The sequence below is a fragment of the Seriola dumerili genome, unplaced genomic scaffold (assembly GCF_002260705.1).
Source record: "Seriola dumerili isolate Sdu_G_001 unplaced genomic scaffold, Sdu_1.0 BDQW01000068.1, whole genome shotgun sequence".
Lineage (NCBI taxonomy): Eukaryota > Metazoa > Chordata > Actinopteri > Carangiformes > Carangidae > Seriola > Seriola dumerili.
The window spans coordinates 12,139,553-12,211,641 of NW_019174323.1; the positions used below are offsets into that span (position 1 = coordinate 12,139,553).

At 43.4% G+C, this 72,089-nt stretch overlaps 3 protein-coding genes across 3 annotated transcripts in view; all 3 read left to right on the forward strand.

The window, feature by feature from the left end:
- Positions 1-6,712: 6,712 nt before the first annotated feature.
- Positions 6,713-28,832, forward strand: LOC111220435 (ankyrin repeat and fibronectin type-III domain-containing protein 1-like). Its single transcript, XM_022743523.1, has 14 exons — positions 6,713-6,916; positions 7,202-7,409; positions 10,753-10,950; positions 17,235-17,348; positions 17,564-17,661; positions 18,891-18,981; positions 22,302-22,409; positions 24,845-24,944; positions 25,212-25,344; positions 25,584-25,703; positions 25,893-26,108; positions 27,236-27,402; positions 27,603-27,753; positions 28,656-28,832. The coding sequence occupies exons 1-14, from the start codon at positions 6,713-6,715 to the stop codon at positions 28,830-28,832; spliced, it is 2,085 nt and encodes a 694-aa protein (XP_022599244.1).
- Positions 28,833-51,142: 22,310 nt separating this feature from the next.
- On the forward strand, positions 51,143-52,405 carry LOC111220248 (noggin-2-like). The gene has a single exon (XM_022743271.1). The coding sequence runs from the start codon at positions 51,428-51,430 to the stop codon at positions 52,061-52,063; it is 636 nt and encodes a 211-aa protein (XP_022598992.1). The 5' UTR covers positions 51,143-51,427; the 3' UTR covers positions 52,064-52,405.
- Positions 52,406-69,960: 17,555 nt separating this feature from the next.
- Positions 69,961-72,089, forward strand: part of LOC111220276 (netrin-3-like) — a 40,723-nt gene continuing 38,594 nt past the window's right edge. The window contains exon 1 of the mRNA XM_022743305.1: positions 69,961-70,192. The gene's annotated coding sequence lies outside the window, so the exon portion shown is untranslated. The remainder of the gene's footprint in view (positions 70,193-72,089) is intronic.

Genomic DNA, 72,089 nt, shown 5'->3' on the forward strand with positions numbered 1-72,089 from the left:
CATGTGGGAGCATGCAGTACGCTATGGTGTGGCATATACCTGGTGTCCACAGTTTGTTCTGACTCCCCAATTATACACACAGCCCAGGCTTCAAAGTGAGTCGTGTGTGAGTTAAAAGCATAAGTAAAAGCAGAATGCCTACAGGGCTTTTCCAGTTCGGTTACTTCTTGACTAGCTGTGACTTCTGACACGTGTGTACAAACCAACTCGGGTACCAGCGGTCTTAGCAAGGACTTAAGCATATCGCAGTCAAACAAAGTTCCTGGCATGTTGCTTCATGCGTCACACACACACACGAGAGACATCACAAGAGAATCATATCACGCGTATCTGCATGTCACTGTTGCATCACCTCGGAACAACAGTGGCGTGCAGAGAACCGTCTCAGCACACCCAGTTTATCAGAAACAGGAAGTTGACGCTACAGTGCGCAGTGGATTAGCAAAACTGGACGACTCCACTGTGGGAAAATGTCTGAGATTGTGCTTGTTATCAAAAGAACGTACAGGAATTTGAATAGCAGAGGCCATGTTGAAAATCTTCCTGATCAGGTCCCTTGGTTGTAGGCCAGTTTACCACTTTTCAAATGCACATCTGGTAGGATAATCCATCCGCATCCCACGATGTAGACTCCTTGGGAATGAAGTGAAAGGGGATGTTTTTAGCAAATGTGTACCACTGAAACAATAACACGCTTGTGCACACACCTGACGCATCCCTCACTGAAATCTCCATAAAATACGACCCTGAAGAGTCACTCCGACCGTCCTGTTGGCTATAAAGCCATGTGAAATCTCAACACAGTGCTGCGTGTGCATGCGTTTGTATGTGTTTTAGTGAGTGAGTATAAGTTTGTATGTCTGCATTTGTTGTGTTGCCATGCCAACTAGTGTGAGCGAGCGGCTGCAGGTCACAGTGCTGGCGTGGCCTCATGTTGCCTATAAGCTGATAAGAGCTAAACAGAGGGTACAGCAGCTATATAAATTCTAGTAATACCACCACCCCCTCGTCCCTCCATCCTCTCTCTCTCTCTCTCTCTCTCTCTCTCTCCCTCTCTCCCTCTGTGCGTCCAGCAGCCTGCCTGCTTCCAGCCTGTCTGGTGCCAAGACTCAGATTTCAGAATTTCCTTCTACAAGCCACATTTAGAGCAGCCAGCGTATTCTGTGTATGTATGTGTGTGTGTGTGTGTGTGTGTGTGTGTGAGTGTGAGTGACTGTGAGTGAGTGAGTGAGTGAGTGCAACTTTCTCCTCTCACTGTCTGCCTCTCTGACCCCCACCCCTGTGTTTTCAGTGAGCACTGTCCTTCTGGTGCCGCTCTTTGCCTTTTCTGCGCCTCTCTCCCTCTCTCCCTCTCTCTCTCTCTCTCTCTCTCTCTCTCTCTCTCTCTCTCTCTCTCTCTCTCTATCCATCTACCTCCCTCCAGTTCTTTGTTTAGTTTGTGGGACTTGACCTGTGCAGGCGACCGATGCAATACATGTCAACTAATATGAATGGTCATTTGTGCCCGTGTGTAATAAACACGATTAGACACACACTAACATGCAGCAGAGATTTATGTGTTCTCGTGGCGGTAGACTAGCCCTGGTGAGGAGTTTGGAAATTGTGTGTGTGGGAGGGGGGGGTCCTGTCAGCACACAGCTGACAGTGTGACACTCTGAGATGGGATGGTATAGGATGGAGTTCATTGGGGGGGGGGGGGGGCAAGGGGAAGCTGGCGTGAGAGGAAGATGAGAAGAAAAAATGGGGGGAAAAAAACAGCAGCCAGAAAGAGGCAGTTGGTGTTTAGACAGAAAAGAAAACAGAAAGAATGTAACAGATTTTGGCTGCAGGAGCGCTTTGTTGTAAAATGTTTCTTTTAAGGAATAATCTGCCTCCAAATCCTTTCGGACAAATGTGGCCATGTAGCTGTCTCTCTATAGTTGTGTGTGTGTGTGTGTGTGTGTGCGTGCGTGTGCGTGTGCGTGTGCGTGTGTGCTTTTCTCATATCAACATAATTGTATTGTTGCTTCTCACCAATAAAATATCTTTCTTCATGCTCCTGTAGCTAATTTGGCGCCTACATGCTCATGCACATATGCACACCATACACGCTGTTTAAGAAATGTTCCATTGTTTATAGTTTAGATTAACGTTATCTATATTTATAGAAGCAGAAAGCGCCGGCCAAGAAAATTTTTTCTGCTTACATTCAAGTTCCCATTTGTCTTATCCATTCCTGCGTCACCCTGTTGGAAGGGACAGATAATTGTTGTAAAATAGAGATTTCAGCTATGCAATCTCATTCCTACCTGACAACATGTCTGCTGTATTTGCATCAGCAGGGAGGTCCATTGCTCCCAATTTCCCCATGAGTTGCATCAAGAAATGTTAAGAATGTGTTGCACCAATGACAGGCAGAACGGGTAGACACAAAAACAAACTGTGTGTGAGAGAGAGAAAAAGAAAAGAGAATAAGAAAAAGGGTGAAGAGAAACAAAAATGTCAAGAAAATGAGTCAGAATCAAAGAAACCAGACCAGACCAAATTGAACAGCACAGGTGCCAGATACCTGTAGATGATTTTACTGCTCACCCATCAAAATGCTCAAATTGCTCAAAGATGTGTGTGTGTGTGTGTGTGTGTGTGTGTGTGTGTGTGTGTGTGTGTGTGTGTGTGTGTGTGTGTGTGTGTGTGTGTATATGTGTGCGTGGTTACTCCTGGTTACAACAGGTTGGATGGATTCATTCTCTCATACGCTTCTGACCTTGTCATTGACTGTATATGTTAACATACATAAACTAGGATTCATCAGACCGAGCAACATTTTCCACTCTGCTGCCAGTTTGCCATTTGCTTTCAAGTGTCTCTGAGATGTCCTTCTGCCCTCCATCGTTATGAGCTGTTATGTGCATACTTGTGGCCACCTTTTCACTTGCACAAAAAAATCCCAGAAACGTAGCATTTTCTGAAATGCTGGAACCAACAATTATTTATCATTTTCTTAAATCGCCGGACTTTCCCGTCTTGACTTTTAGTCAGGATGTCTAGACTCTCTCTCTCTCTCTCTCTCTCTCTGCGTAACATGTAGTCTTTGTTTACATGTGACTCACTGTCTGGAAGACTAAGCTGTTTGCGTAAACAGGCTGCAATAACTAATAAAGCGGATGCTGTGTGAATGCATGTTTGCAACTTGGGGGTGCTTATTGTTTAAGGGGCTGATCCAGTCTCACTCCAGCATGCTGACTGTATTTGATGTGGGATTGATCAGGGGCCAAACATGGAGCCTGGCTTTTGGTAGAGACTTTGGTTTCCCAGAACAACTGCTTCCTGCTTCCCAAAGCTGGTAAAACTGTAGGAAATTGTGTGACATAGACTCTGTCTGTGTCTGTGTGAGTTCAAGTGAGTTCAGGTGTGGTTATTTGTGTGTGTTATGAGCTTTTACATCTCTGTTTTTTTGTTGTTTGTTTGTTTGTTTGTTTGGAGCAGCAGCAATCTTGGTCTAAAAGCAGCGCCCTCGAGGTGGTGAGGATGTCACTGAGATAAAAGGCCTGTGCCTGAGTGTGGATATATGGATTTCAACTGACTGCAGCTGTCAGCTTTCTTTCAGTTTTAATGTTTGAGCCAGTGTGTGTTGGTGAAATAAAGTTTGGGTAAGTTTGTCTTTTTAGCAGAGCAGTGCTCAGCCAGCCCACGCTCCTGTTCAATCACCACTGAGGCCATTGACTGGATGAGGTAACAAAAGCATGCAGTCCTCATAATGGTCATCCATTAACAGTATGAATAAACTGGTGGCTGAAAAAGCTGTGTTGAAATCCTTGCATTCATTTCTTATCATCATACATTCTCTTTCTCAGCCACTTGCTTGTTAGGGTGGCATTTTGTATAGCTTTTTTTAAACGTCTCTGTTTGTTATGTACCATCCATTTATCTTTCTGTAGGGTAGGGGGCATGTCATTGGGGAATGACATCCCAATCTCACGTGTAGGATGCAGCCAGTCTCTTTGAAAGCACACACACACACACACACACACACCACGTTACACACTCCCTAATGTCGTCAGAGAGTGATGGGGCACCGTCCTGCCGACAGAAAAAAGTCGTCTGTTCCATCTCAGGCAAATAACAATAAGCCTAGGGCTGGATTCCAATGGGCTTTCTCTTTGAAATGGGATACCGGCACATGCATTACAAATATATCTCTTGTTTTATCTTCCGGGCCAGGCCCATGGAAAAATTATTCCAAATACCTGCCGCGCTTTATCTGGAACCCTGGAATAGGTTAGGCCCAGCCGGGAACACGAGGATGTCTAAAATAAGGCCTCTATTACGGGATGGAGTGGAGATGGATGGGACGGAGCGGGAAGGCACAGGGATCGGGGGTATTTTAGGTGTATCGGCCCTGTGAAAAAGGGCTTGTTGCGGGGGCTTGGAGCTGCTTTAAAGTCTACAATGTGGGCCGCTGTCAGCTGTTGTACGAACTGCATGTGTTGGGGGGAGGGCTTGTGTGTGTGTGTGTGTGTGTGTGTGTATGCTCGTGTGGGTTCACACGTCCATAGCGGAGCGGGAGTATAAATAACATTTTTCCTACAGATGTTCTCACCTTGACAAATCTGTTCTTGGCCTGTGTGATACTTCTTGGCATATGGCGTGATGGCCCAAACTAACTCAAGCTTTATTTACTTTCCTCAACCTGTCCCTGCTCCTGTTCAAACCATTGCTTTTTGAGAACAACATTTACATTTGTGGTATTTAACTGATGCTGTTTTCCAGAGTGACCGATAATAAGCAAGCATTTCTCAAGGACTTGAACGGGACACATGGCTGGAGACGAAAACGTTGATGGCTGCAGGGATTCAAATTATGATCCATGGGCTACAGCAAAGTCGTTTAATGAGGAGGTCACCAAATGCCGAAAGACATGCATGCTTTCATTCTGACCAAATATGTAAATCACCTTTATTTTGTTCTTTTAGAACATAAATATCTAAAAAAAAAAATAGATATAACCTACTTATTAAGGTGACCGATTAAACCTTTTTACTTTTCCAGAAATGGTATGAAACTGAATTGTATCTATTTCAGAGAGATTCTTTATTGTTTATATTTGTTTATATCTTTATCTTTACTGCAATAAAAGGGGGATCCAGAATTGAATCAGGGCCAGAAGAGAGGTGTTTGGGAGATAGAAGAAGAGAAATAAGAAGGCAATAAGGGGATAAAGGGAAAGAGTGAAAGGCCATGAGCAAGGGACAGGAATGGAGAAAAACAGAGAGGTGAGAAGATGATAAAAAGGGAGTTCATGAGATGTTAAGAGGGGAGGGAGGAACAGAGGGAGGGAAAGGTGTTGAAAGTGCGCCCTTTAGGAATTCATTTATCTCTCTGCCTCTGTTTGGCGGGACCCGTCACGGAGTCTATCACCATCGCACGAAGAGTCCTGCTGACATTTCCTTCAGCAGTCGAGTGTGTGTGAGCGCCATGTACCAGACTCACCCTAGAAACTCACCATCATCTACATAGTTCCCATGGCAGAATGGAGAGAAGCAGCATAGTCATCATACCAGTGATGCCAAGACGCCAGTGGCAAGAGATGCTTGTTTCAGAACAGCGCTTGCAAACTGGCTACCAGGCTGACATTGCCAGTGCAGGATGACTCATATGCCAACATGGTGTCCATCTGGCAGATCATTGTCATTTATCACCATGCCATAGATCAGCGGCTCTCAGCCAGGTGTTTGGATCTGCCTCCCAGGGGGAAGGAAGATCATTTTGGGGGGTTCCGGTATTAACGGGATTAAAAAAAAAAACAATTATGTAAATGTGTTGTTCCTTTGATAACCACGTTTTGGATCCCGCTTTTTTTTTCCAGATAATGTTAGAAAAACTAAAACGGCAAAATAAACCTTAGATTAGCTGTTCACCATCCTTCATACGCAGTGTGTGATAGGAGGTCATGAGTGGACATTGCTTTGCTTCAAGGGGTTACAATCCAAAAATCTTGACAGCACTGCCATACATACTGTTACATCAACACTAGGCATTAAATGTGTTTCAACAATGATATGTGGAGCTGTTATATAGTACAATGTGAGTCATGTAAGACCCTGATGCCTTGGCACTTAAAACAGTATTGCCACATTCAGCCCTATGAATTTCTGGTGCTGTTTTCCAGAGCCACAATCTAAACTTGGTTGCTGAATAGCCTGTCACCAAGACACTACTTGGCATGGGGCGCCACGGTGGCTCACCTGGTAGAGTGCGTACCACATAGGCTTAGTCCTAACCGCAGCGGGCCGGGTTTGAGTTCGGCCCGTGTCCCTTTGCTGCATGTCATCCCCTCTCTCTCTCCCTGACCTTTCTGTCTTTCTCTCCGTGTGCTATCAGAATGAAGGCAAAAAATGCCCAAAAAATAACTTTATAGAAAAAAAAGAAACTACTTGGCATGCCAAATTTCCAGTGACTATACCGTCACTGGGGCATCAGGTCACAATGAAGCTCTGGAGGCTGAAAGTTTGGTTTTTAAATAATACTTTTCAGAACCTAAGTGTGCCCTGTTCTCACTTTTGGAACTCTTGCACTTTAGCATTTGGCCGTGAGCCCTGGGATCTTTTCTAAAGATGTAAAGTCTTATAATGTGCGAAAAGAGATCACATGGTCCATGTGTTGTATGAAATGTCATATTTCACTTCTTTTTTCTCTTCCCACCTGTTTCTCCTCCAGGGCTGACTCGGCCAAGATGACGCAGCCCATGAGGGGGGACCAGGCCCACCAGCCGGCCCCAGCCCGCAAGTCAGCCAGCCTGTCCTCGCCAAGCGCGGCTCGCCGCCTATACCGCAACTTGTCTGGAAAGTTCCGTGTGGGCACCAACCCCCCTGCCCTGGAGGACAGTGTGGTGTCAGGACGGGGAGGAGACAAGGAGAGGCTGCGCAAAACCACCATAGTAAGTCAGAGAGAGAGAAAAGGAAAAAATAACAAGCCCAGGAACATTGTAGTCTAAAAATAGGCAGGGAAAACATATACTTGAGATAGTTAGAGAAGCTCAGGTAGTAAGATCACACACCCACCTATCTAACTATTGTAGCAAGTGTTTAGAGAGAGGCATTGTGGGTGTCTGTAGGGGGAGCAGGTTGCACATGATTACAATGCTGAACATTCACTGATAAAAACTAAAATGTCTCAAAGAGCTTTCCCATTCAACTCCATGTGAACTGTGTTTGTGTCGCAGTTCCAGAGTAATGAAGCGTTGTTTGAGGCAGTGGAGCACCAGGAGTTGGACTTGGTACAGCTGCTTCTCTCCCAGTACAGTCTGGAAGAGCTGGACCTCAACACTCCAAACAGCGAGGGCCTCCTGCCGCTCGACATCGCCATCATGACCAACAACGTGCCCATGGCCAAGCTGCTCCTGCGAGCCGGTGCCAAGGAGAGTCCCCACTGTGAGTAGAGGATCCCTATGTGAAAGTTATATCTAATATGGTGATGAAGCAGAGAGTGGACACATGCAACACGCACACACACACACACACACACACACACACACACACACACGCACACACACAATGGAGGTAACAAATTTGTCATTATATCATAGCACAAACACCTACTTCCTGGAGTGTATTCATTTTCTATAATTGATTAACACACTGGAATAAAACCTGAAACATATTTTAAAGGGAGATCATGCAAAGTTCCCAAAGCTCCGATTAAGCCTCTTATTACAGTCCATACGGTTATACAGAGATAATCATTACATACAATTGAGTGTAGTCACTCTATTCATCTTTTGTTCTGTAGAAAATGTCCAAAATCCCTTCTGGGGTCACCACCACATAATCGCTGTACTAATAAGAGTAATGTTTCTCTCATGTATTCATGTTTTTTCCTTGTAAATTTTGACAAGCTTTTTTCTTTTGCTAATATAACTTTGGCTTGCCCACAGGTGAGTCACACCATAGCAAATGCTACCTTGGCTTTCAGCAGGAAGCTTGTTGATTTGCCTGATCCTTAAGCCAATCGAATCGTGTGTGATGTGTGGAAAAAACCAAAGTTAGTTGTCTTCTGCCAATCACCGCTTGTACCCTTTACAAGCTAATGATACGAGTAAAACCACATCTGTCACCCACTGACAGATCTCTAATCATTTTTTTTTTGTAGATTTCAGTCTTCAGCAGAGCTCAGAGCTGATATCAGAAACTTTGTTTGGGCTTCAGCAGCCGCTCAGTGGGAACCTGCAACTGTTGTTATGGAAGCCAAAGCTGCTGTCACAACATCAGCTAAAACCAAAGCTACTGCAGGTGTTGCCCAAAGCAACGATGCACACACAACCAACAACACAATCTTCCACCATGTGCACTAGTACTGCGTTCGTCCACGCACTATTGACAAACTCACTCATTTCTTTCTGTTGTCTTTTGGCAGTGAAAACATATTAAAGGCGATGAAGGGGTGGTAATCATGATGCAATATTAGTCATCTTCGTGAGCACTTTTCACTGTCTGTGATCTGCTGAGCCTCCGCTCCCTTCTTCTGTTAATGATTAGAACTCGCCAGTAAGGCTCCGAGGCTGTTTGTGTTTGTACTTGTGCGCACTCACACACACACACACACACACACACACACACACACACACACACACACACACACACACACACACTTCTTCAGAGCTGAGCCAGACATCTTATAAAGGTATCATTAAATTGAAAACACTTGAATGGAAAGTGGTGTTTACTGAAGTTCGCTCTTTGATTGTGCTCTCTCTCCAGAACCCAAATAACTCATGAGAGAGTGTGAGTGGTGTGTGTGTGTGTGTGTGTGTGTGTGTGTGTGTGTGTGTGTGTGTGTGTGTGTGTGTGTGAGAGAGAGAGGGAGAGAGAGAGAGAGCAACAGCACATAAGGAAAGGAAAGGCTTGCCTTCTGTTTTTGTAAGCATGTACTAATCAAACTCCATCTGAGGAGAATTGACATCAGAGACGCTGCAGACTTTTCCTTAAGCTCTGAAAGCAATTGATTTTGATGCTTATTGATATTTGCCGTGCTTGACTTTACAGTGTGTGGTTACCAGAGAGACAAGGGCAGACAAAGACAATCAAACAAATCTCTAAAGCAACTTCATATTCACGTTATAAATCCCTTGACGGCTCTCAATACGACAGAGCCACTTTAATGTCCTGTTGAGGCTCCCAGCCTTGATGTGAAATAAGGACAAATCAAGACACACGTACACACTGGTGACAGCATCTGGACCCGTTTCTAGGCCTAGAAGGGTTGGAAATGTAAATCAACATGGACCTTCAGCAGTTATCCGTCCAAGGATCCTCAGCAACAATCCTAACTGAAACCCTGACCTTAAAACTCAGGTTCACTTTACCTCTTTCTAAAAGTGACAAACGGCCCTCAGGTCTTCACACAAGTGGCTGAAGAGAACAACAAAACTGACACCCAGAAAAGACGCTCGGATTCAAAGAGAAGCTCACAGCCACTGAGGAGACACAGAGAGAGCCGCAGAATTAAACACCCAGATGGACATTTTGACACGGAGCTTTAAACTTACTGTCAACAGTGGAATCTAACGCTCAACAGTGGAATCTACAATGAACAAACACAGACCACACAGACTAAACACAGACACACACCAGTCCCAAACACTCCAAGAATGACCAGCCACCAAAGAAGAAGTACAGTATGCTACTGTCCTTTGTGACCTTAACAGCTTTACATTACCTGTTGTATAGTTTTATTTAGAGTGATCTGTGTGCATTTGCAATTGCCGTGATTGAGGCCTTTGATCTTCGTGTTACGCCTCCACCAGCCACCATCGCTAACCGCTCAGCCATGATTAGAATATTTTCATTGGGTGTTACATCTCATTTACTATAGTGATGTGTTTTTTGTTTAAGTAAACATCATTGTTCACATTGTTTTAGTAACACCCTACCCCCTTTGAGAAAAACATTCCTCCGATGGAGGCAGCGCGAGGCTGTGGTATACGATATAAATAGATGAGTTATACACATTTTTCCACAAGTTTTGCGGAAAAATAGTTTTACAATGGCCGTTTAAAATGATGTCTATGCATGTTCCCACCATTTTGTGTTCCCTTATAACCGCATATGAAGAATACTCCTCCCTCTCTCACTCCTCTTACTTTCATTGCCCCATTTTCTGTGTCATTTTCTAGGTGATGTCATCTCTAAAGAGGGACTGCTTAGTTACATTAAATGAAGTTTATTGAGGAATCTGCCACAGCATTTTGGCAAACAAAGACATTAAAAAGCGTGGCCTGCAAAAGCAATTTGCAACATTGCAGGCAATTCCTTGCAATATCAGTATTGCCACGTGCATTGTTGAAGCACTTGATCAAAGTAAAGCCGACACAATATTGACTTCCATGATTGAGCTCGTAAATTATATTCTAATGAACACAGTTTTTGTTCTAGTAGATTTAATAGTTCAAATCAAGAAAGTAAAGTTTGTACAGGAAAATTTTCTTTTAATTAAGAACTTTCACTATCGTCTTTTCACATTCACAGTATTTCGCATTTACTCTTTGAATCTTGGTTGGAAAAACAGCCCACTCAGATTTATAGACCAGCATTGCTCAGCTTTGACGTCTATTTACCAATTGTTTTTATGTGTGAATATAAAAGTATTTTCTGGATGTCAGAGTCATTTTAAAATAATGGAGTCACTTTAACATGTGTCTAAGGGTAATTTTCTTTTAATACAGTGGGCATGAATTGACTTCTTTCTCTCTTGTTGTCTCTCCCATGTGTTTCTTAGTTGTGAGTCTGGAGGGCCGAGCAGTGCATTTGGCCACCCTGGTGCAGGAGGCCGAGCAGCGGGTGTCAGAACTTCAGGCCCAGGTGCGGAGCGAGGGGCCCTGTGAACGGGAGGGATCCGACCGGGAGAGGCAGCTAAAAGCCTGGGAGTGGAGGCTCCGACTCTTCAGACGCATGCAGACGGGCTTCGAGCACGCCAGTAAGCCTTCAGGGCAACTTTGATGTTACAGAGATTTTTTCACATGTTGAACAGTTGGGAGAAGTTTGCCGCTCAGATCATCGCAGCAGTCCACCGGTTGTCTTTGGCTTTCATTTTTTTTAGCCCTTTTTCTCTGTTGGCATTCTGTCTGGGCTGAGTTAAATGCTTCCACACTGGGATGCCTAGCAGACAACTGTGTGTGTGTGCAAACATAACGCGCCTGTATTCCTGCTTTAATTTTTTATAGGCATTTCATGACACGTTTAGTGGCAAAGTAGACAGCCACCCCGTGAAAGCAGACACACACACACACTCACACACTCACACACTCACACACACTCCTCCTCTTCCACCCAACCAATCTGCTCTTTGATGCAAAAACGATCTTTCCCTACTTAATAATTCCACATACTTATGTAATTTGATAGGTACGTTGTGTGAACATGGATGGAAATTATACACCACATGTCAAAATGATGTTTATGGAGTTATATTCACAATCACAGTCAATGAGATCCTGGCCTCCTCTCAGTATTGATTAAGTTGACATTAATTTGTGAAGATGGCAGACTACAGATGTGAGGTCCAAGGCATAAGTGAACTAAGCAGCTGCTTAGAACCCACCCAGGGGGCCCCGTAGAGCGCTTCAAATGCCCCACGAGTTCTTTATATATGTTTTTATGACTTACTGTACTATGATGTTTCTTGAGGTTTTTTAATACTATGACATTTTTTTGACTTTATATGCCTTACCATACTATGATGATATGACTATTTTAAACCTTCTTATACAATGATGTTTTTATGCCTTAATCTACCATGAATTGGTTATGGGTCAACATGATGCTACAGTGGTTAGTCTTGTTACCTCACACTCTGTAGGCTGAGGGATCAAACCCCGGGCTGGTGCTTAGGTTAATTAGCGACTTCAATACCTTAGTATACTGTGACTTTTATGCCTTACTTTACTATGATGTTTTTATGCCATACTATACTATGACATATTTCACGTTTTATGCCTTACTATACTATGTTGTCTTTATGAATTTTTATCCCTTCCTATACTATGCCTTACAATACTATGGTAATACTATCCGTTTTTTATGAAATTTTATGCCTTACTATGATGTTTTTTGATGTTTTTATGCCTTGCCATATTATGATGACATTATACTGCTTATTCTTATACAGTTAATTTTTTATGGGTTACTATACTGTCACTTAATGACGTGTCAAGATGATGGTGCAGTGGTTTGAGCTGATACCTCACGCTCATTAGGTTTAGGGTTCGAGTCGCGGGCCAGGAGTATCTCTTTGTGTGGAGTTTTCATGTTCTCCCAATACCTGCATGGATTTTCTCCGGGTGTTTTGCCTTCCTTCCATAAACCAAAGACACGACTTTAGGTTAATTAGTGACACCTGTGCCTTACTATACTATGATGTTTTTTTACATTTTTATGCCTCACTATACTAAAACATTTTCTTGAAATTCTATGCCTTACCATGTTATGATGATAGTATACCTTCTTATACAATGATTTTTTTATCGGTCACTATACTATTAATTGGTGAAGGCTTAAGATGATGGTACAGTGGTTTGAGCTGATACCTCACACTCAGTAAGTTGAGGGTTCGAATCCTGGGCCGGGTGAGATTTTTTGCATGTTCTCCCAATGCCTGCATGAGTTTTCTCTGGGTATTCTGCCTTCTTTCCATAAACCAAAGACCATCTTGTGGTTAATTAGTGACTCCAGTGCCTTACTATACTATGACGTTTTTATGCCTTAGTATACTATGACAGTTTGAGACGTTTTTGTGACATTTTATGCCTTCCTATACTATGACGTTTTTTTACCTTTTATGCCTTCCTATACTATGGCGTTTTTATGGCTTACAATATTATCATGTTTTTATGACATTTTATGACTTACAGTGACGTTTTTTGACGTTTTTATGCCTTACGATATTATACCTTCTTATGCAATTAGTTTTTTATTGGTTACTATACTATCAAAGGGTGACGGGTCAAAATGATGGTAGAGTGGTTTGAGCTGATACCTCACACTCAGTAGGTTAAGGGTTCGAGTCTTGGGCCGGGAGTAAATTTTTGTGTGGAGTTTGCATGTTCTCCCAATGCCTGCATGAGTTTTCTCTGGGTGTTTTGCTTTCCTTCCATAAACCAGAGACACGACTTTAGGTTAATTAGTGACACCTGTGCCTTAGTATACTATGACATTTTTTGACGTTTTTATACCTTACTATACTATGATGTATTTATGATATTTTATTCCTTATTATACTGTGAGGTTTTTTCAAATTTTTTTTCCTTCCTATACTATGAAGTTTTTGTGACATTTTATGCCTCACTATACTATGACGTTTTTTGACATTTTATGCCTTACTATACTATGACGTTTATATGCCTTACTATACTATGACGTTTATATGCCTTACTATACTATGACGTTTATATGCCTTACTATACTATGACGTTTATATGCCTTACTATACTATGACGTTTATATGCCTTACTATACTATGACGTTTATATGCCTTACTATACTATGACGTTTATATGCCTTACTATACTATGACGTTTATATGCCTTACTATACTATGACGTTTATATGCCTTACTATACTATGACGTTTATATGCCTTACTATACTATGACGTTTATATGCCTTACTATACTATGACGTTTATATGCCTTACTATACTATGACGTTTATATGCCTTACTATACTATGACGTTTATATGCCTTACTATACTATGACGTTTATATGCCTTACTATACTATGACGTTTATATGCCTTACTATACTATGACGTTTATATGCCTTACTATACTATGACGTTTATATGCCTTACTATACTATGACGTTTATATGCCTTACTATACTATGACGTTTATATGCCTTACTATACTATGACGTTTATATGCCTTACTATACTATGACGTTTATATGCCTTACTATACTATGACGTTTATATGCCTTACTATACTATGACGTTTATATGCCTTACTATACTATGACGTTTATATGCCTTACTATACTATGACGTTTATATGCCTTACTATACTATGACGTTTATATGCCTTACTATACTATGACGTTTATATGCCTTACTATACTATGACGTTTATATGCCTTACTATACTATGACGTTTATATGCCTTACTATACTATGACGTTTATATGCCTTACTATACTATGACGTTTATATGCCTTACTATACTATGACGTTTATATGCCTTACTATACTATGACGTTTATATGCCTTACTATACTATGACGTTTATATGCCTTACTATACTATGACGTTTATATGCCTTACTATACTATGACGTTTATATGCCTTACTATACTATGACGTTTATATGCCTTACTATACTATGACGTTTATATGCCTTACTATACTATGACGTTTATATGCCTTACTATACTATGACGTTTATATGCCTTACTATACTATGACGTTTATATGCCTTACTATACTATGACGTTTATATGCCTTACTATACTATGACGTTTATATGCCTTACTATACTATGACGTTTATATGCCTTACTATACTATGACGTTTATATGCCTTACTATACTATGACGTTTATATGCCTTACTATACTATGACGTTTATATGCCTTACTATACTATGACGTTTATATGCCTTACTATACTATGACGTTTATATGCCTTACTATACTATGACGTTTATATGCCTTACTATACTATGACGTTTATATGCCTTACTATACTATGACGTTTATATGCCTTACTATACTATGACGTTTATATGCCTTACTATACTATGACGTTTATATGCCTTACTATACTATGACGTTTATATGCCTTACTATACTATGACGTTTATATGCCTTACTATACTATGACGTTTATATGCCTTACTATACTATGACGTTTATATGCCTTACTATACTATGACGTTTATATGCCTTACTATACTATGACGTTTATATGCCTTACTATACTATGACGTTTATATGCCTTACTATACTATGACGTTTATATGCCTTACTATACTATGACGTTTATATGCCTTACTATACTATGACGTTTATATGCCTTACTATACTATGACGTTTATATGCCTTACTATACTATGACGTTTATATGCCTTACTATACTATGACGTTTATATGCCTTACTATACTATGACGTTTATATGCCTTACTATACTATGACGTTTATATGCCTTACTATACTATGACGTTTATATGCCTTACTATACTATGACGTTTATATGCCTTACTATACTATGACGTTTATATGCCTTACTATACTATGACGTTTATATGCCTTACTATACTATGACGTTTATATGCCTTACTATACTATGACGTTTATATGCCTTACTATACTATGACGTTTATATGCCTTACTATACTATGACGTTTATATGCCTTACTATACTATGACGTTTATATGCCTTACTATACTATGACGTTTATATGCCTTACTATACTATGACGTTTATATGCCTTACTATACTATGACGTTTATATGCCTTACTATACTATGACGTTTATATGCCTTACTATACTATGACGTTTATATGCCTTACTATACTATGACGTTTATATGCCTTACTATACTATGACGTTTATATGCCTTACTATACTATGACGTTTATATGCCTTACTATACTATGACGTTTATATGCCTTACTATACTATGACGTTTATATGCCTTACTATACTATGACGTTTATATGCCTTACTATACTATGACGTTTATATGCCTTACTATACTATGACGTTTATATGCCTTACTATACTATGACGTTTATATGCCTTACTATACTATGACGTTTATATGCCTTACTATACTATGACGTTTATATGCCTTACTATACTATGACGTTTATATGCCTTACTATACTATGACGTTTATATGCCTTACTATACTATGACGTTTATATGCCTTACTATACTATGACGTTTATATGCCTTACTATACTATGACGTTTATATGCCTTACTATACTATGACGTTTATATGCCTTACTATACTATGACGTTTATATGCCTTACTATACTATGACGTTTATATGCCTTACTATACTATGACGTTTATATGCCTTACTATACTATGACGTTTATATGCCTTACTATACTATGACGTTTATATGCCTTACTATACTATGACGTTTATATGCCTTACTATACTATGACGTTTATATGCCTTACTATACTATGACGTTTATATGCCTTACTATACTATGACGTTTATATGCCTTACTATACTATGACGTTTATATGCCTTACTATACTATGACGTTTTTATGCCTTACTATACTATGACATTTTTTTATGTTTTTATGCCTTCCTATACTATGACATTTTTTCACGTCTTTATACCTCATTATACTATGACGTTTTCCTGACATTTTATGCCTTTCCATACTATGATATTCTTTGACTTTTTCATACCTTACCATATAGTATGATGTTTTTTTACATTTTCATGCCTTCTATACTACTACATTTGTATGCCTTACTATACTATGATGTTTTTTTATGTTTTTCATTCCTTACTATATTATGGCTTTTTTATGCTTTACTATACTACACTACACTATGAGTTCTGACATATGTACTATATATTACATATTCGTCCCTATATCAAGAGTGATGTTATCATATTTGTCATCTATAAGAGGGTATATTATTATAACATATATACATCCTCTGTATATATGAAGATATCAGTTTATAACATATATGAAATACTCATAGTAAAATCCAACTTTATTAAAACAACATGTTTATATGTTAAATTTAAACATACATGTACATCTTTTATATTCACATATATAATGAACATATACTTATAGGCTTTGGGATTGATACATATATATTTATGTAACATATGTCTACAATATAATCATTTAATATAAACACACATACTAAAATACATGTTTCTATTAGGAAGACATATATGTCAATATATGATATTGTTTCAATTTCTAACAGGTTTCACATGTAATTTTTACATATATAGGCTATACTGCACATACATAAACAGTGTTTATACGATAACTCTGTGACTTTATTGTAATTTCCATCCATTACTGACTGTAAATTGCTTCAATTTCACAAGCATCCGCTACGTGACACTTTTCAAACCTTTTACACTTCAGAAATTGAAACTGCTTCTTTGTAACGGTTATAATGTGTCACATAGCACCTTAGTCAGCTTGTGTTTACCCGTCTGTCTCTCTACTTATTTACTTGACCAACTCTCTCTCTCTGCCTCCTCAGACCCTCCAGACGCTCCCAGTGTAGTCCGCCTGTCTGTCAGCAGCAGCACCAGTCTAAGGGTGGACTTCCAGGAACCTCTCTGTGTCAACTCTGCTGTGGTTACCAAGTACAAAGGTCAGTCACTGTGCCCGTCCCATTGCTTCATTTACGTTTAGTATCACTGTGTGTAAATCTCTGGTGCTAAATGAAATGTCAAAACTTAAGTAAAAAATAATGCCTTCTGGGCATTGACCAATACTAATTTATGTTTTTTATTATCAAGGTTATCAGGGTTATAATATAAGACATGTTAAAAAAGTGTTTGTGTGTGTGTTTGTGTGCATTTGCAGTGAGCTGGAGCAATGCTCCATCCTTCAGTCCTTTGCTGGGTGAGATGGTGGTGGCTGACAGCACTCTGCTGCAGTGCAACATCAGTGGACTCACTTCTGTACGTTCTGCCAGAATTTCTCTCTCCACTATGTTACTGATGGTCTGAAATGCTGTTCAGCTTTTAGTATGATCAATCAGTCAGGATGAATCAGGAAGAGTCTTTTGTTTCAGATTCTGGATTTTTTTTGTTTCACATTTATATAAATCTCTTCAATGTGATGCTGTCAAGAGGAAACACCAGGAGCTGCTAAACTGAAAATAAATTTGACTTATTTTGAAGGTTTCCTGGATAGAAAATCTATCCATGTGTATTTATCCTCCCTTACACCCCTGCACATAAAACCATCTTCATATGAAGCTCGTCAAGTAGACTTATTTCCTCTGTTCCTACCTCAGTTTCTAACAACTAACAGATAAAAAGGCTACAATCATGATTTATATGGTAGTTTATTTGTGACAAAGCAACACAAAGAACCACTAAACTCTAGCTTCTCCAGCTGTTGGTGCTGACCGATAAAAAAATTTAGAAGCTATTCTCCCACATTAAGGCTCCTGATATTATTTACATGTTAGCTTGAGGTGTTTGCCTAGGTGACATTTGAATGCATTTCCCTAGTGTCTCTTCTTTATTACATACATCAACCCAGACACACAAGTCGTACTCACCATCAGTCCCAAATGATGGGGGTGAAAGACTTATGGCCCTGCTCAAAACACAATTGGACAACGTGGCTTATTTGTTTTTTGAAAGTCTTGGCTCCTGACCATTCATAAGCAACAGTTGCAAAACAGCCTCCAAAATGATAAAAAGAGCAGCTTGGTTGCCTGCCACCTGATTTATGTTTGGCATTTTTAAGCGGGCACGTAGACAAATGGACACTCCACTGGTTGTTTGTTATTGTGTGGGAGAAACCCCTTCCCCCTGCTTTAAGACCCCTGCTGCCAGCCAAAGCTCACTCCTGTCACATGACAGGGGTCAAGGCGAGGTCAGGAAGTGTCGGCGGCTGGTTTGATTGATCTGGCTGAGAAAGGAGAGACATAGGCCTGCTGTCTGCACACTGGGCACAGAGACAGACAGAGCTTCTTGATAGGCCCTTCACCCTCCCTTGCACATAGACACACACATACACAATATGAGGAGTAACAGAGACAAAGAGATGCACTTAACCACGCACAAACATGTATGGTTTTACACCTATACGCACATTTACAGATGCACTTTCCTTTTCGGTCATAGCTGTGTGCAACCAAATTGTGCCTTGACTGTCATGTGTCCTGTCCTTCCAGGGGACCCATTACTATGTCCAGGTGTCAGCCTACAACATGAAGGGCTGGGGGCCTCCACTAGTTTCCACCCCTGCCTGCGCTGCACCTTCCAGTAAGTCTCCACTTTGTGTTCGCATATGTGTATGTTCACGCATGTGCCCTAAATTTTACATAAAACAAAACATAAAACTTCCAGTTAACAACAGCTCCAAACAATTGCCCCTGAAGGGTTTTGGCTTGCCTCACTAAATGAACACCAGTGTAAAATAGTTTTCACACAGGACATAGCTGAAAAGCTGTGTGTGTGTGTGTGTGTGTGTGTGTGTGTGTGTGTGTGTGTGTGTGTGTGTGTGTGTGTGTGTGTCCTGCATGAATGATACAATCTCTCATAGCTTTCCCACACATAAAGGGACTTGGACATTGCATCATTTCACATCCGCTCAATTGATTTGGTTATTCTAACGTCATTCCAATGTTGCTTTGACAATATTAAGGGGGGGGGGGGGGGACAGCTGGGCCCTCCTCTGCCAGCAGGCTGGGTGGGTTTTGGGACCCCCACTGTGGACGTCAGTGAGTGTAACCATAGCCTCAGGATGGTGTTTGGGGCTGGCTGGCAGAAGAAGCTGCCCGGGTTCAGCCAAGAAGTTAACCGTGAAGTCATGTGCAACAACAGCTGAGGTGTTGACTCACCACAGCAGCTCTGACCCTCGCTCTCCCATCTATCTATCTATCTATCTATCTATCTATCTTTGAGGTTCTCAAATAAGTTACAAGCGGCAGACGAGGTTTTTGAATTTCTTTTGTAGATCTGTAGACGATAAGATTACATTTGTTGGTTTGTAAGGACATTAATTAATTTAGTGCGAAATAATGAATGTATTTCTGATTTATGAAATGATTCTCTTCAGTTGGTACACACCTACTATAAGAGAGTGAACATAGGTACTGTGATTGTGGGTGTGTTGGCACACTCATTGCACATCTGGGGAACACATGGACATGTTTGTCCTCATCAGCACACCATGTTTTTCAGCAAGTGTGCATGTGTGTGTGTCTGTGTGTGTGTGTGTGTCTTCATTTTAAGAAACTGGGCTTTCCCTCTCTTTTTTTCTACTGTCCACCTCCCTCTCTCCCACCTCCCTCCCTCTCTCGGAGCTAATTTCGATGTTGCGTGTTTGTGTTTTCCATTTGGGCCTACCACTGGAAATATTTGCATGTCTGTGCTGTAGCGCGCGGCGCGGCCCCAACAGTGGGGGCCTTATACCGGCCCATGGACGCCCATTAAAGGGCCCGCTTGTCCTGTCGGGACAGGCACCTTTCCGGGAATAGAGCTCACCGTGTTTCAGCCCCACGCGCCCTCCGGGGGGCTCCAGGAGAGGGAGTTGGGGTGGGGGTGATGGGGGGGTGGGTGGTGGGTGATGGTGGTAGGGGGGAGGGGGGTTATCGCTGACACATCCTCCAGTGAGCAAGCAGGGATGCTGGCTAGCTAACACAGGAGGCAGAATGTTTTGAGGAATCGTTTTCTGCGGAGCTGGTCATCTGTGAGAAGGGAAGGGAAAGTGTGGTGTGTCTGTTTCAGTGTTTTTGTGATGGAGTGTTAGTAAGTTTGTCTATTTGACTAGGAAAGAGGAACACAAAACACAGGAAGAAAAACACAAAGAGGAATAAAAGGAGTCTGAGGTCGCATGACAGTGATGGTATATTCAGAGTCTTTAGCTTTTGAAAGCAGTAGCATGATGTGCGTTGTGTTACTTACTCTCTGTCACTGGGCCAGCCACACTGTGTTTGTGTGTCTGAGTACGTGTGTGTGTGTGTGTGTGTGTGTGTGTGTGTGTGTGTGTGTGTGTGTGTGTGTGTGTGTGTGTGTGTGTGTGTGTGTGCACTGACATCTCAACCCAAATATGTGCGGGGCAGCCAGTTGCACTGGTGCTCAGTGGGTCTGTCTGTCAGCCAACCACAGCTTTCTCACACTGGGGTGGGTGCTGTTTCCTATAGTACACACACTGGACCTGTTTGAGAAGTGGTCCGTCTCACACACCTCACTCTCCTATGATTGGAAGCCTCAGGAACAGAGCCAGCCCAAGGATTTTTAGGGGTCCCAGGCAGAATTTGATTAACCCCCTCCCAATCCTCTGACTGACCTCAGCTGGAGTCCCACTGATGTATGCGTCAACACGGTATAGCCATACAATAGTGAAAGTGTCAAATCAGCCAAGTATAATCTAGACGACTGCTATTTTTACTACAATGAAAACCACCAAAAGAAAGAAAACACATTAACATGTATTTTGAGTATTTCATAACTTAAATGGTCTCTAGGAGCTTGTTGCTGAGTAGTGTGATTCTGACGCATGCTTCAAATGAACAAGTTTTCCATTTAAGTTCAAACAAGAAGTCAAGTTTATTTTCATCTCAGCAAAGTTATTGCTCCATGGTCCATAGATCCAGGTTCAGCAATTTCAAATAAACCAAATGATGGTGATGTATTCAAACATTCCACTGTGAGCGCGATACTGGCCAAAAACTGCACGCTTCCACCAGTAGCAACCTGTCTGTAATACAAATCTTAAAAACCTTGCACACTAAAAAACAAGGAAAGGACTCTCAGTAGTCAACGTTGGCTGATGTGTCTTTATTCGTATAAAAAGAATTCGCCTCTGGACTGATCTACAGTCAAAAGAAGGACCTGTCTTTCTTCCAGTTCAGTTCAAACTGCCATTTGGACTTTATGATAAATACTGAGAAGGCTATGTCTAATACCTGTTATAAACACTTAGTCTGCATGATCGGCCGTACAACCGGCAATCCTATATGTCAGCTCAGAGGCATGTACAGTGTTACATTGAGTGAACTGTAAACTGTTTGAAACTTTAACCTTAAATCAGCAGTCAGCTAAATAACAACAACAGCATGCTAACATGCTCACAATGACAATGCTACTGTGTGGGTTTAATGAGAGGTAAAGGTATAATGTTCACCATCTTAGCCTGGCATGTTATTACTCTAGCATTTGCTAATTAGCACTGCACAGTCTTGCAAATATCTTAAGTTTAAATTTTGTCTTGAGGATAGTGAAACAATGTTATTACAAGTCAACATAAGGGGAACATGGACGTCTGTATGAAATATAATGGCAATCCATCCGATAGTTGTCGAGACGTTTCGCCAAAATATTTCACAAACATGTCAGCCTCATGATGGTGCAAGTAGAAAAGTCAGGAAATCATCAAAGTCAGTAGGAGTGATGCTCTGGGGACCACGGATGTCTGTACAAGTTTTAGTTATTGTTATTGTTGTTAGTTATTTAGTTATCTTACAACTAGGGCATAACAGGATACACACAGTGTGTCTATATCTGCACTATGAATCTTGAAAACAGAACAGAACTTTGCGTGGTCACTCTTCTGATATTTTCTCTCCTAATGTCTGCAGGCTGGAGGGACATCGACGGCAGAGCTCCACGGCAAAGAGGCCAGAAGGAGGCATTAGACCAGCTACTCGGCCAGATAAAAGAAGCTCACCGCCACTGTGTCTGCCATGGTATCAACAGCTTTTTGATCGATTTGATGAGCATGTTTACCTACAAGACTGAAGAGTCATATGAGAGCTTTAGCAGTTTGCGTGACGGTGTGTGTTGACCCCGGGTGAAACCCAAACCCTGAAACCTGATGGTGATAGTGACTTGATGTACTCATTGAACTAAATATGAGCACATGTTATATCTACCATACTATATGTCTAAAACTACCATTGGCTTTAACTATGGAATTACATGCAGTAAATTCTTAGGTAGAATAACAACTTGAGACTACATGACTACAAATACACTTGACCCTAACCTTAAGATCAGTACTGGTATCAGTTGAGTTAAAGTTGAAGCTGAAGTGAAATGTACCCTGAACTGTGGTATGAGCTTCTGACATTAACCCGAGCTTCTGTCGTTTTCACTACGCCTGTCACATCTTAAACAAACACATCTGAATTTTTAGCCACCGTCTAGTTCATGTTTCAGAAATATTCTCGGTGTAAACAAACACGAACACGAGCAACGGACGGTTCGGCTCGCAGGTGTAACACGTCTCACCAATTGCTGTGTTTCATCTCACCTTGACAGACACTTTACAATCTCAGGCACGACAAGTACTTCGGGGGCCATTCACCCTAAGACAGCATGCCACCTCAAAAATAATACCCCCCACCCCACCCCCGTCTCAACAACCCCTCCACCCCCTTATGCGTCTTTCCATGACTCAGCCCTTCCTCTGTTGAAAACCTCTCTCTCTCTGTGACAAAATGCAGATCAGCCTCTCTCACACTCAAGCTGTTTATATCTCCAAACACTGCTGGCTGTAAGTCGGTCCCATAAGTGTCAAAACCTGTCCACACTGACTTTTTTACATGACGGCAAACTGCATTTAGCATTGCGCAAGTCGTCTCTCTTTTTCTCTCACACCCAAATGCCCAAACACACTCGCCCACTTACTATTGTCCACTGTGGCCAGACCATATTTGCCATAGAGCAAGACGCAGTATAATAGTCAGTATTGAGTGGCTCTTGCTTCTTCAGACGGCGACTGATTGAGCATGAGAGTTCAGGCACGGTAGCCAAGGTGGCGTGTCCCGGGGTCATGTTTGTTATTTCTGTAAGAGAAAAGTCTTGGGCTGGAGTCAGGACAAGGCATAAATTAACACTGACTACTGCTGCCCCCACCCCCCACCCTTCCCCCTTCCTCTGCACCCCCCACAGCCCGCCAGTCGTCCTGTCTACTGTCCATACATATACACACGGAAAGATAGACAGGCAGACACATAGATACACATGTACATGAACAGACACAAATATTCATGAACATACTCACTTTCAACTCTGCCCCCCCCACCCCCCACCTTTCCACATGACCATGTACGCACCCCCATCGCAGCCCGGCTCATAGCCCATGCCACCTTCTCTCTCTTGTCCAAACACTATTAATTAAACTTTGAAAGAGGCCTTGACTAACACAGGCAGTCGGCCCTACTTGTCTGTCTTACTCAGTGTCAAACAGGGACTGAGGCCAGGAGGACTGGAGCTGCACAGACTCGCAAGTGGAGAGAAATTTGGGGAGGTGAGAGGGGTCGAGGGGCGCTGTTTTTCCTTGTTACTCCACCTCGACTCTTCCACCTGAAGAGAAAATTAGTTCTTTTCGAGTCCTGAATGGGGGGATTTATTGACTTTAAGTGGCCTGGGGCTGGAGTAAGATCACCTGGGAGGGGAGGAGAGGGGAGGGAATCTGTGAAGGTTTTGGGACTCGAGGTTTCTAATGAGTTGGGAGGTGCGTTATCTCACCAACAGGCGCCCACACAAACACACACATACATATATACACACACCTCCCTCTCTCGCCTCCAACCCCCTCCAGGCCCACTAAAAATAAACATGTCCCCACAGACTTAACTGACCTCCCTGTCAGTGAGTGGCAAAGGGTTAAGACACATACAGACACACACACACACAAATTACTACAGCTCCTTGGCTCCACTCATATGGCTATAGCTCAAGACATGCCATGCTCCAGCAGCTATAGTATGTGCAGGTAAACACACACACACATACGTATACACACAGTTAGTGTTCCTCTGGGACTTGAGAGCTAGTGGTTCCCTCAAGGCCCATAGTCTGCTGCTGGCAGCCAGCATGACTGTCAAATGGTGCCGTGCCACTGGAGCGCATGAAATGTCGAAAAACATTCCCCCTCTAACCGTGTTGTTGGACGTGTCAAGTCTGTTGTCAATTAAGTAACGGCCTGTCAGTGGAAGAGATGTGTCTAGAGTTTGTCAGGACAGGGGTATTCATTGGTGCTAGCGAGAAATTTGGACAACAGTCGCCCATAAGTGCCCTGATTTTCAGCATCAAGAGTATCACTATACTGACTCAGTTATTCTGTTGCTATGAGATTAACGAAATCCTTTCTCTTTTCTCCGTCTTGTCCGCACAGAGCAGTGCAAAGCCCCACCACAAGGCAGGAAGCACTCGGTATCCAAAAGCCTGCGCCACCTCTTCCAACCCACCAGCAAATTTGTAAAAAGTTTGAAAAGGTTGATCATCTTTCTGTCTTTCTTTCTCTGAAAATGAATGGAATCGTAAATACTTGTACATGTTTTCATTGAGGATTCATTTAGCACAGAACACATGATATTCATTATTGAATATCAATAATGAATGTGTGTCATGATTTCCATGCCAGCAGCTAACATTTAGGTCCAATTATCACATTTTTAATGATGTGTGTTTAGTTTGCTATAACGAATGCATCTATAGTGCTTCTACTGTAAAACATGCACTTTTCCTTTGTTACTTTCCAGAGGTCTCTATCTGACGTCCATATTCTACAGAGATGATAACGTGTTGGTGACGCCAGAGGATCAGATTCCTATTGTGGAGGTTGAAGATTCCTACTCCAGTTCACTCATGCAGGACTTCCTCTGGTTCACCAAGGTAGACAGCCAGAATCCAAGGAGGAGAGAGAGAGAGAAAAAAAAAACACACACCAACAAAATTTGACAGATTTCTCAGACCCACTGAAAACCCATTAATACCATCTTCGTGGATAAATAACGGATAAAAACTATGGAAATAAGCGTCAAGTTAATGAACTAATAAACATTAATTGTTGCATAGGATTATGCTAGTTAATGTGTAGTAATTGTGTGGTGCTGTTTGTGTGCATGCACCAGGTGTCCTACCTGTGGGAGGAGATTCCCTGGCTGCAGCAGTGTCTCAGTCCCTCCCAGTCGTCCTGTTCCTGTACTCTGCAGACACGCCTCAAGATGCTGCAGGCTGTCTCCCATCTACAGGTAATGCAGTGCTCAGTAGACTCACACTTAGTGTTTCAAACTATGTGTAAAGGAAATTGTGGCAGTTGTGGTAACTGTGTATATACTAGTCTGAGAGATTTTTTGTGAATATATACCCTCATTCTGTGCCTTTGTCCCTCTGCTGGAAACAAAAAGAAGTAGTAGTTATTATCTGATGTCTTTTCTCAGGGAATGCTGGGAACCCAGGACCTTGGTCAGGTGTATCTTGAGCCAATCAAAGATAAGCATGGTAACGCCCTGCTGGTGCTTCTAAAGGATATGAGTGCCTGTCCCAACCTGGATGGGGTACGCTGGACGCAGCTTTGTAAACTCCAGCTCCAACGCAAGTCCATCTCATCGCCTGAGGAGCCCACCGCCTTGGACATGCTCCTCATCACACTCCATGTGAGTCCAACTGGAAGAGAAGTTCAGTTTTGGAAAATCAGTTATTTTTGCTTTTGTTTTGGAGACAGGCTGTTTCCACGGCATTTAGGAATGGTAGGAGGGTTTGTCAGCAGTGGTTATGGTTTTTATCAGGCTCATTCTTTGCATTTTTCTGTTACCCGGCGATTTAGCAAGATGAAACAGTGTAGTGTAAGGCACTTTGTCAACAACAAAATGCCCATAATCACTGGAAAACATTTATTTATTGAAATTGCTGTAATGTTTTTAAACTCTCATTCACAGAAAACCAGTAAACGTGAGGCTCCGTGGCTGAGACAATAGGACAGTAAATTGAAATGTGCTTCCAATTACGAGTGCTGCTTGTGCAGACACTCTTTATTTAGACAAACATTAATCATCTCTCTCCGCTTCCATTTGCCACCTCCTTTGTAAAGACACATATTGAACTGACTTGCTGTTATATTAATTAAAATGCCGGATTTCAGGTCAAATCTTGAATCCCTGCCAACCCAACATGAATGTTAATCATCTCAAAGTCACTTCACCTTTAAAGCTGTTCATGGAGGCGTTGGTGTTTTGTTTTGAATCTCAGCGTGGTGGACATGATGATGATAATCTAGCAAATTGTTGTTGTTTTGTGTTTTGTAACTAACACTGTGTGGCTGTTTCGTTCACAACGGCTACAAGCTGGAAGCAAACCACAAGTTGATTTTGTCTATATAGCCCGGTAAACTTGATACCATTGTTGCAACGCTGTTTTGTCTCCAGTGTAAGTCGGTTTGTCCTTGTGGTTCCAAAACAATAGTGGAGACTCCCTTTGGCAAAACCACAGTTGACTGAAATATTTGTTTTGTGGCCAGTTATGAACAAATTGTATGATGAAATACATAAAAATGTGCTGATGGGCAGATTTCGCAGTACTGACTTCCACTTTAAACATGTTGGAACAACTTTAGACTGAAGTCTCTCAAGGACTAACAACGGGAAAGCATGAAAATCAAATCATTTAAATGAATGTGAGGATGCTTATAGAGACAAAATTAGAATCATTATTGCAGCACAATCAACCCCAGCCAGCAGTGATCATCCATCCTCTTACCTAGTTTCTATCCACCTGCTGTTCCCAGGAGAAGCTGGCGTATCACAGACGGAGCAGGAAGCTGTTGTCTCCAGGCTTGTACCTGGGCTACCTGAAGCTGTGTACATCAGTGGAGCAGATCAGAGCGCTGGTGCCTCAGAAACTCCCCAACGTCCTCTGTCACACAAAAATTCGGGACAACAGCAACGTGTCCAGGTGGGGAACAAATGGCCAATTCAATGTAGTTGGGATGATCATGTGGTGCAGTTGGTTGAAATTGTGTGTTTGTTTGAAAGTCAGGAGTTTTCACCAGACACCTGACTAAACTTGCCAAACAAATGAAAAAGATACCTGCACATGGACTTAGGCTTTGCTTACATTCCTGTGACTGTGTTTTACACATGTGTTGGGTTCAGAGAGGAGTGGCAGTGGCTGCAGGCCCTCAGCTCTCTCGAGGAGTCCACAGAAATGGACCATGATGTACAGAGTGCTCCACATCGCCTCCTACAGGACCTGCGCAGCGCCATCAAGGACCTGATGGCCCACATCAATGTCCCTGGCAATCAGGTCAGGGTTAGACCAGAGTCCAACTGTTAGACTAGTTAGAATACAAGCTTTTGTACTTTGTGAAGAATACATTTGACTGATACCATGGAACCAGTTGAAAGAAGCCAAGTTCCAGAGGCAGGCAGTAGCAAGAGCTCAAAGCAGTGAAAATGATTCCAAAGGATATTCAGCCAGTTCTGGTTAGACCACTAATTCTACATGATTTCTATAAAAGAACACGGTTTGAATTCCAGCACAACAGTAATCATTGTCCATTTGGCTTAACTCTTTTACCACCCACTCTTCCACCCAGGGGACACTGCTACCAAGTACTATGAAAAGTGACATGAATATAAACATGAATATATTCAGTATATTAATATATGGATGGACAGATAAGACTATTATCAGAATGTAGACCTGAAACCTTAAATATGTTGTTTCCAGATGGGTGGATGTTAAAAAAGCTTAAAAACAACAAATATTGCTTTAGCACTAAGATACTTTTACCCTTGACTTGTTCCACAATAGAGCCAAACAGTGTATTACTGATATGTAATAACCTCTAATTATAGCAAACCATGAAGTTGCCATATTCCTTACTTCTCATTCCACTATCGAGCGTCTGGTTCTACTTTCAAGATACTTAAATGAGTAAAGACTGACTTCATGGTGGCCTAGAAGTCTATGATCCATACACTGTAACTGTGACATCTGCAGTTTGAACGCAAGCAGGGACTCAATCTTTACTACAATCCATCAAATAAAGGCAGAGACGGCATTAAAAACATCATCTTAAAGAATGAGAATGACCTATCAAGCTAAAGATGAAGATCTCAATGGACACGATGTCAGTATTTTGCTTCTGCCTTAAGGTCAGACTTACATAGGCCCACTGAGCTCACCTGTGTCTGTGTGTCTAGGCGCAGGACTTCCGTATTTACAGCCAGGAGGTTGTGGAGTTTGGGGAGAAAGTGTCCTTCTTGTTGCTCCTACCACCTTCAGATGAAGTGTGCACAGCCCCGGGTCAGAACAACCCATACTCTCCCCGCTCTGGCTTCCTCACCCTGCCGCTGCAGATCTTTGAACTCGGTCAGTAGACAAGAAGAAATGGGGACAATATATATAAAACATTATATATACACAAGTATTTACTGGCACAGTGTTTTACTGTCTTTTTTCCTACTGGCTTCCCTTTCTCCCACAGTCCATTTTAATGCCTATTGCCCCAGTTTTATCGGACAGTACTGCAGAGTGTCGGCGTTGCTGGAGCTGGAGTCACTCATGTCCCAGCAGGCGCTAAGAGAGGCCTTTTCTGAGGCTGAGCTGCTTGCTGCTAAGAAGAAACACCAGCAGGTCCAAGAACACATGCAGGTAGGACCAGCCAGCCTGTAAAGTAATACAACATACTCCTCTGAAGTCTGGTATGTGTAGCAACTATTTACTGCAGGACTACAGTTTGTATTCTGGGTTTAAAACATCTACGCTCAGTCATTTCTAGCGAGTTGGAGCCAAATGAATCCGTTGTTCTGCTACTGAGATGGACTGTTCTGATCTTATTGACTGTACAACAGCAAATGGAGGAGGTGTGGCGGGATGCGAGGTGGATTATGGACGCCTTGCAGTACGCCCGCTACAAGCAGCCAACAGGAGGCATCTCCATAAGCTGGATAATTGACTTCTCCAAAGAAGTGATGCCTGAAAAGCCTCCCTCCACCTCCTCTCAACCAGACTTCATGCCCTCTCCCATGCCTTCACCCGAACCCTGCCGCAAGCACTCAGGTCAGACCAGAATCAGCCTACAAACATGTTTGAATCTGCGTTTACATGATACTGTTATAAAAGTAGGATTTCACATGCAACTTACAAAAATGACTTATCAAGTTATTTTTTTCATACCCTGTAGATTTTGCTGGACTATCAGACGAGGAGGGCTCTTCTGAGGTCTTCCTCACCACTGACAGTGACTATGACTCCAGTCGCGCCCAGAGCCCCCGTGAGCTGGACCTGCTGCCCCCCTCACCCCTCTCATCCTCTGCGCCCCTGGAGCCTCGCGGCTTCCTGCGCAGCGATGGAAGCAGCTCAGGAGGAGGGACGTGTCTCAGCGGCAGTGGACGTGGAGGGGGAGCACTAAGGGATTCCACGCCAGACGTCCTCCAGGCCTCAGAGCCGCAGCACGGGAGGGATGGTGAGCGGTGCGGAGTAGGAGGAGTAGTTCGGTGTGCAGGAGAAAGGCGGAGAGGGGCCCCAGAGCTGTTTGACAGTGACTTCATCCTGCCCAGCAGGCAGATCGAGCTGTTGCACATCACAGAGAAGAGACAGGCCTTCTGCGTGAGAACCAGCAGCCTGGAGTTTCCTTCCGCCACCTCAGCCCACCACCAGCCTTTCTCCTTCCACACCACTTGCCCCTCACCCTCCACCTCACCGCAGCGAAGGTGGCACAGGCCCTCGTCAGTGGACCGCTGTTGCTCTGCCGAGCGCTGCTTATCCCACCTTCCACCAGCGCGTACGTTATCGGAGGACAGCGGCACCCAGAGACTCTCCTCACCATCACCTGCTGCCCTCAGGAAAGGCTGTCATGCCACACTCAGAGTGTACCCACAGTATCGCACGGGGCTGCCGAAGGAGACCAGTGTTAAGGTATTGATATGTTTTGACATGGTAAAATAATTCTGTTGTGTTTGTAACGTGCAAGCAAAATGTGAAAGGTCTCTTCTCCTCCTGTGCTTCAGCTTTGTGTAACTCCAGGCACGTCAGCACAAGAGATGGTCCAGCTGGTGGTGCAGGAGATGAACACGGTGTCTCGGCGCATGCTCGGTAGCAGCGGAGGGAGCGGGGAACAGGAGGAGTGTGTGTACTACAGTCCTGAACAGATTAAGCACTTTGGCCTCGTGCTGGTTGTGGACAACAGAGAAAAGTGGCTTCAGGACGACTTCTGTCCCCTGGAGCTCCAGAACCCCTGGCTGAGGGGCAAACTGTGCGTTCGCATTAAGGAGTATTCACCACTAGCGCTCAAACACAGCCGGGCCACCACAGTGTGATACTTCCAGGAGAGAGAGAGAGAGAAAGACAGTGTTAAAAGATGAATGCACACTAAAATAACATTTGTACAAACTGTCCAAGGACTCCTAAATTTTACAGTTTTCTCTCTCAGTGTGGTGTTACCGTCCACAACTGCAGCTATAACATGTTGTCATATTTTCTGCTGTGTTCTTGTTATCTCACAAGCTACTCTGAGAATCTGTTTCCATGAAATGTGTTCTCCCATATATAAGACCTTTTTTTTTTTATGAACATCAGAGACCCTCATATGGACACCAAATGAACAATAACAAAATGGAACAAAGAGAAAATCGTTTTTTGTGCTGTCACAAATCATTGGGGAAATGATTGTGATGCTGAGCAAAAATAATGGAGCATCGCTTTGACTTCTGGCATGATTGACGCCGGCACATCGGTCTGTGAACGTTGCCAAATTGACGTGGGCAGCATCTTCGCCTCCCCAGCCACACACGGACACAGCTTTTCCTATGAACTCTCTCATTGTGTCATTCCCAGAGAGCTGTCGGCTGCAGCCGCCCGGCCCCATGTTCCCAGGATGTGGGCTCTGGACCTGGCCCAGAGGGCAGGAAGGAAGGGAGAAGTACAGAGGGGGGCTGGCGTCTCCGCTTGGGGACGCACTCGGCCCGGCGATTTGGCCCGTCAGCCTGTCACTCAACTGCTCTTGGCCACTGTACTGTCTGGTAGCGAAGCAGCCAAACAAGGGAGAGAGAGCTTCACAGAGAATGGAAGAGAGAGAGAGAGGGCGAGGTGGAGGGAACCTGGCACTGCCTCTCTGGTGCTCCTTTTCTCCCTTTTGCAGCAACAAATCCTCTGTATAGTAGACTCAGTCGTAGTGTAGCTAACTAATATCATCATTTCATCTTGTGAAGTAACACAAAATAAAAACCAGCTCATTTGGATTTTCAAACAGAGAAAAAAAAAAAAACAAGCAATACTTGACTCTTTTTGTTTTGTCTAATCGATGGAAAACGCATGTAAACCTTCCAGAATTGTGCTGAGTACATCTGAAGTACTGTAGTCATGCTGTGCTAAAAGTTAACCAGTTTAGTGTTTTTGTTGTGTTTGGTTCAGTGGTATTCCCAGATGCACCAGAAAGTGGTGCCCGTCAGTCTAGAGCAGGGTCTCCCAAAGGTATTCTGGTGTTAAAGGGATGACTCAAGTTGTTAAGAGGCAAAAACCACACACTATATATTCCAAACTGTCTCCCAAACTGCGTCAATATAAGTTATATATGAAAGGACCATAAGAAAATATTTTAGCCTCAGTGACACATGGAAGACTCTTGACAAACCACTATGACCTGAAAAACTGCTACACTTTGTAAGATGTAGCAAACTGTAGAGTTCCGACACTTTCTGTCTGTAATAAGTCATTGACTTCAATTACACTGGTGCAAGCGCTGTACTTTTCAGATGAACCACATTAATTCTAACTACACTATAAATCAGCCTCTTAACAATCGAAACCATCCTTTTTTAGCTCATGTTTGGGAACCTGTGCCAAGTTTTGGTTTCTCTTTTCACTGGTAGGATACAGTGGAACCTTTTTTTCTTTTTTCTTTTTGAACCAGTACAGTTTGTGCATTGTTCACATTAATTTCCACATCTCACGCTAACAGAAACTCCAGGCTGTTGTGTTGTTTATTTATTTATTTTTTTTTCTATCAGCATGATTAATACTTTTTTTTTTCTTTTTTTTCCTGCTCTAAAATGTCAACCAAGCTCAGCAACATCACACCATAATAATAACCTGCAGCATTTCCAAATGTAGCACCAGAAAGGTCCAAAAGAGGAGAGTCTGATGAGTGAAGTCGGTGGGCCTGGCCTCAGTTACTGTAGCATTCCAGGTTTACAGGATGATGTTGAACCTGTGGTGGAGGTGGGGGAGGGGTGGGGGAGGGCTGAGGGCTGGGGGGTGGGGGTGGGGGGGGTGAACAGTGGTGTCTCTCAAAGTGTTTACAGAATTTACTTTCCTTACACCTTCAAAGATGTGTTTACGTGTAACTACTGTATAAAGATGTCTTAAGACAAACTGATGTTATAAGTTGTAATTGGTTTTACTGATGGCTTGAACTTGTGTTAGAGCTTAGATGTCTTCTTTATTCACATTGTTAAAAGCGGTTTTTACGAGGGCCAACTGCAAAAACAAATCACACAACCAGAAACTGAAGGATGTACATAGACAAACAAGACCAGGGGACAAATGTACTGTATCTGCCCACAATGTAAAGTAAGCGAATTATGGGGCTGTCGTCACCGCAAAGGTCAAAGGTCAGTGAAGTTATGGGCAGGACTCTAGATTGTGCAGAAAGGGAAGAAGGGGGTTTAAATTCCCTTTCCAGTCAAAAAAAAAAATAAAGTAAAGCCCCATGTTTACAAGGAGCTGTTGGCAGATCCATCAGGCCAAGTCATGAAGGAGACATCACGTCACTTTTTTAAAATCTATTTTTATTGAACAATAAATGAATATTACAAAATAAAAGCCTTGGTTGTTTATGTGGGTTTTTCTTCTCTCTTCTCTCAGATCGCTGCACATGAGCGCAGGAAGTTTCTAACCTTCATCTGTGTCCCACTGAGCAATAACACCACCTTTTATGTAATATTGACCTATTTACACTTCCTGTTTGAGAGATAAACCTCATTTAGTTCTTTCTGCATTGACCGCATGGCGTCGTCTTCAGTTCAGGAGCTGAGAAACTCCACGAGGAGCCATGATATATTTTGGCACACCTCATCAGCCATAAGGAGCATAACAAGATTGTATTTCAAGTGTGTGCAGATCAGATTCTCTTTGGGGCTTATTCTTTTAGTTTGGAGTTTCATCCACATGTATGATATACTCCCAAAAGCCGTTCATTCATCTGATATGAATGAGAGGAGAGGACAAATAGAGGGCACTTGTTCCTACAGATGCTATATTGCAATGACCTCATGAGTGTTTGCCACCCAGTTGATGAAAACTGAATGGAGGGCAGCTGCAGACAGAATCTCACAGTATAAGTGGTGGGCATGGCCACATGAAGCCTGCAGCGTGCACTCAGCAGGGATGAACAATGACGCTACTATTGCCTGTGTTGAGGGAGTGTTTTTACCTTTTTTTTTTTTTTGCAAAAGGTTTGAATGGAGTTTACGTATGGCATTAGGAAAATACTTGACATAATGACATCCCCGCCACCAGTGTCAGGGCGATGTGCATTACGTCATTTTTACGCTCTCAATGCAGCAGTGTATATGTACAGTATATATGCACGGCTGTAGAGTTACACTAACACTGAATAAAAACAAAAACAAATCAGGATGTTCATAGAATTATAGAATATAGTTATCCAAACTTAATGGTGCAAAGAAATATTTTTTAAAAAGTCTGCGTCTTTGCATATGCATAGATAATATTTAACGTTGCACGGCTCTGTTATTACGCAGTGTGTTAAAATGTTTAGTTGAATCATGATCCAAGTGTTGAATTCTGGCCGGCCAGGTTGCTTTCAGCAGGCTCATATCACAGCGCTCCCTTGCTAGCGCCATGTGTTTTTTTTTCAGCCCTTGAGCAAATAAAATGCTGCATGCTTCCCTGTCAACAGATCCTACAAACACTAATGTGCAGATGGACACGCAAAACACACGCACAAACACATACTGGTGCACACAAGCGGCACACACTCAGGAATCTTGATATATAGACGTGTAAATGCACATGTGTACCATGTAGAAGATTTACACTTTTGTACTATATCAGGATAGATCCACACACACTTTCCCCAGCAGCTTATCACACACAAATCATGCCATAATGCATCCTTGCCAACACACTACGCCTTTAAGAGCAGCCCTTTACCGTTTATTGACAGTAACTTAAGAATTGTACTGGAATTCTGACACCTCCTAATTTTAAACCTTCTGACTCCAGGAGGACCCGAGCTAAATATAACCCCTGGCATATATCTGAATACCTATAAAGAAAACATTCCAAAAACGCCCTGAATAGTGGCCATTCATGCTCATAAAAGAGATTCAAAGTGGAGTGCGCTTAGCTCGGGTGCAGCAACTCGTGACTCATCAAAATATCTGCAGCCGAGCAGCGACAAAGTGAAGTTGTGAATCTGGGGTGAATCATTCGATAAGTGATTTCATCAGCACTTCCACTGGCAGAGAGGTGGGATTCAGAGGCTGCTGGAGATGGAAGAGTCCAAGCGCTTCATTGCATGTGAGACTGTGTGTGTGTGTGTGTGTGTGTGTGTGTGTGTGTGCAGTTAAACTGATATGTCTGCAAAAACGGCAACTGATGCATCTTGGAAGTGAGCAGGCTTCAGGCCCTGAGATGCTCCCGTCTCAGAGTTCCCCACCTCCGCGCTCTTCGACTTGACCCTCGCTGAGGTCGTTGAGGATTAGGGGCCAGTGGGTTGGTCCACACCTTGGACAGATAACCTTACACACACACACACACACACACACACACACACACACACACACACACACACACACACACACACACACACACACACACACACACACACACACACACACACACAACCTTCTAGCTCACTTTACATGAATCGGAAACACCCAACATGTGCAACTTTCTCGTCTTGATGCCTACATGTGACTCTGACTCTGGATGCTGACATGTATTCTGGGAAAATGACATGTGCTTTTCAACCAAAATAGGTTCAACACACAACACACTCCTCTCATATGCTTCAAATTTAATACAAGTTCACACTATGTACGTTAGTTAATTTTGAGCTGCTGTGACAGCTTTCTACTGACGCCACAATGACATCCCTCATTCCTCTTCTTCTATTCTCTTCCTGCGGGGTGGGATCACCTGTTCTGTTCCCTCCCCTCCCTGCAGCCCCTCACATCAACCGCCAGCAACCCCCCCTACCCTGCCCCACCCCGCCTACCACCAGCCGATTTCAGCCTGGCACTTACTCTCGGATTAGCTGCGGCATATATGTATGCGTATGCTGGCATGTGTGTGTTTCTGTATGCGTGTGTGCAGTGGGTGGGAAAAGTGAAGCCTGCCCCTACTGCATCACTCATTTCTCTCTCTCTCTCTCTCTCTCTCTCTCTCTCTCTCTCTCTCTCTCTCTCTCTCTCACTCTCTCTCTCCCTCCCTCCCCAGGGCCCATAAACCTTTAAAGCACCTATAAAACACTTGGCGAGGCCTTTTTGAAGTTTTTATGAAGATCTGGCTTTATTGTTCCCAAGAGATGAGCCCCGCTCCGCTGGCGCCTCGGAGCTTTCTGGAAGTGCCAGTGAATTCAGGAGGGGGGGGCTGGGTGGTAGCAGGAGAGGGAGTCCCAGTGAAGGAAGGGCTGGGAATGGGGGTGGGCACTGTGGAGCCTGTGTTTTTATGCCCCCCTGTGCATATGTGTGTAGTGTGTGGTGCATATGTACTGTATGTGTGTGTGTGTGTGTGTGTGTGTGTATGCCTGAAGGGTGGCAGATTAGCTGCAGATGCAACAGTGACAACCTTATCTTTGGGTGTTGAGTTTACATCCTAGTGGAGGATTTTAGATCTCAGACACATCAGATCAAATACATGATAAGAAAGTTTGAATAAAAGCACATGTGCGCTCGAACACAAGCATGCATATGTGTTGCAGCATGTGTGTGTCTGCGTATGCCTGTGTATGCGTTCGCAGACGATGGGGCCAGCAGGTTGTGTCCTTGTTGTTTGAAGTGGGGCTCTGTTATTCTCATAGAGCTAAATGAATGGAGCCGGACCCCCCTCCATCTGTCTGATCCAGCGGCACCGGCCCTCCTTCCCAAATCCCGGCTCCGACGCCCGACGCACCGGCCCCCTCAAAGGAACAGTTGGCAAACGGACGGCCCATTAAACAGGCGAGGGCGACGAGCCCTCACCTCTGAGCAACACTTGTAAGAGCTGAGAGAGAGAGAGTGACACAGAGAGAGAGAGAGGGAGAGAGAGAGAGAGAGAGAGAGAGAGAGGACAGAGATAAAAGTAATCAAGAAATATAGACATTGTGTGTGTGTGAGTGTGTGTGTGTATATCATATGTGTGAATGTAACAGTGAAATGCAAAGCCTAAATACTGTTTAACACTTAAACGTGTGTGTGAGTGCAGATTCTGTGTGTGTGTGTGTGTGTGTGTGTGTGTGGCAGTGGGTGTAGTGGCAGTCACAACTCAGTGACCATGACATTAGCCATGCTGGTGGCTTTGACTGTGCCTTTGCCCTCCACAACCCTCATTGTCACGAAGGTGTGTATTCTCACCTTCTCATCAAGGCTCTGACAGGAAAACGTCTTCTTTTCTCCAACGTCCTCAGTCATCTGGCCCTCATTTGGTAATCCGCTTTGATTACTTGCTTGAGTAGAATGGAGTAAATTGGAGGATTTGATTCAATCACTTGTTTATATATTAATTCCAGCTGTTTTTGTCATTAAATGTGGTTTAATTACATCTGGCCAAAATAGCTCCTGAAAACCGAGGGGATAATTGATCATGAATCCATCAGGTGTCCACTTCTGTAGTTACTATTAAGTAACCACATTTACACACAAACACATCTGATCATTAACTAATGAACTAAACAGAAATGGCTTCCCAGCTTTATATAGGAACCTTAGAAACAAATCAACTGTTGACATCAAACTTCTCTCGTTGGAGGTCAAAGAAAAAACGATTCTTTCAACAGAATCCTCGGGAGTCTAACTGCAGACCCTCATGCTTCCCATGTCAGCCATTTGTCATCGTCTGCACAGTTATGAACCTCGTTGATTTGTTTGATAGTGTTCCAAACTTTGCTCACACACCCTGCGTTTGAATGCTGGGGAAAACAACAGTTTGGGTCTGTACTGAGAGCTGCTTGCATGCAGAGGAGCCAGAGGGGTTGGTCCGCAGAGAGCCAGCACTGATGACAAAAAAAAAAAAAAAAAACCTTTAAGAAGCAAAGATGAGAGAAAGAAGGGGCAGTAAAGGACCAGCGGAGGGTATTCTGTGTTCACTTTCAGTACCCTGCGCCTGGCAAACAACCTGAAAGCAATTTATTTTCTTTCCCCAGACATTTAGGATCAAATCCATGTTAGTCATTCACATAAAAGGGTCTCCAAAAGAAAGGAAAGACAGAGGAGAAAAACACAAGCTTGGCTTGATGTGTGGATGTGTGGGTGAGTGTGTGTGTGTGTGTGTGTTTGTGTGTACTACATGTGAGTGAGGACTCGAAGGTTTCAGGTAGCTCAGAATAAAAAGTTTGGAAACGGAGTTGAACTGCTAGTTTGAGTCAGATGACAGATCCAGAAATGACGAGGAAATAAGACAAAGGACAAATCTTGTATTTCAGCTGAATCCTGTGACGGATGGGCTTGTACCCTACACACACACACACACACACACACACACACACACACACACACACACACACACACACACACACACACACATTCACACATACATCCATATTAACCCCAGCTCCAGCCCCCTTTGTGCAAAGGATGATGTCATGCCTTCTGAAAACATGTGGGGGGGCGGCGTCGGGGGGTTTAGGGGGGGATTCCTTTGGTCCTTTCAAGTTTGCAGGAGGAGCCTTGGGCCACGGCAGGGTAGACAGTTCGAGGGCAGGAGGCTCAACGCTGCCACTGCCCCCCCTCCCTCCATCCCACCCCACCCCAGCAAGCAGTCACATTAGGCACGCTCCGGCCACGCCATCAAAGGCCCCGGCTCACAGCGCGCGCACACACACACACACACACACACACACACACACACACACACGCACACACACACTTGCATCTGCACACACAAAAGTATGCATGCACACAGTTGCTTCCCGACTGCATGTACGGAGCCACAGAGCCGAACTCTGACACAAGTCAAACGAGCATGTTCACACTCAGATGAAACAAACGCGTGCCTAAAAATAACGACACACATGCATGCACACACAAAGGCCATACACACACACACACACACACACACACACACACACACACACACACACACACACACTCGCATACCAACAGATCAAACACGCACACACTTCAATCATGCCCACCCCCACCCACCCCCCCGGCTGTGTTATTGTTTTGAAAATATGATTGCGGTGACGGATGGGGTGGGGAGAGGAGAGGGCTCTGGCAGGGGCGAGTGGCAGGGCCCCTCTATTGTCCCCGACCAGTGTGAGTCTGTGTCCATAGCTATAGAAACTGGGGCCACACTGGGAAGGCATGCTTTCATCTCCACCACAGGCTCACCGCTGGCAATAAGGGGTCAAATAAATCCCCCTGGATGCAGTGGAGGGGGGGTAGTGAGTGGGGCGGATGGGGGGGGTCGCAGGCACACACTCACACACTGAACATGTTTACCTGAGCTATCTCATGTTCACACTTAAAACGCAGAGCTAGATCTTCAAACATAGTTTTGAAACAGACACACTTCAACTTCTTTCCGTGCTTCAGCTCATCACTGGTTTTAAGTTGTTTGCGTCGTGCGTCGTGTGTTATGTGTTTTCTTTTGTGCCGCAATGTATGTTTTATATTGTGTATCAGCGCTTCTGCTTCAACTGCCACTTCAACTTCCTACCAATTATTTTCATTATTGTTTAATCTGCTGATTATTGTCTCAATGAATCGATTAATTACTCGGCCTGTTTAAAGTCCCACATTAGTTGCATTGTCTGAGAATTCAAGGTTATGTCTTCAGATGACTCGTTTTGTCTGACCAACACTCCAAAAGCTTTACTGTCATTGATGGCAAAGAAAAGCATCAAATTCCCACATTTGAGAAGCTTAAAACACTCGATTATCAAAATAGTTGCTGATTAATTTTCTGTTGATTGTCTACTCGATTGATCAACTGATTACTGCAGCGCTATTTCAGTGCTTCAAATTCAGCCATAAATTTGAAATGGACGCACTTCAACTTCTTTCAGTCCTTCTGTTTCAATTCAAGCACCACTTCGGCTAATTAAGTGCATTTTTTCAGCAATTGTGTGTGTATATATATATATATATATATATAGTGGATGAATATATTTAAAAAATGCCAAAGACTCAACATTTTAAGACATTTAAGCTGGTTCAAATGTTTCCACTACAACCTGTCAGTAACACATTTTTTGATTAAACTTAAAAGAATAACATCCCTTACCATGAAACGTCACCTCTCTCGATATGACTTGAATCTCAAGTATTTTCATCTATTTTTTTGTACTGACCTGAGACCGTTGTCTGATCACAACAGAGGTGGTCCAGGTCACTCTGGGTAAACGCGCCCTGAGCGTACAGCACATGTAACACAGGATCATGATGTTGATCATCAGGATTCACGATGTCTTGACACATTCCAGACTGGCTGATTGCACACACACTTACGTGCACACACTGTATACACAAACAAAGACATGCAAAATTGCACAGACACACTCTTTGACACACACACACTCCCAGCACCGTTAGCAACACGCTCACACGTGCAAATAAATAAGCACTCACTCAAATACTTAGAGAACAGTGCTCTGCACAACGTGAATTTGACTAAAAGCCATTTCCTCAGAGGATCTTCATGACTCACACTGACCAGATTATTTGATGGACCAGCCAGTCATCCTCCTCCATTCTTCTTCTCTGGTGTTATATCACACATATCCATCTCAGCTTCATCATCAAGGCCCTGAGCCCTGCCCTGCTGAGGACCAAAACCTTTACAGATTACTGCCAGACTCACTCATTATAATGCTGTGTGGTTGTGTGTGTGTGTGTGTGTGTGTGTGTGTGTGTGTGTGTGTGTGTGTGTGTGTGTGTGTGTAAGGGCTGACCAAACATTAGACAAACCCAGCCCACCAGATCACAGGTTTCTCTGTGACACACATACATACACACAAAATATTCATATAGTGATATAATGGATCAGTAAAAGCTCAGTAATGGGAGCTGATTTAAACTCCTATCAGGACGACATGCCTATCCCAGGTTCCCAAAACAACGCACAAAGCAGCTACTCTACCACTAACTTTAGCCTGACGCATCAACATGTGATAAAAATAAAAATTTACCAGTACACGCACAATTCAATACGATATAGGGAAAACCGGACGTTACGCACAACGCGAGCAACCAGCTGTCCTGTTAGCACCTGTGTGTGAGCGGTGCTGTGGGGTGGGGTGGGGTGGGGTGGGGTGCCTGGTGGAGCCAGAGCCAGTCAGAGAGTCACCAGGCCTGAGGAGAGGAGAGGAGAGAGGGAAGGTCAGCACCACCGCATGCCACAGACAGACTGACGATACTTCTACTGGGCTCCACGCCGGGGACCTGGCTGTAATTACACCACACACACACACACACACACACACACGCACACACGCACACACGCACACACGCACACACGCATGCATGCACTGTTACGAGACAGACTGAGAAAGGTGCCCGGCTCCTGAATTCTGTCCCTCTCTTTCTGCCTGTCTATCTCATTACAGTTTTATATCCACCATGACGTCCTCAATCACACACCTGAACAGCCTCAGAACTACATTTACAAGCAGTCTGGGTAGAGAAGTAACCTAAAACACAGACCTGTGATACATCAATTAAACTTGATATAGACCTAGGTAAAAATCACAGAAATTCTACACAAAATGGCCAAAAGTATGTGAACATAGGGGAATGACACCCATATCTCATTTCAAAACCACGGCCATTAATATTCTGATATAATAGCTTGAACTTTTAGAAAGGATTCCCACAAGATTTTGGAGAATGGTTTCTGATTTGCTCCCGCTCAGCTCAAACCTACTACTTGGGCTGGGTATTGCCACTGATTTCCCAAATCGATTCACTTCTGATTCACAAGGTCCTGATTCGATGCGATTCCCAATCCGATTCCCTTCGATATCGATTCAGTGAGATATTTCAGTCACAAGACCAATGTTGTGTGGATAAGAATGAGATTCTCAGAGAACTAATGCTGTAAATTGTTACTCTAACCTGATGCATTATCAGAAATATTAATGTTTTGATTCAGAATGGACCCCAAAGCAGTTACATGAATGTACTTTCTATTTAACATGGCCAACAGTTTACACACATCTCAATAATACTACCAAATAATACTACCAGAGGGAGAACGCTGATATTGGGCAAATCTGCAAACCCCCCCCCACACACAAAAAAAACGACATTAGGTTGGATGACAATGGCAATGTGTATAAAATTCTTGCTTACTACATGGCATGGTTAAGCTTAGGAAAAGATTGTGGACATTGGAAATAAATTATGGTTAAGGTATATAATAGTCAATAGTAGGATTCAGTATGCTCTCACACAAACATGGATTTCCCAATTTTCTTTGTGAATGGACACTTGTAGTCTGAGCTCTCAACTGGCCAAATCCAAGGTTAAATAAGGTCAACAAGGTTATTGGCACAAACCACAATTGTGATCCTGTTTGGCTCTTAGACTGACACCAGCACAGATCTCTGGTATCAATAGCTCCTTGTTGATCTACTTGGCCAGGCAGTTTGCCGTCTCTCTCTTCTTCCCTCTCGTTCTCTCTCTCTCTCTCTCTCTCTCGTGCTCTTGCTCTCTCGCTCTCTCTCCCTCCATGGGCCCTCTAACTTGTGAAAGTTATTGGAGTGTAAATGCGTTTAACAGCCTCTGTCTGTTGCTCCATGTATGGAGAGTGCTATCTGTTGTCTGCTTCTTCCTTCGTAGCTATCTGCGCCAGTAGCTCAAGGTTTCGAATTCAGTCCAAAAACAGTGTGTGTACTTGTGGGAACTGAGTAGTTAAATTATAATAATTGAATCTCTCTAACTGAATAAAAGATTGCAACAGACTTGTGAGAGGACTTGGGGATTTTTTTTGTTTGTTTGTTTAGATTCTTTTTTTTTTTACCCATTTTTACAACCATTTTTGTACCAGTCACAGTTTTAGCATTATAATCTTTATAGAAAGAGGATTTGGGGCCTAGACTTGACATAATGTTTTTAGGTTTCACTGAGCAGTACTTTTGTTTGTAGTCATTTTAACTGCGCTGTCTATAGCTGCTCCCAAGCTAACATTTATTTCAGCGGGCGGTCAATTAAGAAGAGATTCTTATTTACAATGACAGGTGGGTGGGAATGGGTGTTCCCTGTTCCCACTGAGTTCCCAGTTAAAAAACCACCTTAATCCTTGATTGAGACATACGCAGTTTGAGCTTGAGGTCTAAGGGAGCTTTATTGTTCTGCTGTTCTTTAACCACAGCACCGCTTCAATTTCTCATGACTTTGTCACTTCATTACTCTCCTTCAGTTTTCATATGTGCCCCAGGACACCCCCGAGCCCGGTTCCATTTCCCTGCGGTGACAGAGAAAGGCAGACGCTCCCGTTTACTCATGGCTCCAGGGGCTTGTGGCTCCCGATTAGCAAACCAGTGTGAGTCAACATCTGGTACATCCCTTTGACAAACTATCTCTCTCAGCGCACACTCAGCCTGTTGTCAGACCCCTGTCCCTTTTCGTCCATTTCCCAAGCAGGCAGGCACCCCCTGGGCGGCAGTGCGCGCTTGCACATTGGCGAGACATTTCCCAAAGCCTTCCCAGTCCTCCTGGCATCTCAACAGGCTGTCACCTTCTTACCCTCCTGCGTGTTCCACAAACATACCAGAGGGCCAGAGGGCAGCAGGGGCCAGCGCTGCCCGTTTGTCGACATGCTTGATTGGGGTTGGGGGCGGTAGGACTCGTTCAGGTCGCGACACTGATGTGGTCCGTCGTGTCTGTGAACCTGCGGTGATTATATGACTGCATTCCATCCAGGACAGAGGAGTTTTTAATGCGGTTTTAAAGGCTGCCAGGTTTAAACAGGGCAACCTCAATCTGAATCCTGTCACAGACCAATGAAGACGCCATCGTAGAGTTTCCCTCCCTTTGTTTTTGTTACGCAGTGCCAGTCTATGAAAGTATCTTGGCTCTAGACTCAACAGAACACACATGCTGAGGAGAGTGTCAGGCAAGGGAACATCTGTTGTGGTCAGTGGCTGTGGGCAAACGGTTTCATTTCGACAAGATGGCCTGTGGCAACACAATGGCTTAGTGGTTGGGAGAATGACCGAATTGCCAGTACTTGTGGTCAGGGTTTACCTAAGTTGGACAGAGCTTCTGAAAGACATGTGGTCACGTTTTACATCAAATTACTCTTTAGTTAGTGATATAAAAAAAAGTGTAATGACATCGTCTTGACACAGCTGTGTTTCAAAATTTGATCTTTTCAAGTGGAACTGTGGAGTTTGAAGTAACCTATTCATTTCAAATTATTTTTTGTCTGAAGTCTTTATTCCACTGTAGTTAGGCTACTTTTCCATTTGTCATCTTCGGTACACCAAGAGCACAGAAAGTTATTTTATAACAACAAGTATGCAGAGTGTGATCAATAGAGCATGCCAACGATGATTTCACTGATGAGAATGTAGATTAAAATGACAGATTGAATCTTGAGGATCCGTGAGTAGTGAAAACACATGATTTAACTGTCCAAATAAACTGATATACTGTATGTTCCGCTATCACAGCTCTCATATCTCAGCTGTGGCATCCATTCAAACACTGCTTGACGTCTTAAACCGGCCAAGTCTGTCCAGAGGAATGTGGAGCAGTGGTCCGCGTGGCTCTCTGAAGACGTTTGTGTGTTTGTGTTTTAGTGTGTAAAGCAGAGGCCTTTAGGTCGTAACATTGCTGGCATCCTTTTTATTTTCCGTTTTCTTTCTCTATCTCTCTCTCTGTCTTGCGCTCTCTGCCTCTCTTGGCTGATGTGCCACCATGGAGAAGGCAACAGTGACCCTATTGTGAACGGTGGGAATTGGGCAGCAGGCCAATGATGTCATCCTGCCATAGGGAAGACCAGGGGGAACGCCCTCCTGGCGTTCGGAATGCACTATTTTTTCCTGTTGTTTTCCGGAAGGCGGTGATCAATTTAATTCCACCCTCATCACTCCCTGCTGCGGGGGTTGGGGGGCAGGGGGGCAAACGAGGGAAGGAGGGAGGAAGGGCAAGAGGAGGAGGAGATGCAGAGAATAGGATAAGGATGGGGCACTTTCTCACTCGACCAAAATGGGGTGCAATAAATAAAACGAAAGAAGGGGAAAAGAGGAAGATCACGGGATGGTCTGAGCTGTTGAGATCCTTTTTTGTTTTTTAAACTTTGTAAGATGTGAAAAGGGTAATCACCCTGGAATGCCATGATGTCACACCAACCTCCCCAATTAAAAGTTGCCGGGCATCATTACAGAAGAAATAAGGGGAATGGCTTACGGAAAACTAACAGGTCCTAACTCCAAGTAACCCCGCCGGCCTAGAACAGTGATTCTAAGTAGACGCAGACTCTTTTCACAACGACCAAATGTACCTACAGTGCTGTCATCTTTCTGAGGTATTTTAATACTTCTGCTGAGGTAGGCTACTTTGCAAACCACTGTAACTTTTACTTGATTATATTTAAAGGACAATTTTAGTTTATTACAAGTTGGCTTTTATTTTTATTCATCTCTTTTTTTCATAGCCTCATTGCGCTAGGGATGCCAATGTCAGTCTGTCTGTCAGTCGACTGATCAGTCGCTCCACCACTTTGGTCCTAACTGAAACATCTTAAAAACTACTGAATGGATTGCCATGAAATTTTATAGACATTTTATAGAGAATGACTCGTGGTTTTGAGTGAAAAATATCTCTACAACTATTGTGCACATTGTTATGATATTTGAAGGAGACATCCACGCCCCTCTCAGGATGAACTGCATTTACATTAGTGATCCCTTAACTTTACATCTAATGCAATCAATTTGAAATTTTAATAAATCTAATACTGTGACTTAACACTTGCAAAACTGATAGCATTTCCATCAGCCTCAGCTGTACTTTGTGTGCAGTGTTAATTAGCAAATGTTAGCATGCTAACACACTGAACAAAGATGACGAACATGGTAGGCTAAACATTATACCTGCTTAACATCAGCATGTCAACATTGTCACTGTAAGCATGTTAGCATGCGGATGTTAGTATAAAGCAAGTGCAGTCTCGCGGCGCTGCTGGCATGGCTGTCGACTCTTCGTCTTATAATTTTGGCCACCATTTCCATCCGTTATTGAATTCACCAAAGTGCTGAGATTTGGGAAAATTGCTCCAGTGAGGTCCAGTGAGTCAAGAAACATGAACAGTCTGACAATCATACCGGTTGAAAATAAGGCAGCAGTTTAGCCAGATTATAAAAACCACTTTGTTGGCAGGTAAAATCGTAATCCCTCATTGCAAAGAAGAAGATTGCACATAACTATGGCAAGTATGGAAGGCCAAAGTTGAACCAGGAAGGCAGTCTAACTGCGGACAATTTGAGTAAGAACTGGCCTTCAGAAATCTTCAAAATAAGTTTAGCTAACCTGGAGGTTGGTTTATAATCAACATGATAGTCTGACTGCCAGTTTTTCTGGCCCTCTGTGATTTCCTTTCACTGCAAGCTCAGATTTTAGCAGTTAACTTAATGAGAACAGTAACATCATTATTACCTGTAGGAATAACTGTCAAAACTACAAAGATAAGTTGTAATATACCAGATAATATACCATAGTCAAGTAGCAATCCTTGTACTTCAGCAGAGTATTTTTAGAATCTTTCGGCCTCTGGCTTTGCATGTGCTCAACTATACAGGATTTTCTTAAGAGGCAAAATCAAGTATTGTACAACCCCAGTAATGAGTGACTGAACACGTACAAAATCTAAAGCAAAACATTTATATTCATTGAGTGTGTGTGCCACAGTGATGTTTTTCTGGCTGCGCTTGAATTCATCAGCCTTTGAGTTCAAAGTGGGGCCTGCCATCACATCACAAAGCCACTGAGCCGTCTACGATATGATCACCATTAATCACAGCTTGTGATCAAGCATCGAGCAGCATTTTCTCCATCACGGCTGGAATGCCGTAGTAGAAACAAAGGATGCAGGGCCATACTCAGATTGACTTCAGATTGCACATCAGCGTGGTGTGGCATTCTTTCAATAACAAGGACAAGCTATACACTTAGTGCCGTTTTCTTTTCTTCTCCTTGTCATCAGTGGAGAGGGGGAAAATATCACTTTGATGCTGTTTACTGGGTATTTTGCAAAAATAACTTTATGATGAATTTTAGGGGAGAGAAAAAAATGTAGAGGGGGCTTCAAAAGTAGTGTTAACGGGAGACAGATTTTTGACATGCTTCCCGAGCCATCTGCTTTGGGTTAAGGCTCGGAGACAGAGTCGAATATGGGGGAGAGAGAAGAGGGGAGTAAGACTGGAGAAGATGGCGAGGGCAGCAGGGAATAGAGGGAATGTAATATTGACAGGCAACGGTGGAAAGCTATTTATTTGCTTTGCAAACTTTTCTGTTTTGAATTGTTGTGGCATGAGGTGTATGTGTATGCAAAACAAGAGATATCTATCTTGCCAGTCCAAAGACATAATAAGTTGTACTTGTTCATAGAGCTATTACAACAAAAATATTGAAGTACATACTGGATTTTACAACAGAAACAAACTGTGGTTCCAGTTTCCAGTTCTTGGACATATTTAGTTAAAAACACTTCAAAATATTTCTGCAGTTTTGACTACTACAAGAAACCAGTTAAAGCTCTGGTTGGTTCTGAAATCTGTCGTACTGCCAAAGACCCAACAGAGAGTGTTCTGGTGGAGACGCCACAACACAAAACTAATTAGGAGACGTGCTCCAGGCATATCTGTTGATTTGAAGGGAGGAAGGCTTGGGGATTTCAGAGTTGCACTATCTCTGCCACTCCAGACTATTTCCAAATGGCCACAGCACATTGCCAAATTCCTTAACTTTCCTTATCTCCTGACATTAGCTCATTTAATGGTGCAAGAAAACGATATGTGATGCAAAAAAACAATGTTGATTTTGTTGCTCCAGCTCTGCTTGGTGATGTTTTTTGTCTTGTTCTCTCAGTCTCTCCCGTCTACTCCCCTCTCTCCTCTCAGAGCTGTCCGTCTCCATCCACCCCCCTGTGCCATTCTACCAGTCCCCAGTGGGCACAGTCAGCCAGTCTGGCCAGACCTGCCCCTTGCTGTGGCCCTGCACTGGATAAGCTCCTACCTGGACCTTGGGTACAGGCCTTTGTATAGAGCCGTGGGGGTGTTAGTGTGTGTATGTGTTTGTGTATGTGTTACGTGTGTACGTGTATGTGTGTATAGCATTCACAGCAGAGACGGAGAAGGGGGTCCTATTTGTGCCTAAGGGCTGCCCCCCAATGCACCCTCACCATGCGCCCTATTCAGACCTAAGGGAGCGTGAACAATCACTGCAAAACCAAAGAGCTAAGTCCCCTTGTTATACAAGCCCAGTTTTCAGCACCAGCCCCACCTCTCTCCTCCATGGTGCATCCCACCCCCATCCCAGCCCCACTTGTCAGAGGTTGACGGGCTTCGTTAAAACGAGCCGTGCTCCTTTTATGGCTTTATTTAATTAGCCATTCCACAGCAAACTGCCATCCGGCACCACCACTACCGCTGCAACACCCCCCCCCATCCTCCTCTGTTTGCTGAAACCACCACCATCTTCATCGCCACCTCCACTGCCCTCACCCCCACCGACTCAACATCATCACCACCACTATCCCTCCCCACTGTGCTCACCGGTCCCCTCTTCTTGTCTTTATCTCTTGTAATTAGCCAGGGGATGGGGGTGGACTCATTGCTGGGTTGCTCGACAGTATTAGTGCTTGAGACAAGGAGGAAGGGAAGTGTCTCTCCCTGCATGGGGGTTTTCTCTCTCAGTCCACCACCCCAAGACCCATGGAAGAAGACAATGGAAAGGGCCAGTTCTACAGTAGCCAGCTCAGCCTTACTGTCCCCGCTGCCCACTGAGCTCTGTCTGCGCTGGCACCCTAATCATTAACCAGATTATGACTTTGTGTGTCTGCATGCATGTCGGAGGGGTTGGTGGGAATTTACTCATAGGATGTAAAAGACTCTTTGCATGTGGTTAATGCAGTTAAGCTTGGTTAATGAAGTCTCTTAATCATGGCAGACACTCAAATTGGAGCACTTGTGATAAAAGTTCTTCCATCCTTCAACAGGAGAGTTTTTTGATATCATACTCATAGTGAGCATGATTCAGGTTTATTACTTTATTTTGGCATAAGTGCCCCAACGTTGGTTTTTTAAGATCTTTGATCGAAATACTGGTGAGCAATTTCTCTTGAGCTGCACCAGAACTATGAGCGCACATTCCTTCCACATGCACTCAAACATGAGTAGTCAAACAGTGAGGGAGAGAGTCTGGGGAGGCCCTGGCTGCAGGTCCACACCGTGCTGGATCGACGCCCTCTAGTGACCACTACAAAAGACAAGCATATAATGACAGGTCGAAATACCCAATAACCACTGTCAGCCTATCCAAAGTGAGGAGGATAAATACAAACAATCTAGAACCCGGATCAAATTCAGAGGATTAACACGTATTAACCACCTTTTATGACTCATTTTTTTATGAAATCATGAGTAAAACTTTTTGTATGAATGATTTCTTTAATTATTAAATTAGGTTTAATGTAGTTGATTGCTGTTTGATCGACTGAATCGACTTCACCACCGTTTCTTATGCATTAGAATAAAATAAAAAAAATTTAAAAAAGACTACATTTGAATAAACTTAACATGTGTTCTTATGGCTGAACAACATGTTTAAATACATTAACCTGATAGTCAATAAAATAAACTGAATGCTTTTAAGTCGCATTATAGGAGGACCAACATAGTTCAAGTAAAAGTAAAAAGTCCTGCATGGCCTAATGACTGCTTAGCATGGGAAAGGTACCGCTTAGTTATCCATGGCCATTTATAGCCCTTAATTACGCGCCTATTTTGTGACCCCTGAGTTCAACGGGCCAATTCCTGTGTGGACCCAAATCCTGACGAACAAAGGTGGAATGTGATGCCCCTTTTCCGTGGACAAGCTACTAAACGTTTCCCATCAATTTCATGGGAAAGTTCATGCCAAGGAAACTCTTAAACGCTTCAGCTGAATATTGACAGCGTATTGAACCTATTAGTGCATCTCAGACAGTCCGTGATGAAAAGCACAGACTCTGAAAAGTGTTGCCATGGCGCTTAGAGCGCGGGTTGGATTTCATAAATTCTGTAATATGCATAACGTTGTTCATGTTGTGGAATATTACACTATAATACGGGATAAAACTGGTGCTTTAGGACCCAGTTGATCCTCCTGATTGTGGCTGATATTTTCCACGTTGTGAGGGGAGGGGGTGGCCCGGGGTAAGCAGCAGGGTGGGGGAGGTGGGGGGGCTGTCAATCATAGTGAAAGTGGCCGGGGTGGGCAGGCCCCTCTGACACTTTGTACCGTCGGAGGGGGATATTTAACTTGGGACTGAGCACCACTCGCTACAGACACACTCACACACAGTGTGCCTAAGCAAAGAAACGCTCCAGCGCCAAGTCTCTCAGACTCCTGAAGTAGGAGCGACTCAGTAGGAGCTTCTGTACCAGTTATCAAAGGAGTAGAAACGCTCCCTCAGGAATTGACCGCTTGCACCAACCGGGCAAAAAGGCTCCATATTATGGACTGTCTCGTCATGCAGCGACAGAGGGATCTGGAGCTTTTCTGAAAGGATTCAGCAATGCCACAGTGAAAGGAACGCTGAACTGACAACGTTTACTGGCTTTCTGCAGTTTGCATTTGCTTTGCACCGACACTGCAAATTTGCCGTAAAGCCACTTTTCAGCGTTTTTTTATTACATGCACAGCCGAGAGTTCTGTGGGAATATTACAGCCTGTGACTTTCATGTGAAAAAAAAAGTGCTCTGCGATCTGGATCATCCTCTGGAAAGATAAATGGCTGTTATTTCATAAGTTGAGATTGCATCCCACTGCGGCGCAGTTTCCTCTAAGTTTTTGGACATTTTCAGTAAGGTGCACATATCGACGGCTGGAATACCACAAGGGACTGACTGCATAGACTTACTCCTCAGTCCATGGATTGTGCGCCCTGGGACCTTGTCAAACCTGAGAGCGTCAGGCGACGTTAAGAGAAGCCACGTTTATTAAAGCCGTGCGTAAAAATAACATTGGCCAAGGCAGCCCTCATTGCCGGGCGCGTGACATTTAAAACTTGGTGAGGTACTCTTTTGTGCGCCCTTCTCTCTCTCAGGACGCTCCGGATCTATTCTGTCTCTTTAGAAAACACTTCATTCCATGCAGCTCTCGCCTCGGCCGCTGTCATCCAGTGTAGACAGTTCGTCGTGGCTTCGAGTCCCCGGGGTAACCATGACAACCGAAAGAAACCCAAAGTGAATCCAAGGGAGCGGGGTGAGGCCGGAGAGAGCGTGAATAGAGTTTTCCCCATTTTGTTTTGTGCTTTTTTTGGTTTAGACTAAATACTTTCTGCAAAGCAGGGGCACAGCTTCGCGCTGCAGAGTTGCATCAGCGGGCAAATTGCAAAGTTGAAGGAGCCCTAAAAAGCAAAGCACTCCGCTCCATGTCATTCAAACCCGACGTGGTCTATTAAAAGTATCGCCTTGCTGGTGACTGAACTTCTACTATTTATGAAGCCCCGGGCTAGGCATTGCAGAGAACACAGTAACCGGGAAAAGAACTGAATATTCTTTACGCGAGAAGAGCCGGTGCGTAAAACAACAGGAATAATGGGCCTCTCACAAACGCTGCTCGTTTACGTGCTGGTGTGCGTTCACCTTGGAGTTTCCCAGCATTACCTTCGCCTCCGTCCATCGCCCAGTGATCACCTCCCCGTGCCCGACCTGAAGGAGGACCCCGACCCGGAGTACGATCCCCGGGAGCAGGACTTGGCCGAGAGGACTCTGAGGAAAAAGCTCGGCAGTAACTTTGACCCCAACTTCATGTCCATCAGCTCACCCATGCTGGTGAACCTCTCCGCGCCAGACAACCAGGTGAAGCTGCAGGGGCCCATGCCCAACGAGATTAAAAAACTGGACCTCACAGAGACCCCCTATGGAAAGCGGGTAAAAGTGGGCAAGAAAGCCCGTAGGAAATTTCTGCAGTGGCTGTGGACCTATACGCACTGCCCAGTGGTGTACACCTGGAAGGATTTGGGCGTGAGGTTCTGGCCACGTTACATCAAGGAGGGAAACTGTTTCTCTGAGCGCTCTTGCTCCTTCCCTGAGGGGATGTCTTGCAAGCCCGTCAAGTCAATCAACAAGATTTTCCTGCGGTGGTATTGTCAAGGGTTTCTAAGACAGAAATACTGTACGTGGATACAGGTGCAATACCCAATCATCTCAGAGTGCAAGTGTTCGTGCTGATTTTCTCTAAGGAAGTAGCGGTGGTCGAGGGGGGAGTGGACTGGAAATACGGTTTCTATTGCACTGTTAACTCTCTACAGAGGTGGGCACCATAGCAAATCTATTTTTTTATATAGCATTTTAAGTGAAATACCAACATTGTACATATTTAAGAAAAATGCAGCTATTTTTTCTAATTGAACCAGGACCATATTTTATTCTCAGCCCTGAAACGCTGTTTTGGGGGGAACACGAGCACTTCATAAGGAAGAGCTTTTTTTTTGATATTTTTTATGAGACATTGAAGATGGGATGCATATGCTACACTTCTCCAAGAGGTGAACTTTTTTTTTTTTTTTTCAACTGAACATTGATGCTGACTGTTATTTCACTGCAATGCTGCCTAGAGTTTTTGTATAATATTAATATCAATAATAATTAAATTGTAAAAAAAAAAAAAAAGTTGAGGTTAAAGATATATATAAAGGCGTGAACTCAGCTTTTTTGGAATACATAGTATTGTAGAAATAAACAAATCTGTACGTTTTATTTATTATTTTAACGATTGTGAGTATAGAGCATAAGGAAAGAGAATAGCAGAGTATACCAGAAAAAAATATGGGAGATGTCTACTTGAATATTTCTAAAAATGACAAAAAAATAAATAAAAAAGTAAAACATATCAGTGTACATGTTATGGTTACACGTTTTAGCAATAAAGCCTATCTTTTCAACATGTGTTAGTGTCAAGCCATGTTGCTTACAACGAGTGTCTATATCCAGGGGGGCGTGTACACTGTAAAAAATATCATCTGAACATGTTGTCTCATCCAGTCTGGAAATCTTTCCCTGCAAGAGAAGAAGTCTGCCGGTGGCTTTCATCATTTCACTTGTTTCCAACAGGGTTTCATTTACAGGATTTTCTATAAATAAGTGTCATAAAAATGTTTCAGAAAGAGTCTCTGATTGAGTTTTCTTCAATTGGAAACCAGTGAAATTGAGCCACGTTTTATGAAAATACAGAAGACGATGTCAGGCTGATATTTTTTGCAGTGTAGACGGTCGGGCTCCGGAGTGGAGTGGAGTTACTGACTGCACAGTAAGTCCAGGCTTCAGTGGCTCTTGTGTGGACTGCCTGATGCTCCACGCCGTCACAGTGATTTTAGAAAGGGCTGATTTACTACGCTGTGTAATGCGCAACACACACCCCGAGCGCCTCCACAGAACTGGCATTCATTTGTGAACTCACAGGGGGAGAGAGAGAGAGAGAGAGAGAGAGAGGAGAGAGGAGAGGAGAGGCCACGCACATTCATCTCCCTCCCTGTCTGTGCACACGCTCGTTTCAGGGCTCCGAGGTGTTAACATAATGGGTAAAATATGATTCAGACATTTCAAACAGTGTCAGATGATGAAATGGCCAGCGTGTGTATACGCGCAAGCCAGGGGCGTCTGGGGTCTGTGCTTTTTACTCTGGAAGCTCCACACAAGTTCCACTGAGGTATTTGTATAGAGGTGGACTGGAGCAGACCGGCGCCTATTCAAGTCTGACCGCCCTGGAGAGAGAAAAAAAAAACACAAAGCCCATAAAACAATGGTCAACTGTTTTTGACGTTAGCAGACTATTAATTGGAGAGCTGGGGTATGCTGTCTGCAACTTAAAGAGATATGGCCAATTAAACGCGCTGGAGACGCGCAGGGAAATGAAGTCCTATGAAATCAAAGCGAGGAGTCATTTTCTGTAAGTAGGGGGTTTTTATGGTGTTTATATTATTCCTCAAATACAATCAACGACTTAAACAGAGCTATGACCAAATGTCTGAAAGCTAAAAGCAGCTTGTGTAGTATTTCCACTGAGCGCATCTTGTGTGCGTTAAAGTGATTTGTGTTTTTGCGGGAAGAGTTGGATTTGACACTTGCCGCCCGGTTATTGTGACAGAACCACTGAGGGGATTTGGTAAGCAGAGGAGAAGAACTGCAGCATGCCAAAGGAGGAGGAGGAGGAGGAGGAAGAGGAGAAGGAGCAGGAGGGGGGCTGCTTTCCTTACTGTCAGCTTCTTTCTTGATGATGTCTCGGGGTTTTTAGAAACTGCGTCTCTGACTCGACGGCGCCACTCAGCCGCCCCCTCTCGACTGCGCAGAATGAGGCACTTTGGGAAACAGTAACCCTTTCAGGCTCTGCCCGGAGAGTATTTTAGAAGCGTGTGAAAGGCAATACGCCGCCCTGGCTCCAGCCAGTTAGGTGCGCACCTTTTAGAAACAGACCCTGCCAGCCAGTCAGATCAGCGGTTCTCAAAGTGGGGTCCGGGGACCTACAGGTGGTCCTTAAGGGGATTCCAGGGGGTCCTCAGCAAAATTATAAATAGGTAAATTACAGCAAAGTGCTTAATTCAGAAGAAATAACCCGATTTTTGAGTGTGTATACACAGCAGTCATGTAACACTATCATTATCAGCTCCTCACTGTCAGTGCCAGATATTAAAAAAACAACTACAGTCTTCTCAGTTGGGAGCCTCTGCACACAAATCTCATTAAATGAAAGACTTCATGTTTGTCCCTTTGTGTTTAAATCAAATGTGATCAGGAAACATGTTTTAAATGATATAATCTGGGGTTATTATTTTATAACTCCCACTGTCACGAAAGTGTCTGATTGGATAAACTCACTTTTCTAACCTTTGCTGTTTGTTCAAAATCCATCCCCAGCTTTAAATCGACTGTATATCCACTATATTAATCCCTTCCTAGAAATAGGAACCTTTTGAATACAGAGTTAATATAGAAGCATCTAACACGGTTGGAGGTTAAATACGGACCATGTGGGTTTTTTTTCTTACACCCGGGGAAAAATGCCAGTCCTCAAATGAGCAACTGCCAGAGACTCCTGTCTTCACTTTATGCAAAACTTGAATGTTGACTAAATCACTGCTTTGCACCATTCATAAAATCTTTACTTTCATTTATCAACAAATCACAAAACTTCATCATAAAATTGAGTTGAGGTCAGTTTACAGTCCTCGCGGCCACAGACAGACCCTTGACTGACATGTTATGCTGGGAAAAATTAGAAAACGTCTCCCATCAACACCATCAGAGCGCCACATGTGAAGCGTTGACACGTCAGAGCAGCCTGCATTCATACACTGTCCATAAAAATGTCAAGACAGTGGCGGCCTTTACCCTGTCAGACGCTCAGCATCATTATTGTCTGACACAGCCTGTCTCCACATTCATCACCGCCGACCTCTGACAAAGTGGGCTGCAATGAGCCCACAATGATAAATACTGTCTGGTATATTTGGAAGCTCTATATACATTTACACCCTCATGTGAATATGAGATAAAGCACATGCCTGTGAGGAGAATTAAATCAAGGCCTGGAGACAATTAGGGCAGGGATGATGGGGTAGAGGGCGGGGGGAGGGGTGACATGCTTAGAGCCTATGATGAGGCTCTGTCTCCTGATGAGAGTCAATTATTATGATGGATTGCGGTCCTATTGGGAATGACTGGGGTGCATCAGTGGGTGGGTGGGTGGCAAAGGGTCTGTGGTGACTTTCATTCAAGTGAAAGACACGTCCATACCTGTGTGGACACATCTACGCTGAAGAATACGTGTGTAAGTTAAGCATCTCCTGATTTCGTGCATGCATGCACACGCGCACACACACATACACACACACACACACACATCTCCGACGTGTGTGCAGTGGGCTGACAGACAGACAGAGACGGAGACAAGGGTCTGTGGCAGTAAGTAAGGCCCAAACCCCATGGTTGTAAAAGCCGGTGAGTCAGCAGTGCTGAGGTTATTGATGATGACAGGGTATTAGATGGAGCACTGAGGGGAGGGAGGAAGGGCTCACACACACACACACACACACACACACACACACACACACACACACACACACACACACACAAATGGAGTCACCACAGATGATACCCGGCATTCCGTCAGACCACCAGCCCCGGCTTGTGGTGTCTGGAGGCATGTGTGTGTGTGTGTGTTTGTGTGTGTGTGTGTGTGTGTGTGTGTGTGTGTGTGTGTGTAGGGGCGTCAAGCATTTGTTCATATTGTATAAGCATTGAGTGCTGCTGTAGTGTGTGTGTGTGTGTGTGTGTGAGAGAGAGAGAGAGACAGTGAGAGAGAAGATATAGATGTATCTGTGCAGTGAGAGAGCATGAGTGCATGGATGTGTGTTTTTACAGATGCATTTCTTCCTGGTGGTCTTCATTTGATTGGTCAATCTCTAAACCACCAAAAGGCCCCGATTGGTTAATTACAGACCTCTCTCACTGAGGATATGCCTGAATGCATATGTGTGTTTTCTTGTGTGTGCGTGTTTAAGATCTTCAAGTGCGCTTCCAGTTACTTGAGACATATCCAAAATCCTCCTGATCTCAACCATCCATCACTGCAAGAGCTGACAAATCTGACCTGGAATCAGCAGCGGCGGCTGCAGAATTCATAACATGCCACTACATCAACACAGCGGCCATCTTTGTCAGCAAACAACAGGTGACTGTAGTCAAATAACAGGTGATCGTAATCAAACTCCAATCATCGCCAACAAGCGGCGCTTATGACAATTAAGCATACTGGTAGGAAATGCGTGCAATGCCACAAGGAGTCATGAGCGCATTCGTCATTCACAGGACTGTATTACTGAAATCTTATTATTATCGTAAATTATTTGTCACATGGAAAAGTCTGGCCGGTAACTTCAGTACGCCATTAGGCTGATGAGTGTGAGGAGCCGCTTGCCAAGCAGGGCTTTCCTGCTTTAAGTACAGAGAAAAGGCCAAAGTTGACTATACGTTCAACATCCAGGCTCCTTCCTTCAGCTCTGAAATCATCTCTGTGCACGCAACGGTTTGTTTTTATATGTTTGCTGTTGTTGCTGCCTGATGTAATCCTCGTGAAAGCAGTTTATCTCATTAATCATATTTGTCTTGTCTATTTTACGCTCTTAATCTCTTTATACCAGCAATTTGAAAAGTAATAATCAGCTAAATGATGTTTATTTTATGTGGTTTGTGTCCTTGGGAGCTCCCATGAACCACACAGCAGTCAAAAGGCTGCAGTGAGAGCCTCATAGCCCTACTGTATATGCTCCTATGCTGCTACCCTTTTAATCAGACGCATAGTGTCAGAGTCACATTTCTGTAGTCATGCTTGCTGATTACTCAGTTTAACTCTTGTTAGATGTAACAGATATTGTAAGCCCAAAGTAAGGCCTAAAAATAGAGCTGTGGGTGGCGTGGCACTCGCGGGGCTGGGAATAGTGCATATTCTGAGCTCTGTTTCCATGGTTACTTGTGCTTTCTCCCATTGCCAGCCTGGGTCTCGAAATCCTAAAAAAAAAAGTCCCTTTGCATCAATGGCCATGGGTTGTTTTGTCTTGTTTTTCATCCGTTTAAGAAAAAGATAATTTTACGTTTTTTATCATGTTTCCTCACCAATCAGGAAACATGCGTTAAAGTTTGTGGACCATGTTTGGTACATGCCAGTGTCACAGACTGTGGATTGTGAAAGTGTGAGGCCTGCGTCTAAAAATGTATGGACACAAATATGCCATTAACCACTACTGACTTTACCATCTTTACCTCATTAAACTAAAATCAGAAACCTTGGCTTGTCTGTCAAATGGGACGCAAAATAGATGCTGTTTTAAGCCCATTGACCCCAAAATGAGGAAAACAAGGAATAAACTCACCGCACAAACATACACAACACACCCCATTTCCTTTTTCTGTAACACACACACAAAATCTCAAGATAGACATTAATGTTTGAAAGAGCTCATCACCAGCCCACACAAACACCAGGTGTTCCAGGAGTGCTCCTGATACATAATTGGTCCCTGGTCGTCATAACAACACACACAGGTAAACTATCTTTAAATTGTTTACTTGACTACTCAACTCGATCATGATTTGGCCGGCTTGATTATATACACACCCTTCAGCCCCCCCCCCCCAAGTAAAATCTATATTTTCCATATCCATCTCTCAGCTCACTGATTGCTGCTGTACTGCCTACACACACACACACACACACACACACACACACACACCTCCCCCTCACAGCCTGTCCGGCGGCTGTCTCCCAGTACCCCTCTGTGCGCCTAGATGGCATGCTGAGAATGTTTACTTTCGCCACAGTGTGTATTTACAGAGCCTAATAGTTTTTTAGGCCGCAATGGCGCCTCGCTTCGTAACATGTGTACAACCCACCTACTCCCTCTGACTCCCTCACATACACACACACAGAAAACATACATCCCCCCCCCACCCCCCACCACAACCCCACCCCCCCCACACACACACACACACACATACACACACCACCACCACCACCACCCCGCCACCACCACCAAACAACAAATCAAACCTCTGGTATTTGGGGTTTGGCAGTAGTGTGAGCTCTAATGCAGCCAGGTGACACAAGGAAGCAGCAGCATCAGAATGCGATGTTACCTCCTCTGTGATTGGAGTGAATGGATCACATGAAGCTAAAAATAAGGCCAGGGGGAAGAGTATGTGTGCTATGAGAGGCTGAATGAATGCACGAAGGGCTTGCAATGAATGGTTGTGTGTGTGTGTGTGTGTGTGTGTGACATGTGGCAACCAAAAAGATTTGTGAATGTGTGTACAGTATGTGTGAGCAGGTTTGTGAGTGTGTGTGTGAGAGGGAGAGAGAGAGAGAGATTGAGGGAGATGATGAAGTGTACTTAGATTAAACAGATTATGCAGATGAAAGGCAGGCCGGATTTCTGACGGCAGACAACTCCTTCATCATCATCAAGAGATGTGGGGAACCTGTTAACTGACCAATGGCTTCATGGCTATTGAAGGTTGCTTTGTTTTAGTGTTCACTGTCCTGTTCTTTGCTTTGGTTTTCGTTCCTTGCAACATGTACTCTGCAAGAACATAATCACACACACCTTTATAAAAAAAAAAAAAAAAAAACCTGCAGCGCCTGATAGACAGCAGGGTCATGGGTCATGATTACACGTCAGCAGCTGAGCCATGTAAAGAAATTAATTTAAGACGGTCTATGTCGATCCTCAGTAATTCTGCTCAGTCTCTTCATGACTGGTTCCACACACAAAAAAATTCCATTTAATTAATCTTTTGTCCCCTGAGCAATATGGTTATTTAATCAAGTTAGTGCTTGAGCAACAAGTGAAGTAGCTGCTCCCAAAGAACGATGAGCAATACATTTCAGCTGGGTGCAGAGGAGTTTGATAACAATGTTTTTTAAGTCGCAGCTAGTGTAAAATTGTATTTTCATTTTTATTATGTCTGTGTGTTTTTTTATTCTGTTTCTGTACCTGAATTTCAACTTGTTTACACGGATCTTGGTGAGATGAGACACATAAGAGAGAAGTGACATTTACATGGAAATAGAAAATAATAACAGAAAAATAATAGAAAATGCAAATATCATGTACCCACTCGCAGCCTCAGAGCAAAAAGTCCATCCTGTGAAACAGTTTTCCATTTTGTTGTCTAGTGTCGCAAATTGTCTGCTCCTGCTGATGAATGGGTAAAAAATTGTGTTGGCGTACAGCATTTCCAGTGTAGCCTCTGGTCAGGGAAATCACCATGCAGGGTAATTTCCATTGTAGAAGAGGGAGAGGCCTTAACTGTAAACTCAGTAGATCAGAAGCCAGTGGAGCCGACAAGATGCTGTACACTTAGGAATTGGTGCCTTAAAGCCACAATATTGGAGATTCTCTCGGACACAGTGGCTTTAATGCTTTGCCTCAAACTTGAGAAACTTGCTCTGCTACCGCTCACAGCTGAACACAACAACTTCAGCTCTGGTCTCTGTCAGGCATTGTGGGACATGTAGGCACTAACATAAGTACTTGAGACATGTTGGGTAGAATAGAAATCATTACAAAATAACTCCTAAGACATCCATAAACATGATAGATTAGTAATATATAACAATGTAAGAGTATCAAATTAATGTTCCCTTTTATCCTGATTACCATAAAAGGGGTGAAGGGGGCAGTGTACTCGATCCCACTGAAAGGACAGAGTAGGCATTAAGAGTGGAGTCTAAAACACTTGGCCCATTGTTTTATTTTCTTTCTCCCGTTAGACAAAGAGCGCGAGGGAAGCAAACAGGTGAAAATAACTGGCTTTATTTTCCCCACTGGGCCGCCATGCACGACTTGGGCTGCTGAACCTGATGTCCTGACGCCTGCCTGTCTGTCGTATTCAGCCGAGGTGGTCTATTCAGAGTGAGGGACCAGGGGACACACAGCCCAGGGGGGTGTGGACGTGCGTGTGTGCATGTGTTCATGTGTGTGTGTGTGTGTGTGTGTGTTGGTGTGTAAGAGGGTGGGAGGAGGCACTGTGAGCAGCAGAGAATGCTTGGTGATGGGTTACCAAAAACAGAGCACCAGGGGACAATAGGACCCAGGACATTCCTGACATAACCCCAACACACCGGGGAGGAAGTGGAGGGGTGGGGGGGGGGGTGGGGGGGTTTATTGGTGTCAACGGCCCCTCGCCCCGAGAGGAGGAACGGGTGTCTCTTTTGTCCCCTCTGGCATTGGAGATGGACTGAATCAAGCCTCGCACAGAGAGGACGCCTCTAAACACATACACACATAATCACTCCTTTGAAAGAAGAACCACCAATTAGGGAATGGACATATATGGCTATAGAGGTTTAGACTCAAAGGGGCAGGTTTCTCTCTCTGAGTGTGTGTATGTGCGTGTGAGAGAGAGAGAGAGGGAGAGAGTCTGTGTGTGTGTGTGTGTGTGTGTGTGTGTGTGTGTGTGTGTTGTTGCATGCCTGCCTGCATGCACTTGTCAATAGGATCTGAATGTAAAGGGAGAGCCAAATGGGATGCTTTTCAGCTCAAAGTGCACAAGGGTTGACCCCATGGGAACACTGCTATGAACTTGTTTGAATCAGAGGGCATTTAGTCTCATTTAGGAATGGTTCATGTTACACTGAAAGAGACCACAATGAACAAGACAATGTAATACTATGGTAATTGGCTGGACAATTGTCAAGTGAATTTCCCATAGTGTTACCCAAAACGTTGTACTTTAGAAATGCGTGGCTCTCTCTTGTTGAGTGAAATGGAATGACATTAAGTGATAATATCGCTTTAATACCTTATAAAGAAACATTGCTTGATCATTAAAATCCAGTTTGTGTTTTTATATAACAAACATTTAAAATTTCCAGAGAAAAGGCATGTGTCATACTTCCCTTTATGCCCATTCTATATTATTCAACTGGCGAGAAGAAACATCCTTTTACTAATAGGGAAGGCTGGTTTTGAATTGCATTGTAATTACTGACCCACCCTGAGCCTCCTTACAGCTTATGCAAACCATATTGAAGGTAAATACCCCTTTTGTGAACGGAAATGACTACGGAAAGCTGACCACCGAGCCTGACAAAGAATACTTTTTCTCCATAGATACTTGAGACTTAAACCTACAGAAAACATCAACGCCACACTGATTGAAGACCATATTTAAGGTTAGTGATTTAGAAAACATTAACATACCTGCTGAAGCTGGATATAAAAAAAAACAACAAAAAACATACACTTTGGAATGTTTTTTTGTTCCTTAACACAACAAAACGACTATCTATCTTTGAGGATTTACACCCGCAGAGTCATATATTGATGACAGAGGCTCAAATCACAGCGCTGAAGCTTTTTATCTCAGCAGCTACAGCACACCTGGGATCAGTTTGCCGGTTTTTCTGCACTAGCCCAGTGTCGATTTAGAAAAGTGCTGACTTTCTGTATGTGGCCTTGATCATGTTGTACAACACTCCTACTTTGACCTCCTTGGCAAACACTGGAACAGGTGGAGGGACATGTCAAACTAAACCAACACCGCCATCTAGTGGTTAAAAGATTTTGCTGTCCCTAAATGTGGGTAAAAAGCTTCTAAACCTGTGCAATTACACTGTGGTTATCTGTGATCCCAGATGAGCAGTAAAAAAGCTGACCTTTTGAAGTTTTACAAGCTCGAGGTTTGTACTAATGTCATGTTGTTTGCGTGGTTGTTTTGGAATGAACCAGTTTAAAGGATTGTTAACTTGTACATAAGTGGTCTGTTAGGGATCACATGCAGCTTTATGATCTGACTAACTAACTCATATCTTACTCATTTCCAAATAGGCCATTTTAATGAACCTGTTCTCAGTATAACTTTGCAACAGTGTGTCATTCAGGTTGGATAGCTTAGAGAACTCACTTGTGCCCTGCATGTAAACCTACTGTAGTTAATCTAAGTCTGGAACAAGCTCCAGTCTCAAGACAGTTAGGAATGTGCTCGACTTAAACAAGACTAGTCTACAGCTGCAGACAGAGTTACTCTGTGTGGCTGTAGTTAGTCATAGCAGTACTTTCAGCCAAATGCTAACATCAGCATGCTATCATGCTCGAAACGACAAGGCTAACATGCTGACGTTGAGAAGCTGTAATGTCTTCCATGGTTGCCATTTTACATCAGTTTAGCATGCTAACATTAGCTAACTAACATTTGTGTACACAAAGCACAGCTGATGATGAAGATGTATATAGTGAAGAAGCCTGGGTATTATTGGGGGGAATTTAAATTTTGACCTGGTGATGGCGCCAGATGAGAAGAGGGCTCACCAAAGTGATTACAGTTCCACCTGAGAGGGACATAATTGAGGGGTGGGGGGTGGCATAGGTCTAACTGCCTGTACTATTGTCTCTACCAAATTTCACAGCAAACCATCCAACAGTTTGCGAGACATTTCACTAACAAAAAAAAATGTCAACCTCATGGTGGCACGAGAGGAGAAGTCAGGAGTTCACCAAAGTCGGGAGGATCCTCGTCTGGGAACGGTGCTTATCTCTACCAAATTTTGCCCCAGTTCATCCAATATAAATTGAGATATTTCACAGTAAATGAAAATGTTAACGTGTTCGCTAGTGGTGCTAGAGAAAAATGTTAGTAGTTAAAGTTGGGACATAAAATAAAATGCACTCCAGTGGTATCAACATCTAGGAATCCCTGATACTTAGTGTGTTCACTCTTTCCAGTTGCTACAAGTGCAACGAATGAGTGATCACCCACTGATCAACACTGGTAATAATTACCATTTTTGATCCTGATCAACTTAGACAGGCAAGAGTGAAATACTGAAACATTTAAAGTTTTTCTTCTAATTGATTGCAGATTTATTTGGTCATAATTTACTATCATTGTGCTTGAATTGAACCTCCACCATCATCCACTTCCAGCTCACTGGATTACAACTAATTCATAGAGCGGCTCTGTAGCCTTGGGTGGCATTGTTGTGGCCGTACAATTTATTAGCTAATCGGCAAGACAGTGCCAGATTCTGCTGCTCATGAATGTCAGGGCGGAATGAGAACCAGAACGTGAGCTTTCATTAGAGTGTTTCGACTCTCTCGCTCTCTCTACATCTTCAGAACACACATCGAGTTCAAATGGGAACTCCCAAGCACTTCCAGCTGGCAACACTTTGGGATAATGATGCTGGATTCCACACAAATGAAGGGCCCAAATACCACCAGAGAGTTACCTGAACCCCTTCCTCAATGCACAGACATGCATACATGTATGTAAAAACACACACGTACTTCCAAGCAATCTTCTTTCTCTGTGGGATAATCGCACATGCACTACACACCGAGTGGGAAAGCCAATTTCCCACCATCATCCTGGACAGTCACTGCTGTCAAATGTAAGCAGCTAACCCAAAAATAATCCCACAGCAAGTCAACAGTATCCCCCCCCCCCACACACACGTACACACTGAGGCCAGCACACATCCTCCGAGTCTTCAGGAGTGCAGATTGGGTTACAGCAGATTCCTCACTGTGGCCTCAAGGTATCCTCATTTAAAAACTCTCTGCGGTTGAGTCATCAGTGTGAGCTGGGAAGAGACCACCTTCAGTGGTGTGATGTCAAAATGATGGATGGGACCATAATACTGGCAGAAGAGCTATTGATAGCTCTCTTTCCTTAATGTTGACATGTTGATACCGCACACCCCAAGAAATGAGAGAGTGTGTGTGTGTGTGTGTGTGTGTGACACAGGGGGAGCCATAGAGAGACGCTAGACCTGCGCGCGCACACANAATGTTGACATGTTGATACCGCACACCCCAAGAAATGAGAGAGTGTGTGTGTGTGTGTGTGTGTGTGTGTGTGTGTGTGTGACACAGGGGGAGCCATAGAGAGACGCTAGGCCTGCGCGCACACACACGCGCGCACTCACACGCACGCACGCATCGCAAAAGGACATGCTGGTATTATACCCATTAATATCTCTTCCGTTCCCACTAAGGCCCCGGCTCTTTGAAGTGGAGTGGCAGCTGAGTCCTGAATGAGTGAGTGTGTGAGAGGATGTATACAATAACGCCAACACGCCGTCTTGACTTAAGATGAGTCGGCAGAGGGAAAGTAAACAGGCGGGGTTCCCCAAGAGGCTGTCGCTATAAACAGGGGGTGTGCTGAGAGGGGCTCAAGCTGTTTATTTTTACATGAGACCTCAATGTCGTTTGAAGTGCCCTCTGTGCTCGCTCTCTCTCTCTCCCTCTCTCCTTTTTTGGATTTTCACCATCCGAAAAAAATCTCATAGTATTAAATAACATTCTCTATGGGGTTCTTGCCAGCAGCAACTAATTATCAGTCGGTTGGGTTCCACCGTGCCCCTGTGTTTGGCCCACTTCTCCATAGGCATATGGGTATGCAGCGTGTTTCATATTTCTCTACAGTGACACAGGGTTTTGAGTGCTGAACTGAAGGGCATCAGCAGGAGCCCACAGAATGGTGAAGTAACAGCTCCTTCACAGTGGGAGAAATGTCAGGTGTATGGACTTGTGAGATACAGATTTCTGCTTGCGGACTGGACTTTAGTCACCTGTCCCATCAGCTGAGTTGAATATGAGAAATAATGCCAGCAAATAATTGTATATTAAATATTGTGTGTGCCAAAGCGATTTTAGGTGACAGCATCCAACTTAACATGAAAATACAAAAAGGTATTGAAATATTTGCTACTTTGAGTCTTGACTTTTGTTCATCACATGTAACGGCACCACTTACTAATCAGGCAACTTTTATAGAAGGTTTGTAAATAGTAACCAATGGCCTTTTTAAGGATTCATAAATGTAACTTTGGGGTGCCAGATTTTAAAAACTGCAGAGTGTCTGGGCCACAATCCACATTTTAACAACTTACTAACGTTTACAACCATAGAGCTGATGAACTGTTGTATGAGTGCATCAGTAATGTTTCATCATTATTGCTTTTGTTTATGGTTTATTAAAAAGTGAGTATTTATCATAAATGGTTCCCTAGTTGGTATCATCAGTGGCTTATAAAAGAGCTATAGAGAAAAGTTATTGACCATTAATAAAGCCACTAATTAAAATTTATAACCCATTTTCAAAGGCTGCTTTATTAGAAAATAATACCTGTATACTTAAGTCAGGATGCTGACTTTTTTTTTTTTTTTTATATATAAAAGGTTCACAAATTCAATTGTTCAGTTTAACAAAAACATTCTTCTGCAATAAAAATTGCACCTGCATAACAATAAAGGTTTAAAAACAATGATACCTCTAACAGGATCACTTTCAGATAAGATATGGAGCAAAGATGAAAAGTTGAATGTGATTACATTACATAATCTGATCAGGTGATGAGTAAGATTTTTAATGCCAAGTATTGATTAGTCCACAATATTAAGTGACAGTTGACATCCATATGGATAAGCGAATTGCTCCCTAATATAACGGCACAAGGAATAAGGTGTATGTGGTTACATGGTGATTGAGCTGCATGATAGTGATGTTAACCACATGCCAAAGCTTCCTATGAGAGTCTGAAGTCTGAATACATGTTGAAGAGGTGAGAGATGACTGTAGGGGTTTATACCTCAAAAGATCAGCTGAGCTCTGCTGGCAGACAGTGGGTCCATCATTATAAATCATGGATGGATTATGAGAGAATTGGCCCCTGGGCACAAACATATGAAAGCCCCCCCACCCCTCCTATATAGGACTCTCAGACTGAAAGAGACGCAAAACGACTACCAACGATACACCTCTTTTTTTGCGTCTCTTTGTGGTCATATTGTGTCTTTTAACGGAGCTCTCTGACCTTTAAACAAGAAATATGAACCGTCACTTTATGCAGAGACTCTGGCACAAGAGCACCCTGACCTCCTGGTCCTGTACCAATAGGCTTTGTTTGGTAATCTTCCCATGTTACAAATGCATGGTGTGCAGATAAGCATTGTTAAAACACCCACAGAACATTGTGTATTCTGGTTAAAATCCTAAAGCGTATGAAGAAAATTTGGATAAAACATTTATAAAATGATTCATCTGACCATAATATTGTTTCCATTTGATCTTACAATTTAGTCATAAAAGACATGGTCTTAATATTCTAGTGTTGGAAGCAGATATGACAACGTGCGTAAATGTTTTTCAACTGTTTTTAAAAGGAAACAGGAAAGAAAGAAAAAGAAAAGAAAACTTGTTTCAAGAAGTTGAAGTAAATTATGAAATCTAAATGATAACACAATAGGTTGATGTGATTTCTGGTTAACATACACTGTATATCACATACAAATCCTGGTGAGTACCTAAAGGTCTACTCTCATCCGAGGAGCAATTATGACCGACAGAAAGTTAGTGTAATAAATTTCGTTTTAAAACACAAAATGACACTGTGTAGGGACTTCGGCCTTACATTTTATTACAGGCCACAACATAAATCCTGACTTGTCCAACACAGGTGTTACTAATAAGATTAACGATGGCTGCATTCAATTTAGTGTTTTAGTGCCAGGGCTCTGTTGTGTGTACTGGCTCACTTACAGGGACAACCAAATGGAACAGTGCATCATTACTGTTAATGGTAACACCTGTGCTGCACAGAGAAAGGCCAATTAGATTGATTAGATTGATTCGAAATAACGTGGCTTTATCTCCCTATTCTTACTATGTGGACATGACCGACAAGACAGTTGGACAAAGACAAAGCGTAAAGTAACGGTGTGGGTGGATCCTAGGTGAAGTGGTCTGACCGAGTTTTACAATCATTTCGCCACAAGAGGGCGCCCTTCCCCTACTGAAAAAAACAGGTGGGGGGTTTCCCTCTGGACAAGGTAAGCATCCCTCCTTGCGTCCAACAGCAGGGGTGCCAAAAAATGAAGCGAGGAAAAAGCCGGAGGCTGACATTTTCTCCAGGGTGTCCGCCGCAGGGAACCCAGCGCCGAGAGCCCCGGGCTTTCAACAAACAGACCACTGAGACTTGTTTTGCAGACAAAATCAGCTCACTGATCCAAGTGCAACAACTCTAAAGGACCGAGGAGAGCTCCCCGCTTGAATCCCAACTGACAGCAAGTGAGTGTGTTGCCTGTTGTTGGTCTTGCTTTCTTTCATTCTGTCTTTAACGCAGTCTAATCTCTCCCGCTTGTAATTGGAGAGATAATCTACCTAGATTAGTGCCTTGCTGGCGGAGCTTCTTTATTTCACAGAAATGCGTCAGTGTTGGCACCTCTCTGGAAAAATGCATGTACATGGGCCATACTGTCAGTGTTTGAATAGACAAAGCTGTATGACTGCTGGAGACATTATGCAGCTGAGTGAAGGGTGAAGCTGACAGTAGAATATCTCAGTTTGTTGTCCTGTTACTGAACCAAAGATTTACAGTATTATGTTCAATTCCAAGAAACTCTGAAAATAATTGTCTCAGTTAAAACTTCAGCATTTAATTGGAAACAGGAAAGAAAATAGCTAGGATAATAAAAATAAAGACCAGGGGCCAATGAAAAAAAAAAGAGCAGAATAATTAGAAAACTGATTTAGACTTCTTGTAAACCCACGACAAAGTTTTTGAGAGGAGAAAAAAATTGCAAATGAATAATTGGTCTTAGACAAATAAAAGAATAAAGTGAATGGAGAGGAGGCCAGAGGAGCAAAAGGAGTAATAACAATAAATACCAATGGAGGCAGATAAATGTGCAGAGATGAGAATTTGAACGTTGTAATTCTTTTTATCCTACTGCACAATATTTCATAGCTTCACACTTCATTTATCCTGGCTCCAGTTTTATTAATTAAATTGATTTTATCTTTGTTGAACTGGCACCAGTTTGTGTTTAAATCCAATAACCGGCCGCGTCATTTTCTTCTGTCCCATTCTGCTCATTGACATGTTAATTACTATTGGCTGCAGGTGTGCTCCGATATAGGTGTCACACACGCGCGCATGCGCGCACAGATGCACAGATTTGGGGTTAATACTTATTATTTTCAGTTATCCGCGGGTTTGAATACATGTTTAAACGGTCTTTGTTTTGAGATTAATTATTGGAATAAAAGCACCAAAACGCAGCTCGGTCCCGGGCCGGACCGGGCCGAGCAGAGCCGGGCCGGGCTGTTCCCCCCAGTGGATGGTACAATAAATACAGGAGGAATGTTGATCAGCTTACACCGGAGCCAGGAGGTGCTCGGGATTTGATCGGCCGTGATGCTCGAGTAATGACCCACCGGTAGGCAGGCTGCACCTGCAATAACACACAAAGCAACACGCGGCCTGTCGCCTATAAATTAACGGGAATTATAAAACGGATTGTGGCCGTCCTCGCGGTTCTGCTGGGTTGGTTTTTACAAGTGTAACATATGTTTTTCTGTAGGCATTTACAAAATAAGTAGCTGGTGCTCAGATGAGATTGGCTGAGACAATTTGCAAGCTGTAAAAGGCGAACCAAAAAACACATTATTGCTTCCAACAAAAGTCACCATTCATGTTCGCTGACTGCTTTGTGTAGATACATGTCAATAATTCAGAACTATGGACCACAACTACATGTTTCAATTCTGAAGTCACTGCAGTGGCCTCTCCAGTGCGCTTTTACGCACACTCTCCCAGGCAGGCTGAAAAACTGCAAACACTCATCATGACAAACCACATTTAGCTGTTGCTCTTTAACCTACACACTAACAGAGGGTATAAAGCCATATGAATGCAGTTAATGAGTTAATGTGCTGCTGTCATGGCCGAGGGCGCTGGGCCACATTTTCTGTGCCAAAATGAACCTCTCTCTCTCTCTCTCTCTCCACACACACACACACACACACACACACACACACACACACACACACACACAGAACAGACCATTTTCATGATGCGACGACAAGCCAATATCATGATAAATTTAATTTGATGCTACTTTTGTCATTACATATTAATAAAACCATCAAGACATTTTTGGTGCCTTGACGCACAGGCGTGCGCTAATAAATCCAACATGTGTTGGACCATTATTAGGATTAATAAGTTATAACATTCTGCATCTGCCTCTTGTTTCTGTGGGCCCCGGAGCCCCGCTAGGCCCACTCTGTTTCAACAGGTTCAACGTTGTGTTCTCATTACGACCTCCATATGGCTGCCTGTGAACACAGCGAGCCATGGGGCATTTAGAGCAGGCAGCACAGTAACAATCAGTCCGTAAAGCGGCGGAGGTATTTGTTGTAAAAGTGAGACCAGTTGTGTTGTTTGAGGGGGGAAAAAGATCTTGAAGCAAGTGGTAGTTTGGTCAAGTGTTTATTTTCGTTTGCGCCTTATTCTGGCTGCAAACCTAAATTATGCGCATCACAAAATTACAGGTGAAATTCAACTTAACGTTAACAAAATACAGTGGGCTTTTCTATTTAGCCCCCCTCCCACCCCCCCCCCCTCACCCCTCTCTCTCTCCCTCTCCCTCTCTCTCTCTCTCTCCGGCACACATGGTTGGGAAAATCTGGGTTTCATTTTAATGGGGAGTAGCCTACCCCGGGCTCGCTTTACAACCTATGGATGTATTGGACGGTTTTCAGTTGGTTTGAGCTTCGGGCGCGGATGGGTGCAGTGGTTCACCTTCTCTCAGTTTCCCCTCTCTTTTGACTATGTGGCAGGGATTTTTCTTGTCTTTAAACATTTTAACGAGGCGAACGTGAGAAAGACGAGACACTTCTGCGTTTGGATAAGACGATTTCTGACGGAAGACAACCTAAAGACTAATTGGTGTGATTCTCTCTCAGGGGACGTCTTCTTCAATTCAGAGACAGCGACAGTCGCAACGTGATACTGGGGTAAGTTTATAATTTGCGGGTCACTGTGCCTGTTTATTACACACTCAGCGTGTTCCTGTTTTCTGTGGAGAGCAGATTTCAATTTTACGCACCACTTATTTCCTCAGACGAGAAGTAAGTGACTCACGGCGCTTGTTGTGACGGGCTGTCCATTACCTGCCATTTGTTTTAAATGAAGGCAATGACTATCATTACTTTATTAAAGGCTGAGGTCGTGTGACTGAAAGTGGGTGTTTGAGTCGCTGAATCACCGGGACGCGCTGGATCAGAGCGGCGGACACCGCAGACAGGTGTCAGCCTCCCCGGTTTACAACTGGCCCGTGGGTTGCAGCAAGAAAAAAAAAAGAGCAAGAAAAACAGCCCGTGCCGAGGATTTAATACGAGGTACAAGAGGTGGGCTATACGGAGCCAGTGAGCTTTAATAGCGACTTGGATTCAGAGCCAAGTGTGGATGCCAAAGCAAGCAGCGCGCTCCTCGGTTCCCGTCTTCCTCGGCACTGCCCTCGCCAAGTCTCCCAATGCGTTTGTCACTTCTAATATTTTCCTTTTTCGCTTTGACGCCACCGCATGCATAAAAACATTTGTGTGAAAAAAATACGAATGGCATATTTTTGTCTGCTGTTAATAGGGCACAATAACTTTGAAATACAGCGCCATGCAAAGTCGAGACAAATATGATTTTTCATGAAGACTGATCTGTAAAATAACTCAGGTTTAAAGGGAGAAGTAAGGTAGCTTAAAGCTGCGTCTTCTCTGAGGTTTATTGAGGATTAAAGCGATGATAGGCTTGATTTGACACTGAAGCCCATTGTGAGCAAGGTGTGACAGGAAACAATAGCTTTGACAATAATAATGAGCTCCACCCTCTGTAAGCTCATCTACTCTCCGCTCTCAAGCAGCAACAAGCCTGGAAGTGAAAGCGAGAGTCCCATACAGATTGCTTATCGTAACTGCTTCAATAGACTTAAAGTATGCCCCTATTTCACACTGAAACAGTGTCAGCCACTTGACCTACTTCTCACTCTCACCGCAAATGACTGGAATGGGTCCATGAAGAAGGCCTCTGAATCCTCACTGTTCACCGGGGTCAAAGAGAACGTGGAACATCAGGTTTAAGCTGGGAGAAATGTGAGAGATGAATGTGTCTAATGAGGTGAGGTGCTGTTCATCTGGAGCGCAGTCATCGCTTCCCTGTTTGTGCAAATTAATCATCATTATTTAATTGCATCACACCCTGCTTCCATGAGTAACAAAGTGAGGGAGGTACAGCCAGGAGCAGCTGAAGGCACATGATGTGGAAGCTAATCCAAAGCAACATAGTGCAGATTTTTTTTTCACTCCTGTGTGTGTGTGTGTGGGTGTGGGTGTGGGTGTGTGGTGTGTACTTGTATGTGGTATTTATGAACCCCAGAGAAAAGCGGGTGAACGGAGCTGGAGATGGAGAAAGCTGCAGGAACATGGGCAGATCATTTTCTCCTGCTTTGAAAAGCAGGATTCCTCAGGACTCTTGGCTCCGTCCACCTGAGCAAGTAAAGTCAACACATCTAATATATTTTTCTTCTACGGCTTCAGCAGCTTGACGGGGCAAAGTAATGCTAGATCTCTCTTTCTGTCAGTCCCCTTCTTCTCTGTTTTTGTTGGGTGTAACCATCCATCCCCTCCTCGAGTCAAGCATTTGTCATTTTTGAACAAATGATTCAAGCCGATTAGAAAAAAAAAAATCAGTGCAGCTGTCAATGAACTCAAATATCAGAATGATCGACTTTCATAATACAGCTGTTTCACAGCAGCTACCATATCAGGCTCTGGCACCTGATTACAAAGCAAATATACTGGTCTAAGTTTCCTTGAATGGAAGATTAATATTGTACTTTGACTCCATGTGGAATTTCACATG

Excerpts from the sequence above, each read along its gene's own strand:
- LOC111220435 (XM_022743523.1), top strand. The coding sequence starts at position 6,713 with ATGACGCAGCCCATGAGGGGGGACCAGGCCCACCAGCCGGCCCCAGCC. Across the intron at positions 17,662-18,890 it reads ACATCAGTGGACTCACTTCT|GGGACCCATTACTATGTCCA; the intron begins GTACGTTCTGCC and ends CTGTCCTTCCAG. Across the intron at positions 25,345-25,583 it reads ACTTCCTCTGGTTCACCAAG|GTGTCCTACCTGTGGGAGGA; the intron begins GTAGACAGCCAG and ends TGCATGCACCAG.
- LOC111220248 (XM_022743271.1), top strand. The coding sequence starts at position 51,428 with ATGGGCCTCTCACAAACGCTGCTCGTTTACGTGCTGGTGTGCGTTCAC.